The sequence below is a fragment of the Mauremys reevesii genome, unplaced genomic scaffold (assembly GCF_016161935.1).
Source record: "Mauremys reevesii isolate NIE-2019 unplaced genomic scaffold, ASM1616193v1 Contig15, whole genome shotgun sequence".
Classification (NCBI taxonomy): Eukaryota; Metazoa; Chordata; order Testudines; family Geoemydidae; genus Mauremys; species Mauremys reevesii.
Genome location: NW_024100771.1, coordinates 18,448 through 89,022, shown reverse-complemented (window position 1 = coordinate 89,022; position 70,575 = coordinate 18,448). Strand labels below are relative to the sequence as shown.

Sequence of the window (70,575 nt, the reverse complement as noted above, 5' to 3'; positions counted from 1 at the left end):
TTCACTGAAATACTTTCCCAAGAAATACACAGTGAGTCTTCACCATCAGGTTTCACTCAGCTCGAGAGCTGAGTATCCTTATACATATTTAGGGAGAGTGAGGACAGTCACAGTATGTTAGATAGAACTAGGGGATGTAAAACCTCCCAATTCAGGGCATAAGCTGATCATGAACTGCCTAGAGCTAGGAAGAAATGTGCTCTCTGGGCAGCGTATTCCATGATTGTCTTACTGGGGTTTCTGGAATCTTTTTCTAAAGCAACCGGTGCTGTGGAAGACAGGATCCCACAGTAGCTTCTTCCCTGTTCTGCTCTGCTACAGCAAATCTGGCAAAGATTCTTTTTACTGAATGTACACGTCAACAGTTATTACACAAAATCACATTACAGTACCTAGGTAATTATCCCAAATGTCAACTTTAAGTTAATGCATTTCAGAAAATCTGCCATGAAATGTTATAAAAATAAATCACAACTTAAATGTCTGAAAGTTTAGAAATTCACAATTATATGTCTACTCCCAGCCCCAACCTTTGTGCAACCAATTTTTCCTTGGCCATCACCTTCCTGATGGGGAATGTCCCTGATGGCAAAGCTAGAAATATTATTACAACTTAACATTTCCCCATCTCTAAATATATAATGAAGACAAAATAATACATTCACCTGCTCCCTTCTGTCAATGGCTATGAAGCAAATCCCCAGGTTATTTCAGTGGCTGGGGCATTGGTAGACATAGCTAGTAGGTGTAGAATGGAAGGGGTTATGGTGGAGCTCTACTCTGCATGCAGTATCAAGCAGACTGTGTTCCATTTGATAAGAGCCCTCAGTAGCTGCTTAGGAAGTATAAGTTATATTCCCTTCTCCCTAACACTAACGAAGAAACATTACCTTTTTCTTCATGATGTTCTTCTACAAATAAATCATAAAGAAGAGGATTTGATTTAACATATTGCACATTTACAGGAGTATTTTCTACTATTATCTATACATACACAGGCTTACAGATGTTCCCATTGACTGCATTATTATCAGGCCCTTGTGTAATGGGATCATGCAGTCACTTGCTCAGCTACATTATTTCCATTTTTAAAAAATTGCCACATAGTTGTGCTCCATAATTGGGGCTTCTGATTTTTGGGTTTAACTGATAAACGCTAATAAAAAGAAAATCCCTTATAAAAAGAAATACTTCCAAAGAGAACCAGCTGTAACAATACAGCAATGTCTGCCCGAGTCTGCAGAAAGCCTGAAACCATTGATCTGAGAGATATGAACTGCCCCCTTTATCTCAGGTTGTAGATTCTAAAGCCTTATAGTGACAGCATTTATAGCTAATAATTTGATCAGAACCACTCAGTAGTGTGCTTTTCCCTCACTGTTTGATGTAGTGACAGAAAGTGGGGTAGAGTGCACTGAGGCAGCTACTTGCCATGAAGGTTTCTGGGTTTAGAATAATGAAATCAAGGCCTTTCCCTCCCAAATTTAATGTCACCTCTGCCTGTGGCCAAAGGGGGCAGATGTATCCCCTCCTCAGTCTGAAATGACACCCAGAGTAGGTCTTCACTGCAGAGTTAGTCCAGATGATCAGCACCCGGTCTGAGCCCCTGGGTTAACCTAACCTGGCTGTGAGCAGCCCCACTGCGAAGCCCTACCCCAGTTACTGTGTCTGCACTGGTGCTGTGCATCCCGTGTGAGTCCCTAGGACTGCTGGAAACATATCCCGTGGCTCTCCATGGTGAGTCACCTGAGCCACACTGATTCTTTCCCAGTGAATTATGGGAGAACTTCTCTGTGCTTCTCGCACACCCGGGGGAATCATGGGATGGCACTGGAGGACTGTCAGCACTGAGTGATTTAGCCTTTGTCCTCACTGCAGAATGGGCAGGTTACCAGCCCAAATGAAAGTGTTACCCAGGCTCTAACCCTCAGCCCCAGATGGGCCAGCTCCCCTGGACTGAAAGCCCCACTAAACTCAGTCAAGAGGATTTGTGAGTGGATGGGAGTGGGGGTGTTGGAGGCATCACTTAAGTAAGAGCCTGGCTACCTGCAGTAAAGACACAAAATCACCTCCCACACCTGCCCAGTTGCCCAAACCTCCAGCTCCCCTGCCCCAAACACCGGGGATGCAGTGATATTTTTAATGGAAAGCAGCAGTGAAAGAATGCAGCCCCTGGGCACTGAGGGTCCCCTTCCTGACATGGTCACTGACCTGTCAGAAGACAGGGCATCCACAGCAATCCCAAAGCACAGGCCACATAGGGGCCACAGCAGCTCTTAAGCACTGCACAGCCAGATACTATAGCCACCCATCCTGTGAGATCACAGAGAGGGGCTCTGGGGCAGGCCAGAGTAGGAGGCCTGGTCAGTGGGTCTGTGAGCTGAGCAGATTGACTGGACCCAACCTTACATCCAGAACCGTGTTAGGCTGAGATTTGAATGAAAGCGACACAAGGAACCAGAGAGTGAGCTCTCAGCACAGCCCCAACTCTGCCTGATGAGCATGGCCACTTGCAAAGGCCATTGGACATGGTCACAACACAGTGAGCAATGGCACAGTGTACTGGCAATCAGTGGAACACAATGTTCTGTGCACTGAGCTCACTGCCTCACAAGGCCCTGCCTTGCTTACACCAATTTTATCCATGGTGCTTTTCAACTGATTCAGTTAAACTGGTGAAAGTTTGTGTGTAGACACAGCCCAAGGGAGTTTAGTGGGGAATCCCCAATGAGATTTTGGAGTGCCCCCTGCTGAGAGAGGGAGCCAATTACACACCGGTCTCAAATGTTTCAGGTTCTTCATTCCTCAATGAAAGTCAAAAATTTTCACAACCCCCTTTTATTTACTATAAAAGTCAGAGTAAAAGATATATCAATAACTAAGATAAGCCTGGATAATCCATCACAACCACTACAATTACTGTATGTGACATCCCAAACTCGGAAAATTTTAGCAGCCTCAAAGTTATTCTGGACATTTTATTGTCTTTGCTTTACAACTGATAACAACCCTTAACCCCCACTGCCCCCCCATACAATAGCCTTCCGTGATCCCATTCCAGAGGGTTGTGACCTGCCAGTTGATAAACGCTGGGTTAATTAGTACAGCAGTCATGGCTGAAGGAATCACGTTTCTGTGATGATCTCGAGATGTCAGTCATAACCTCCCTTTGGTGTAATTACAAATGACCCATCTACAGAGAATCTTGGTACTTGCTCATCTTCCTCTTTGTTCACAAATAGCTACATAAAATCTTTAATACACTCCACTGGCCCAGACACTGATCTTTCTGTCTCTCCAGGTCAGATCGCAGCGTCTCTAGGGGGAGAAAATGGAGAAAGGTGAGATTTCATCATCATGTTTATGGACACATCACTACTGTTAACTTAGCACAGTCACACTAGGATGCAAAAGGCAGACAGAAAACAAATGGACACTCAGATAGATCTTCCCAGGTGGCTTTGCTCTAAGCATCCCTGCTGCCTGGGACTGAGTTATGGTAGCAGACAATAGTGGGGACAGGATGATGTATCCTCTCCAGTGGCCGCTTAAAAGTCTCCCCACAGAAGCCACCCCACTGCCTGCATCCCAGTCACACTCATCTCAGATCTGGCTGTTGGTTGGGGGGGAGGCTGAGAGAAGGTCTCTTTGTCTTAGGCCAGGTGTACATACAAAGTATCACTGGTTTAATTTAGAAGTGTGTACAATAGCAGGATACCTCTCCCCAGCATGGAGGTGCTGCCATGCTTCAATTTCCCCCCTCAGACAGTAGTTCCCGAGGTCTCTAAAGTCTGCAGCTGCTGGAGGGGTAACTTGTGGTCAAGTAATTTTGGGTTCATTTCTCTGCACAAAGCTCTGTCAGGGCTCTTCCCCTTTCCAGGATCAACAAAAAGTCCAATGAGTAAAACAGCTAAACAATTTGCCACCCACACCGGGTCACAGCCCTTCTCTGGGCTCAATAATCCTTCTAGACTTCAGGCAGCTCATCCTTAGTCCTCTCCCATCCTCCATCTCTCCAGTCCCTTACCCAGGGCTCAATCAGTCCTCCTCCCCTAACAGTTGGGGTTTATGTCCATCTCCTCCAGGTGGTGCTATGGGAGGCTCTGGGTTCCCCTTCTACTCTGGGTTCCAGCCCAGCGACCCTAAATATGCAGGGACTGTTCACTCTGCTCAGGAACCTTGAGTCGCTTTTCCCTGGGCTGCTTCCTACACGGCCTGTCCCTTTCTGGGCTTCTCTGCAGCCTCTCCCAGGCTGCTGCTTCCCCATTCTCCTAGGCCCTTTTCTTGCTAAGCCCCTCTCTGGCTATGTTGCCACGCCTCCTGCCAGGCTGCTGTGGAGAGACCCAGCCCAGGTCCTTCCCTACCCTTGGTCACCAGCCTATATTCCAGCCTGGTCCCACGGCCTGCTGGGGGTATTAGCTGGAGGCTCCTCCATGGAACCATGGCCATGGGCAATATGTCTGTCACAGTTCACAGAGTCTCCTGATACTTGTCCAGTCTGAAGTGAGGTCTTGTGGTCTGTCTTCTCAATGGAGGGGTGAGCCTGTAGTTTTGGGAGGGCCTTGGCCCACCCTGTTCCAGAGCTCATCTGATCCTAGTCAAACATCCCTCCTCACTCACAGGGATTTAGGCTTCTATGTCTGAAGGTTTGACAGTAACTTTGTGGATCCTGGTCTTAGTGGCCAAGAGGGAGGAATAAAGGGAGATCTTGGTACCAGGGTGGTTGTGTTAAACTTTGAAGATTTTGGCATCCTCAACTTTATTCTGGACATTTTATTTTCTTTGCTTTACAACTGCAATTAAATTTTGAACACCTCACAAACCACCTCCACCCCTCCACACCCCACCTACCCAACAGCTTTTTGTGACCCCTGTCCAGAGGGTAGTGATCCACCAGTTGATAAACACTGGGTTCATTAGTACAGCAGAGTGCCTGTAGGACTCACGTTTCTGTGAGGATCTTGCGACGTCAGTCAACCCACCCTTTGCTGTAATACCAAATGACCCATCTACAGAGAATCTTGGTACATGTTCATCTTCCTCATTGTTCACAAATAGCTACATAAAATCTTTAACACATCCCATTGGCCCAGACAGTGGCCTCTCTCTCTCTCCAGGTCAGATCACAGAGTCTCTGGGAGAGAAAACTGCTTTTTGTGAGAACCAGTTAGGTGCTCCCCTAACTCCATGTGCCAGAGGAGGAGCTGCCACCACCCATATGACTTCTAGCTCAGTGTTTAGGGCCTTCACTTGGGATATGAGAGACACAGGTTCAATTTCCCCTCTGCCTGCAGGAGAGAAAGGATTTGACAGGGGGTCTCCCCCTCTCAAGAGAGTGCTCTAACCACTGAGCCCTGGGATATTCTGATGTGGGGTTCCGTCAGTCTCTCCTGAAGAAGCTGTTCCATTGTGTATAAGTAATTAAAATGTCCTTGGAGCTGGGGACTGGCTCCTGGGTCTCCCACATCTCAGATGGGGGCCCTCACCACCAGGCTGTGGAGTGTCCTAGTGATTATAGTTGTACATAGTGGAACAATCACATCAGGCGAGATGGAGGTGGGAGCTCAGTGGTTAGGGCACTCTTCTGAGAGCTGGGAGATCCCAGGAGGAAACATAGCATAGTGGTGGTTGGTGACCCTCTTCTGAGGGGGACAGAGGCACCCACCTGTCACCCTGAGATGGCATCCCAGGAAGTATGCTGCCTGCCAGGGTCCCGTCTCCAAGATGTTACAGAGGGATTGTCAAGGATCATCCGACCTTCTGACTACTACCCCATGCTACTCAGCCATGTGGGCACTAATGATACTTCTGATCTGCTGAGGGTCATACCTCGCAGGGACTACAGGACTCTGGGAGTAAGGGTGAGGGAGGTGGGAGCGCAGGTGGTGTTCTCTTCAGTCCTTCCAGTCAAGAGTAGGGACCCAGGCAGAGACAGAGGCATCCTGGAGGTGAATGCCTGGCTGCGAAGATGGTGTCACCAGGAGGGCTTCGGCTTCCTTGAGCACGGGATGCTGTTCCTGGAAGAAGCAGAGATAGGGTCCACCTATCAAGGAAGGAGAAAAGCATATTTGGATACAGACTGGCTCACCTAGTGAGAAGGGCTTTAAATTAGGTTCGAAGGGGGCAGGTGACCAAAGCCCACAAGGCATGTCAAAAACATGGAGACCCGGGAGAAAGGTCGGAATCTGGGGGGAGCATGGGCTGTTATAGCAGGGATAATGAAGAGACAAGACAGAACTGGGGGGCAGGGCAGGGGAATCAAATCCATATTTTACATGTCTGTATACTAATGCAAGAAGTATGGGGGATAAGCAGGAAGAACTTGAAGTGCTAGTAAATAAACACAACTATGACATAGATGGTATCACAGAGACTTGGTGAGATAATACACAACTGGAATATTGGTATAGAAGGGTACAGGTTGCTCAGGAAGGACAAGCAGGGAAAAAAATGGAGGAGGTGTTGCCTTATATATTAAAAATGTACATACTTGAACTGAGGTTGAGATGGAAATAGGAGACAGACCTGTTGAAAGTATCTGGGTAAGGATAAAAGGGATAAAATACAAGGGTGATGACATGGTAGAGGTCTACTACAGACCACCTAACCATGAAGAAGAAGAGGTGGATGAGGCTTTTATTAAACAACTAACAAAATCATCCAAAGCACAGGACTTGCTGGTGATGGGGGACTTCAGCTACCCAGACATCTGTTGGGAAAAATAACACAGCAGGGCACAGATTATCCAACAAGTTCTTGGAATGTACTGGAGACAATTTTTTTTATTTCAGAAGGTGGAGAAAGCTACTAGGGAAGAGGCTGTTCTAGATTTGATTTTGACAAATAGGGAGAAACTGGTTGAGAATTTGAAAGTGGAAGGTGGCTTGGGTGAACGTGATCATGAAATGATAGAGTTCATGATTCCAGAATGGTAGGAGGGAGAACTGCACAATAAAGACAATGGATTTGAAGAAGACAGACTTTAGCAAACTCAGGGAGTTGGTAGGTAAGATGCCATGGGAAGCCAGTCTAAGGGGAAAAACAATTGAAGACAATTGGCAGTTTTTCAGAGACATTATTAAGGCGCAAGAGCAAACTCTACCACTGCATAGGAAAGAACGGAACTATGGCAAGAGACCACCCGGCTTAACCAGGAGATCTTTTTGATTTTTAGATCATTGAAGAAGTCCTACAAAAAGTGGAAACTAGGTCAGATTACAAAGGATGAATATAAACAAAACAGCACAAGAATGTAGGAACAAAATTAGTAAGGCCAAGGCACAAAACCAGATCAAACTAGCAGGGCCATCCTTAGGCATATGCAGCTGTATAGGGTACCTGAAAATTTGGGGCACCCCTGGGTCTTAGTGTCCACCCTCCCGCCTCTTCTTATCCCTGTTCTAACCCTGCCTGCAGGCTCCCACAGCTGGCTGCTGTAGCCTGGTGAGTCTTCCTCTGGAGGGGATCTAGTAACTTAAAAGTGAAAAAGCCTCCAGCCTGCCAGACCTATTAGTACAACACTAAAAAAAGAACAGGAGCACTTGTGGCACCTTAGAGACTAACAAATTTATTTGGGCATAAGCTTTCGTGGGCTGCAGCCCACTTCTTTGGATGCAGTAGCCCACGAAAGCTTATGCTCAAATAAATTTGTTAGTCTCTAAGGTGCCACAAGTACTCCTGTTCTTTTTGTGGATACAGACTAACAGGGCTGCTACTCTGAAACCTAGCACAACACTGAAACTGTTAAAGAGCCATTCAAGGGGTAATGAAGACATTTAACAGGCATTTGCCAACCCCCAGGTATATACTGTCAGTTTCTGAATGTACTGACAAAAACAGTTGTGCAGGACTGGAATATTTACTCAGAACATCTTAGTCTACAGGACCTTTGTTTAAAATTTGCTTTAAAATATTTCATTAGTGAGTTGGTGAAGATGATAATATCACATCTCTAAAAAATCTTTGCATAGATTTTTTAGATGAATAATCTGAGTGTTCATCTTTAGCCTTAAATGCTTGGATCTTCCAACACAGTTTTTTAAATAAAGCCTTCAAAAGACCACCCTTATCTAAAATACACATTTTAATTTTAATTATTATAGTACAAAAAACGTGCTTCCAAAGTCTTCCTGTCCTTTCTGTCCAACCCTTTCTCCCTGCACCCCTCTGTTGAAGAGATCCCCTAAAGGGACAAGACCCCTTTCCTGCCAGATAGCTGACAAACGAGTTTCCCTTTCTTTAATTCTGACTATCTGATGAACTAGTTTCGAGAGAACCCTCTAGCAAAATCAGTACCTTAGTCAGATATAAAATTCTTTGTTATGCCTAAAATCTTTGGAAACTTTTAAAGTTGGTGAAATTTCATAAACATGTGTATTGTTATGGAGATCACACAAAGTAAATTAGTGATCCCCTTTTCTAAAAGCAATGAACATCGTTATGAACACTAAACCTCCGTCACTGACTGATTTAAAATAATGTCTTTGTTTCAGTGAGTTAAATAGGTAGTAATCTGGAATGATTATTTTATGAAGGCTTAAGAGTACATTTAAAATATAAAATCAGCTTAAACAGAGAAGAGCTGCATCATGTATTCCATAATATTTCATTCTGTATTCAGCAAGACAGCTGACTTGCCCTTACTACAAAGTTTGGCAAATCTCTGACAAACTTCAGGGTATATCAAAAAACCTGTGACTGAGATTTTTTTATTCCCAAGTTTAGTGCTTTTAATTAGGTACCTTCGGCATGTCCAGTCTTCACCTTCTGGCATTCAGTGGAAAACATGCTCCATTTTCTTTAGAAAGAAATTGCAGAAGAGTGGGGGTTTTTTAAAATGTCATTTGCTTCATTTGGGTTCAGGGATTTGGCTGGAAGAGGGTGATCAGGGAGGGAGAGGGGGAGGGAAGAGAAGAGGGAGACAGGGGAGAGGGTGGAGCCTGGGGCAAAGCTGGGGTGGAGTATGGGCAGGGCCACAGGCGGGCGGGGGAGCTAACCTCTGCAAGCGGCAGCTTCACCCACGGCCCAAGACAGCAGGTAAGAGCGGACTGGCTCCCGCACACCCAGCACGCACTGCAGTCTCCTTAGGCAGGGGCTGTATTCACAGAGCAGAATGTGTCAGCACCGCACATTCTGCATGAGGGAGAGGGTACGGGGGTCTCTGCGGGGAACTGTGACTCTCTGCTGCCGTGAGATGGGTCTGGCGGCTTGGTATCCTTTGCTGCCTCCCCCCTCCCTCCTGAGCATAGGGGCACCAGTTTAATAATACTGCGTAGGTCCCATAAATCCTAAGGATGGCCCTGCAAACTAGCTGGAGACAAAGGGTAACAAGAAAACATTCTACAAATGCATTAGAAGCAAGACGAAGAGCAAGGACAGGGTAGGCCCATTACTCAACGAGGGGGGGAAAACAATAACAGAAAATGTGGAGATGGCAGACGTGCTTAATGACTTCTTTGTTTTGGTTTTCACCAAGAAGGTTGGTGGTGATTGGACGTCTAACAAAGTGAATGCCAGTGAAAATGAGGTGGGATAAGAGGCAAAATAGGGAAAGAACAAGTTAAAAATTACTTAGACAAATTAGATGTCTTCAAGTCACCAGGACCTGATGAAATGCGTCCTAGAATACTCAAGGAGCTGACTGAAGAGATATCTGAGCCATTAGCGATTATCTTTGAAAAGTTATGGAAGACAGGAGAGATTCCAGAAGACTGGAGAAAGGGAAATACAGTGCCCATCTATAAAAAGGGAAATAAGGACAACCTGGGGAATGACAGACCAGCCAGCTTAACTTCTGTACCAGGAAAGAAAATGGAGCAAATAATTTTAAGCAATCATTTTGCAAACACCTAGAAGATAACAAGGTGATAAGTGACAGTCAGCAGGGATTTGTCAAAAACAAATTGTGTCAAACCAGCCTGATATCCTATCAAAGAAAGCTTACAAGCCTTGTGGATGCGGGGAAGTGGTCGACATAGTATATCTTGACTTTAGTAAAGTTATTGATACTGTCTCGCATGACCTTCTCATAAACAAACTAGGGAAATGCAACCTAGATGGAGCTACAGTTTTGGGTGCAAAACTGGTTAGAAAACCATTCCCAGAGAGTAGTTATCAGTGGTTCACAGTTATGCTGAAAGGGCATAATGAGTGGGGTCCCGCAGGAATCAGTTCTGGGTCCGGTTCTGTTCAATATCTTCATCAATGATTTAGATAATGGCACAGAGAGTACACTTATAATTTTTGTGGATGATACCAAGCTGGGAGGGTTGTAAGTGCTTTAGAGGATGGGGTTAAAATTCAAAATGATCTTGGCGAACTGGAGAAATGGTCTGAAGTAAATAGGATGAAATTCAATAAGGACAAATGCAAAGTACTCCACTTAGGAAGGAACAATCAGTTGCACACATACAAAATGGGAAATGTGACTGCCTAGGAAGAAATATGGCAGAAAGGGATCTAGGGGTCATAGCAGATCACAAGCTAAATAGGAGTCAGCTATGTAACATTGCTTCAAAAAAAGACCGTCATTCTGGGATTTATTAGCAGGATTTATTAGTCTTCTTTATTAGTTGTAAGAAGACATGAGAAGTAATTCTTCCGCTCTACTCTGTGCTGATTAGGCCTTAACTGTAGTATTGTGTCCAGTTCTGGGTGCCACATTTCAGGAAGGGTGAGGAGAAATTGGAGAAAGTCCAGAGAAGAGCAACAAAAATGATTAAAGGTCTAGAAAACATGACCCATGAGGGAAGATTTAAAAAATTGGGTTTGTTTAGTCTGGGGGGAAAAAAAGACAGAGGGGATATGATAACAATTTTCAAGTACATAAAAGGTTGTTACAAGGAGGAGGAAGAATTGTTCTTCTTAACCACCAAGGACAGGACAGGAAGCAATGGGCTTAAATTGCAGCAAGGGCTGTTTAGGTTGGACATTAGGAAAAAAATCCTGACTGTCAGAGTGATTAAGCACTGGAATAAATTGCCTAGGGAGGTTGTGGAATCTCCATCATTGGAGATTTTTAAGAGCAGGTTAGACTAGTGGGGGGAAACCTGCAGCCAGTCAGGGACTCCACTGGCAGGCGGCCAGAAAGTTTATTTACATTTGCACGGCCACCTGCAGCTTCCAGTGGCCGCGGTTCAAAAATGTTTGAACAAAAATTATTTTTTATTAGAAAACGACTTTTAGAAAATAACATTAAAAATTAATTTTCCTATTATTTGAATGTTTCTAATTTTTCAATGAAATGATGCTAAATGGGAATATATAGTTCAAATTGATTCAAAATAGGAATTCTAATCAAATTGAATCAAAACATTTTATTGACCCCCTCCCCTAGTCTTGCTAAAAGAAGAATAACAATGATTGAAAACAGAAAATAATTTTGTTTCAATAATTTGATTAAAAATGAAAGTCTATAAAATATTTCAAACAAAACAAAAGTGAATTATTGTTATAAAATAGCAACAGATCCAGACTAACACGGCTACCCCTCTGATACGTGTTATAAAATAGTATTTAAACATTTTTTTTACTACCTTTAGTTCTATCAATTTCCTCAGGAAATCTCCCCTCCAATGACTGTTCACACAGTAGGAGATGACCTGTCAACCAATGTATAAATATGCCCAGGGCCGGCTCCAGGCACCAGTATTCCAAGCTGGTGCTTGGGGGCGGCAATCTGCAAGGAGAGGCAGTCCCTGTTGTTTTGCCCCCAAGCAGCGCACCGAATTGCCGCTGCAGACGGTGGGAACAGTCCGTGTGCCCTTAGGGTGGCACGCGCATTTCCATGGCGGCAGCAATTCGGTGGCAGCTTCTATGTTTAGCTGTCTGTGGAGGCTTCAGCTAAACATAGAAGCTACCGCCGAATTGCCGCTGCCGCGGAAACGCGCCTGCCGCCCTTAGGGCACACGGAGTGCCCCTGCCACCCGCCCGCGGCGGCAATTCGGCGCGCTGCTTGGGGCAGCGAAAACTATAGAACCGGTCCTGAATATGCTTCTTTTTAAATTATGTCAGGAAATCTCTATTCAGCAGTACACTTGAGCTCATGAGCTGCTTTAGGCACACGCTTAATTCCTCCTCATTTTAGAAGGAGAACAGGATGAAATTTTCTGTTTTGACTGATTGTGGAAATAATTTTCTTTTTTCCCCTTGAAAGTATCAGAAATAAAAGGATTCAGCCCCACAATCAGAGTTTTCAGTTGCAGGAGTTTGGCCTGTATTTATTTACTTCTGAAAGTTAGATTCTGACTGTGTGGAGACATCAACTATTATAGAACCCCCAGGCCTCCATGTGGGAGGTGTCCCCAGGCCTCTGCGGGGGGGGGGCATGCCCAATGTCTGTGGGGCAGGAGTAAGCTTGGGGGGGCAGAGGGGAAACCACCTCCTGGCATGAGCCAGCGGAGTGGAGCAGATTGGGGCTGGGTTGCTCCACTTCCCACTGCCTGGTGATTGCAGGACAGGCCCAACCCTGCACTCATGGGGTGGCAGGAAGTAGATTGACCTGGCCCCTGATCCTTCCTCTCTGTTCCCCTGACTCCCAGCCTTGGGACTTGTGGTGCGAGGGGGGAAACCACCCCCAAGCACTCACTGGTGGCACAGCTGGGAGCTGAAGAAGCAGAGCAGGCTGGGGCCGGGTCACTCCACTTCCTGCCACCTGCTGAGTACAGGGCGGGCCTGACCCCTGCTGCAGTGCCCTGGGACGTAGCTCAGGGGAAGGAGTGGAGTAAAGGCGGGGCTGGGGCAGAGCAATGGTGGGAAGAGGCGGGGAGGGGGCGGGGACCTTGGGGAAGAGGCAGGGCGGGGGCGGAGTGGGGGTAGGGGCAGCTTTCCTGGTTGGCTCAGCCGGCTGGGGGATCAGGCGGGCTTTTGGAGCAGCACGCAGCTGCGTAGGTGTGACAAAATGGGGGATTTTCTTATATTTTCATGGTTTTCCAATGGTTTGCATGCAGAGGGAGTAGGACTCAGTGCCCCTGGGTGTTACTGGTTTAACAAGGTGAGGGGAGAGGGAGTTTGTCTTTGCAGAGGACCGGAGAGGGAACTTGGGACCCCAGCTGATGGCCTGGAGGAGGGACACCCCAGAGACTGGTCACCTGATGATACAGCCGGTTCTGGCCAGTGGGAAGACAATGGGCTGCGAAGAGAGGACCCCATGACCTAACCAGCCGGTTCCAGCCAGAGGAGGGCGGAGAGGAGAGGAGGCCAGATGACCCTGTTTACCTGGAGAGAAGACAATGGACAGAGGGGAGACTTGGGGCTGAGGATATTGGATGCCCAGCTGGGAAGCAGAGGGGCTCTGAGCTGGAGAAGGGGATCAGGCAGAGTTCACCTGGATGCAGGGGAGAATGGGATGTGCTGCTGAGGGAGGCCAGGCCTGAGGGTCAGAGAGTTTCTTGTGCTGTGTTCAATGCTCAATAAACCCTCCTGTTTTACGCTGGCTGAGAGTCACTCCGGTCTAGAGAACAGAATTGCATCATACTCTTTGGGGGATGGAGGCTGTCATAGGTCTCACCCCCACTTGGAGCTGTTGGGTTCCAATGTGGGGACCTGCCTTGGTTTCCCTCTAAACTAAAATCCTAGTTTAGATCTAGTAAAAGCTGCCACCACTCAATCAGGTATGTGGATTGAGACACAATCCTTCCCCAAAATCCTAGGGGATCCCAAGAGCCCCAAATCCATGGAGTTTTTATACCCAGGAGAAATAAACCATTCCCCCCTGCTTCCTCCCCGCTCCCTTTTCCTAGGAGAGACACCGGGATTTAACTACAGAGGGATACCTCCCCCTCCCCTTTCCCTGAGAATCCACCCAAGGAAAGACCAACCAAGTCCTTAATAGAAAAGAAAAGAATTTATTAAAGAATAAAAGAAAGTCACTGTCTCTGTAACCAAGATGAAACAATACAGGGTCTAAACTTATCAATCTCTGGAGAGAATTCCCCCTCCTTTCTTTCTCAGTAAAAGCAATCACAGTACAGACTTAAAGAAATTCAATAGCAAAACACAGAATTGCAAATACAGAAATAAAAGTATAAGAATACTAGTTCCTTGCTAATACTCACTAGCTTGAATAGAGGAATTTGTTGCAGAAACCTGGGAGGACTTGATTAAGATGTCTGGACTCTCTTAATTCCCAAGAGAGACTCTCTAAGAAACAAAGAACAGGGAAAAAAACTTCCCTCCACAGGGATTTGAAAATAATCTTGTCCCTCATTGGTCCTCTGGTCAGGTGTCCACAGGTACTGCTTGTTAACCCTTTACAGGTAGACAAAAACCTTAACCCTTAACTAACTGTTTATGACAGAGGCCCTGGGGGATCCAGAGTGAGTGAACTCCCCAAGGGGGCCCACGGCAGAGAAACACGTGCTAAGGCTCAGAGACATGCAGCTCCAGGAGGTGGAGTGGCCAACCCTGAGAGATAGTGGACCCCTAGGAAAAGGGCTGTCTTACTGGAAGGGGCATCCCCCCCCACACACACGGACCGCACAGGGCCATGAATGGGCACGATCTGTAAGTCCGTGACAGTGGGTGCCCCACGCAGCTGAAGAGTTTGCGTATGGGTAAGGATGGCCCTGGCCACCGGGTGCAGTTAGAGTAGAAGGAACTGAGTAGTTTGGGTTTGGAAGGGCAGAGGGGATCACTGGCACCTGTAGGGAGCCTGATAAGGTCACTAGCTCAGCACTGAGAAGAAAGCAGCAGCATAAAAGGCTGAACCAGGGAGCAGGAAGGGGGCTCCTCGTAACTGCTGCTATGTTGTGATGCACCATAAAAAGTAATAAAGACACATGGTGGAGGTTCCCTGGCAGACTGCCTGCTGCTTAATTCACAAAGAGGTTGCCAGCAAGGGGTTGCAGGAACTGATGGGGGAGCCCATTTATAGTTAATAATTTAAAAATGAACATTGCCTGCAATCTCTTCATGACACTTCATGTTGTAAATTGTGAGTGACAACACATTTTTATGTCTTGTCAGATAGTAAAAAACATGTTGTATATTAATATATTTTACCATGTAATAACACAATAAGATTAGATAAGAAACCACAGTAATTACACATAATACAGTAAGAAACAAGGAAAGGAACGCAGATATTTCTGAAGGAAATTTTAGGGGGAAATTTTTTATTTTTAGATTAAAATTTCCCTGTTAAAAACTAGAAAAAACACATAGCTTCAGCAGCCCATGCCACCTAGACATCAGCAGACAGGATAAAAAACACAAATGAATCCATCAGAAGATAATTTTAGGGTATTTATTTTCAAATAATCAAGGTAAGGTTAGGGCACAGTGCCATGAATGGCATATTATGAATAAATCTTCAAAACTGAATTATTACCTTGAAAATGTTCATAACGCATCATGTTGAAAACAAAAATTAGTCTTAGCAATGCCAATCAACGTGCCTCCCCTCAGACTCTGCTCAGTAGCTCTTCAAGAAACTAGGTTCAATCGCTAATTTCAAGGAATTAGACCAATCTGTCACTATTTTTACAGAGCATTCCAGAAGGTGGTAGACAGAGAACCCAGAAGAATTGAGATGAATTTCCTGGAGTAACTTTATTTTTTTTGAACTCTAAACCTTACATGACAACAAAAATAACACCTTTTTGACTGATTTATGGCTGAGAAGAAAGGTTTCCCAAGAAAGCTTCACCAAATTTCATGTTATGTGTCACTAAGTGCCAGTTAATACAATTAAGTTAATTTGTGATGATTCAGTAAAGGAATACAACCCCTTCTCTATTTCTTTATCAAACTACATTTGTTGTGTCCTTATAACCAAGAACATGAAGAGCCTGGCAGTACATTGAAATCAACAGTGGACACTGCCACTCAGTCCATTGCCTTCAAATAATATGTCTAAAGAAAAATAAACTAAAAAATTGAGATTGTAGAAGAGATTTCTATCTATAGGAAGAGAGCATTTGATGTCAGGGACTGTGTTTTCTTAACTGTGAGAAAAAGAAAGGAAGGGTCACATCTTGATTACCAATTATATGTAGCTAGAAAGTTAAAAATCACATGAATTAATGCTGACAGAAGTTCAAAGACTATTATATAATCTTGTGTGAGTTAAGTTAAATATATTGCTTAATTAATTCTATCATTTTTAACCTATTAATTTTCAAAGACGAAGTGCAGGAGGTGGGTGTATGTGCCCTGCCTGCCAGAGAGAACCAGTCAAGACAACAAAGGGGGTGGGGGGGGAACAGAAAGAGCAGCTGCACATGTGTGTAGTTGTGATGTTTATAACACATGTACATTGTAACTGAACAACCCACCCTGAGAATTTAATACTTTATTTTCTTAAGATAAATATTTTGCATTTCTTGTATTCCCCAGCTGAAATACAAATGACGTTATTTAGAGAAGTTAAACTTCAATATAGATTTGAGGGAAGAATCAAAAAATAAATATAAATAATTCCAGTTCTAAAAATATATTTAAATGCTTGTTTTTGAAGTACTGTTTAAATGTAAATTAAAATATTCTTGTATTTACACCTTTTTACAATAATATTTTCTAAATTAAAATAATCTTTTTTTCTTTCATATTTTACATTGAGATTTCACAGGGGTAGAAAATTCTGACAGGGGTAAATATCCCCCATCCACCCCCATCTGCTACCCCTGGGGCAGGGGACAGTGAGGGCTGGGGGTTGCCAGGTGTCTGGTTTTTTACTCCAGTTGAAAAGGGAAACTGGCAGCGTCCGGTCAGCACAGAAAGTCCAGTTACTGCAGTAACTGGCCCCCATCACTGGGGGCGGGAAGAGCAGCAGGGCTGGGAGGGGCCAGTCTGTGCCGCGGGGTCACTGTCAAGGACCGAGATTCCCTCCGGCCTGAGCTGGGACCGGGCAGATGATCAGGGGAGCCGCATTTTTACCCCCAGCGTTGAGACCAGGACAGAAATAAGGGTGGAGCGTCCCGGAGAAGGTGTCAGTGAAAGTGAGGAGATGGGACCTGTCAGTCACATTGTAAAACGAGACCTCGCCCGCCTCATAGTCCAGGAAAATCCCCACCCGCCTGGGCCTGACACTCATGGGGAGGGGGGTCGGGGGGAAGGTGAGGGCCTCGTATTCCCCATCCCTCAGCTCCACGACCCAGAATCCATCCTCAGGTGTGGCTGTAACTTGCCCCTTCCTGCTCACAGATTCCCTACAAACCCCCAGATCCCATCTCGTCTTGTCTCCCACCTCCACCTCCCAGTAACGCCTCCCGCCCGCGAACCCCTCAGCGCCCAGGACAATGAGATATCTATTAAATCTCTCAGGGTTGTCGGGAAGATCCTGGCAAGTGTCTCCATATCTCACACGTTTCCGATCCTCAGACAGGACGAGGTTGGGATTTGCCGTGTCTGGATCCAGAGTCATGTCCACTGGGGAGAGAGTAACAGAGTCAGGGCTGGGGGCAGGGGCTGGTCACTGGGATCAAAGGGAAATTAACCTGCGTCCCTGTTAATCACTGGGCGAGGGGGGGGGTGTTGCCTGAGGGGAGTCAGGGCCCTCTGCCTGTGAGGAGACAATGAGGGGGAAGGGCAGGGGGAGGGGTGGGAAGGTGTCAGGGGAGGCGGGGAGGGGAGGGACAGGCTGATGCTGGGAGAGGAAAGGGAGGAGGTGACAGGAGCAGAGGGGAGGGAGGGACATAGGGGTGGGGCAGACACAAGGGCTATGGGGTGATAAGGGATGGGGCAGGCACCAGGGGGCAGAGGGGTGTGAAGGGAAGGGCAGGTTCCAAGGGGCTGCAGGGGGGGAGGGGAGGGGTGGGCTCCATGGAAGAAGAAGGGGATGGACCCCAGGGGACACAGGGAAGCAAGGGAAGGGGCAGGTAGCAGAGGGGTGTGAGGGAATGGGGGAGCTCAGAGGAGGAGGGGAGGGGCAGGGGTGAGAAATAAGGAGAAGGTGGCATGGGTGACAGTGGCAGAGGGGTGAGAGGAGAGCAGGGTCAGTGGGGCAGAGGGTGGTGAGGGGATGGGCATCAGGAAGGAAGGGGGCAAGGGGAGGGTCAGGTGTTGGGGGGCAGGAGGAGGGAAGGGGCAGGCAGCAGAAGGGTGGGGGGGAAGGGCAGGTGCCAGGGGATTGAGGGGGTTGAGCAGAAGGGCAGGCACAGAGAGGGCCGAGGAGGGGAGGGACAAGCACCAGGGGGCAGAGAGGGGTGAGAGGCAGGGCAGGTGGGCAGGGGGAGGAGTGAGGATAGGGGATTGGGGAGGGGCAGGTGGCAGGGGTCAGAGTGGGGTTAGAGGAGGGGTGGGCACAGGGGACAAGGGAAGGGGCAGGTGCCAGGGGTCAGAGAGGGTGGGGAGAGGGGCAGGTGTCAGGAGGGCTGAGGGGAGTGAGAAGGGCGAAAGTCAGGACAGCAGAGGAGGATGAGGGGAGGGGTGGGAGACATGGCACAGAGGAGGGGAAGGGGAGAGGTGGATGCCAGGACATAGCGGGGGTGTGAAGTGATGGGTGGGCTCCAGGGTGCAGAGGATGTTTAGGGGACAGGGGCAGATGCCAGGATGGCAGGGGGAGAAGGAAGGGGCTCTTCCAGTGGGGCAGAGATGGGTGGAGGGCAGGGGCATGTGCCAGGGCAGCAAAGTGGGAGTAGAGGGGCAGGGGCCCAGGGGAGCAGAAAGGGAGTGAGAAGAAAGGGAGGGATGTGGGTGAGGGATCAGAATAGATGCAGGGTCCAGGGTCCCTCACAGGGGTGGGGGAAGGGTAAGGGAGGGGCAGGAGCCAGAGAGGGGTGAGGGAGAGGCAGGCTCCAGGGAATCTCTGTTGCTTTGGGGCCATGTGTGGTTGGTTTCTCGCTCAGAGCAGGTCGGTGCTGTCCCCACACACACTGGGGGTGCAGCCCTGCTCCAGAGGAAGCAGCTGGGACTCTCCATGCTGCCAGGCCTCACAGGCCCCACCTTCCAGCCAGGGAAACCCCACAGCCAACCCCTCCCCTCGCCTGGCCCAGCCCCACCGGGGCAGTTGTCTGGATTGGGCTCACTTGGGGGGCAGTACAGTGGAAGATTCTGGGGGAGGGGTATAAATGCGTACTAAGGGCTGTTGTTAATTAGGCCAGGGCAGTGGGGAGGGGGCATTTCACCACTTACTGCCCCCTGCATCTGGGAGAAGCTGCACCGGGGACCAGTCCCAGTTCACACTTGCACAGCACGTCTGCACTAGGGGTTTGCACCGGTGCAGCTACATCAGTGCAAGGAAACCCTGGCAGACATGGCTGAGACACTGCTGTGCCAGGGGCCGTAACCCCTCCCGTCACTGGTGTTATGGATCAATAATTACAGGGTCACTGGAGCAGGGGAGCTGGATGCTGGGCTCCCAGGTGGGGGCCTGACCCACTGGGCTGCAGAGTCATTCTCTCTCCCACGCTCTGGCCCAGTGCCCATGGCAGTGTTCAGACACAGGGGGGCATCATCAGACACCCGGAGCCCAGCGGGTCGAGCCCTCACGGCATCACACGGGGGATTGAACCTGGGGCTCCCAGCTGAGGGCCCAGCCACTGGGCTAAAGGCTACAAGGGAAGAGGCAGCACCTTTTTCTGTTAATTGAAACTAGTCAGCAAACCCGACATGGATTCACGAATAGTTTCTCTTGACCCAAAATATAATTTTGCAGCAAATAAACTATTTGTCCAAAACATTTCACCCAGCTCCACTGCAAACCTGTCTGAGCAACTTAGGAGCCCCAATCCCAGTGACTTGCAATGAGAGACTGTCAACACCCCCAGAAACGCAGTTACAGGCAGGCCAGGCTCAGGGCATCAGCTATGAAACACTCCAGAGCTGCTGTTTAATTTGCCCTTGGCAGACAAATGCCCCCTGACCCCTGATCTCACTCCCACAAATCAGGCTGAAAATGGAGTCTCGGCTCCAGCCCGAACTCTCTGCCCAGAGCCATTTGTCCCATGGACGCTGCTAGCGGCACAGACCCTCTGCAGCTGCACCTGGGCATCTCCCAGAGCGGATAACAGTCAGAGACCGTCTCAGAGCCCCAGGGGCTCAGGTGTCTCCATCTAATGACTGCACCAGCCACCCCCCTCGCTCTCATTAACCAGCCCTGGGACAGACCCGCTGGGAACTTTCACACCCAGACTCTGGAGACACTTTGGGTCCTTCTACACAGCCTGCAGCAGCGAGTCTTGGAACAGGGTGGACAGATTCAGGCTTACGGGGCTCCCTCTTTGGAATTAAAAATAGCCGCATAGATTTTCAGGTTCTGGCTGGAGCTCAGGCTCTGAAGCCCAGGGTGGAGCCAGGTCTGCCCCTCACAGTGCAAGAGGGGACATTCTCTGTTTCCACATCCCCTTCACCCTTCCTGGGATGGGGAACAGCAGCCCCAGGGCCCCTCCCTTCACCCCCAGGGCAGGGGACTGAGAGCCCTCAGCCTCCTGGGCAGTGGGGCCTCCCAGAACAGGTTCCTGGGTGAGCGTGAAAGTGTCTCCACACAGAGAGCTCTTTGCACCCAGCAAACACACAGATGTGCCCGTAGATCAGGATCGGGGATGGTGCTCTCCCCAGGAGTGATGGAAGCTCCCTAAAAGTAGAGGGGTCACCCACTCATGCCAGCCCTTCTCCCTGAGCTCCTGTCCCCGCACCCCTGAACCCTCGCTCTCACACTGCCCCTTCTGCCTGAGCCCCTGCCTTCACACCACCTCTTCCCCAACACCCTGACCCCCGGTCTCTCCTCTCGGCCCCCTCCCCCATCCTCAATCACCCTTACAGCTGGTAAAAAGTGGGAGGGAATAGCCCTCCCATTGGTAAAAGTGATGGGGCCATGGCCCCCCTCTTCCAGTGCCCCTCACTCACTCCCTAACCCCAGTAGGAGAGGACCCTTGGGGCAGTGTCAGTGAGTTCAGTGCTGGGGATACGAATTGGGTTTTACACCCCGGGTGCTGGAGCTCTGTGTATTTAGGGTATAAGAAACAGAGGCCGTGTGAGCCCCCCCACTGTCCTACCAACATGGCTCAGCCCTGACATCTGCCGGAGCCTCTCCCTGGGGAGGAATCGTCCCTGCGGCCCATTCAGGCCTTGGCCTCCCTGTGGAGGTGGCTGGTGAGGCGGCCGTTAAAGTGAGTTACGATGTGAGCTCTTGTCCGCTGGGAACTGGACTCGGAGCCTGGGCTGAGATCGGGGACTGGGGAGTGAAAGGCCCCAGCTGCCTTCACTGCCCCCCTGAGCCAGCCCAGCGCCGCCAGCCATTCAGAGCAATAACAGCGATGCTCAGGCTTGGTGACACAGCCAGGGCCCCAGCCGGCAGGGCGAGGGCCTGTCCAAGGAGCAATGGGCACAATCTGCAGCAAGGGAGGTTGAGGCTGGAGATGAGGAAACACTTTCTAATTCTCAGGGCAGTGAAGCTCTGGACCTGGCTCCAAGGGAGGTTGTGGGATCCCCATCACTGGAGGTTTGTAAGGACAGGTTGGACAAATCCCTGCCAGGGATAGTCTAGTCCCTGACCTAGCATGGGGGGCTGGACTAGGTGACCTCTCGAGGTCCCTTCCAGCCCTGCATTGCTCTGGTTCTAGGTTACAGCTGTTCTGGGGCTGGGCCCAGGGGGCTCTAAGCCTGGTGAGTGGCACATGATAGAGTTAACACTGTTAGTGAGCATGGCAGCTGGCAGCTCAGCATCCCTGCCAGGGGCCTGGGCTGGCATGTGGCTGCTTGTACCTGGCTCAGCAGGGTGTTACTGGGCCATGTGGACAGGACCTAGGGTTGGCACCTGTCCATAGGGTGCCAGGCGTCTGTGTTTTTATTGGAACACCTGGTCAAAAAGGGACCCTGGCGGCTCCGGTTGGCACCACCGACTGGGACATTAAAAGTCTGGTCAGTGGCGCAGCGGGGGCCCGGGGCTAAGGCAGGCTCCCTGCCTGCCCTAGCTCCGTGCAGCTCCTGGAAGTGGCCACCAATTTACTTCCCTGGAGTTTCAGACTTTTCTAGCAGAACATAACCAATTGTCAGCCATGGTCAAGCCTCCCTTTGAATACAGGTTGGCTCTGGGAGTGAGGGGAAATGTATCAAGAGAGCTGGCTCTTTTATGGGAGTCAGGGACCAGACTACCTGTGACAGGCCCCTGTAAGGGAGAATGAGACAACTCAGACCAACCTGGAAGTAATTAAATCCCTAGGTGACTAGTCGGCAGCGAAACAGCTAATGAGGCTGATAAAGGGTAACCAGGGCTCAGCTGAAGGGATCCTAGGGACAGGAAGCTGCTGAGGAGAGGAGCTCCCAGGAGAGCTCATCAGAGTAAGGAGCCTGGAAGGGGCTCCTAGAGCAGTGCTCCCCAAACTGTGGGTCGTGACCCACTAGAGGATGTGGAGGAACATTTGGGGGGCAGGGCAGGGCCTGGACCAGCCCTCATGGGTGGCAGGAAGGGACTGTTACCCAGCCCTGCTCTGTCCCCAGCTCCACTCCAGCCCCACCCTAAGCCCCAGCTGCATCTCCATCCCCGACTTCAGCCACCCACTCCCAGCCCTGCTCCAGGCTGAGAACCCAGCTTCAGCCCCAGCCCCAAACATGGTTCCGCCCCTGGCTGAAGCCCCCAGCTCCTGGCCCCAACTGCGGGTCCACTTCCAGCCACGGCCCACAGCTTCTGGCCCCAACTGGAGCCCCGTTCCTGGACCAGCTCCTGACAGCAGCTCCCAGGGTGGGGGCACAAACCAGGTAAGGAAGGGCTTGATCAAAAATGTTTGGGGACCACTGTCCTAGACAGAGGAGCTCCCCTAAGTGGGAGGAGCTGCCAGAGATGACAATGACAGCAGCTGCTGTAGCAGGACAGAACCCTGGAGAGCTGCCCCCGGCTGGAGAAAGTGGATGCAGATGTTAGGCCTGAATGAAAATATAGCAGGCAAAACAGTTATGCCAACCTGACTGAAGTCAGGCTAACAGAGGTTTCTGGGTAATCCCACAGTGGAAAAGTACTGAGAAGCAGCATTGTTTTACAGAGCCCTGGAAAACGTGAGATAAGCCTGAGATAAGCCTGAGATTGCATTCCTGGCATACCATTAGCTGTGCTAAGGACAGTGTTTGAAGAACTGATAAGAAACTCTAACATCCCACGGTTCAGATTCTAACTCTCTGGTTGAGTTATAGGTTTAAAACTCCCCTGTATTTCTAACTTTTGGGTGTTGTTAAGATATAATTAATAATCTAAAGTTGTAGACATAAAGTCTAGGCATGTGTGTATATTAAAAGTGTCTAGTTTTAAGTTGTTAAACAAAGGGGGGGGGTTTGCTCAAGTGAGTGATGTATGACGTAATAAAACTGTCTATATAGGCTAATACTAAGCTGTAAAGTGCTGGCTGGTTCTCACTGGAAACGAGCTGCCCTTTGTTGATGCGTGCACTTGTCAATAAAGGGCTTTTGATCGGGGGAAAAAAAAAAAGATGTTGGGGACTTTAACCCCGACAGCGAAATTCGTTGTCTGTTCACAGAGAGACAGGCAACACCAGCAAGGTCCGATCAAAAGCCCTTTATTGACAAGTGCACGCATCAATAAAGGGCAGCTCGTCTCCAGTCAGAACCAGCCGCAGTTTACAGCTTAGTATTAGCCTATATAGACAGTTTTATTACGTCATACATCACTCACTCGAGCAAAACCCACCCCCCTTTGTTTAACAACTTAAAACTAGACACTTTTAATATACACACATGCCTAGACTTTATGTCTACAACTTTAGATTATTAATTATATCTTAACAACACCCAAAAGTTAGAAATACAGGGGAGTTTTAAACAAACCTATAACTCAACCAGAGAGAGAGAATCTGAACCGTGATGCTAGAGTTATCAGTTCTTCAAACACTGTCAGCACAGCTAATGATGCAAATGCATCCAAGTTTATATCTCAGGCTTATCTCACGTTTTCCAGGGCTCTGTAAAACAATGCTGCTTCTCAGTACTTTTCCACTGTGGGATTACCCAGAAACCTCTGTTAGCCTGACTTCAGTCAGGTTGGCATAACTGTTTTGCCTGCTATATTTTCATTCAGGCCTAACACAGAGAATAAAGGCACAGTCTGAAATGACTCCAGCTCCAGGAAAGAGGAGCTGGAGTCATCTGATTCCACGATGGAAACTAATCCAAGCCCAGCTCCGGGAAGGACTGAGGACTCCTGACTTGAGGACAGTGAGGAGCTTCAGTGAGAGCAGGAGACTGGAGCAGAGCAAGGGAAAAGATGTTATTTAGGGGTTTCCTTGAACTCAGAGTGGAGCCCAGCACAGGACTTTTCTCTCAGATCTTTCAGACTGTGAGACGTAATTTAAGGAGTGCTGAAGAGGATAAAAGAGGCAGGAACCTTGCCAAGACACCCTGAAATGGCTGAGGGTGGTACCTGAGGGTGTCACACCATGTTGAGTCTACAAACCTGGAACCCATTTAACAGAACTGCTGCCCCTTCCCCATGCAGACAGAGCCTCACGCTCTTCAGTCTGTCTGCGTGGGCCCCTCACCACAGGGCCTGACCTCAACAGAGCCTGCATCACAGAGTGGGAACCTGGACCAAACACAGCACAGGGTTTGGGCACCCACCTGGCTTCCAGCGTCCTTGTCCCAGCTCCCAGGCTGCTCCCGCTCCCCCCACAGCCTCCAGCTCCCCCTGACCTCAGGCTGCCTCTACCCTGTCCTGTATCCTGGGGGGTGACCCAGGGCCCAGCATGGAGCCATCAGGGTCACTACAATACTGTCTGCCACACCCAGAAGACAGGCACAGGATGGGCTCAGGGAGTGGCTGGCCCCACAATGGGACCCTCGTGCCCCCTCCCCCAATGCTTGCTGCTGCCCTTGCTGGGCATTGTCTGCACTCAGACCAGGAGCCCTGTGGGGCCGGCAGCCCGTTGTTCTGTCTCTGCAGGGCCTGGCTCACTCGTGGGCACTATATCAATAACAACACTCACTGCCCAGCACCTAAGGGCTGCATGACAGCGGGGGGCCTTGCCCATTGCACACAGGACCCTGGGGCACAGGGAGCCCTGGTTACTCTGACATACACATTCACCCAGCGACTCCCCGGAGCTGCTGGACCCGGGTCCCTGCGGTCAGAACGCAGGCAGTCGACTGGCACTGATTGGCAGGGACTGCTGGGGTGGGTGGAAGGAAAGGGTTACTCCCAGCGTGGTGGCACACGGTGTGTGTTTCTCTTAGCAGCTCCCTGCTCACTCACCCGCCATTTGCCCCAGACACAGAGAACCCAGGTGCCAAGGGAAGGGCAGCCCCAGCAGTGCCGCATTGGTCCTGGCTGGGGCTGAGCCTGCGAGCGCAGCAGCAAAGGCAGCGGCAGAGAGAGGGGCTCAGACATTGAGAGCAGCAGCGTCCCCACCCGCAGGGGAGGGGTCAGCGCTGGGACAACAGGCCGGGCTGGGTCAGGGGCTGGGAGCTCTGGCAGCGAGCGCGGTGCCAGCACCAACGGCCCTGCTGGAGACCCTAGGCCTGGCCAGCCTGGAGCAGCCAGCGAGTGACTCAGGGCCTGGGACCCTGCCCAGAAAGGGGCTTCTGGGGGGCTGACAGGAGGCTCCCCAGAGGCTGGTGATCCCCTAGAACGGGGCACTGAGGTGACTGGCTCAGGATCCCGACAGGCTCAGGCGCCAGGGGTGTGGAATGGCCCAGAGCCCAGCCGTGTTCAGGGTCCAGTGGGCACAGACTGTGCTTGGCTGGGAGCAGCGAGCGGGGAGGGCAGCAGGGATGTGCTGGCTCCAGCCAGGCACAGATAGGAAGCTGCTTCCCCCACAGCCTGGGGTTCCTGCTCCCCGGAGCCCTGAGATCCTGGCCCTGTAGCCGGCACCAACTGCACAGCCTCCATCAGCCGGGACAGACACATCCAGATTGGTCCCTTCAACTGCCCCTGCTGGGGGTAGGTGGGAAGAGAGGAGCGGCAGGGAAGGATGAAAGACCAAGTTCAACAATCACAGACCGAGCTCACTGAACCTTCCCAGTCCCCCTCTCCTGTGCCTTAGTTTCTTCTCTGTCCCGCCTCGCTGTCAGGTCTCTGCCTTTGCCCCCGGTCTCCGTGCTGGGGTTGTGGGAGGGGTTTGGATGGGGGCAGCTCACGCTCAGCAGACGAGAGGCCCGTAGAATTCAGCTTGTTACCCAGCAATACACGGCCCAGGTCAGACTGCAGCAGCCAGACCAGCCCCTCCTGCAGCTCAGAAAGCTGGGCCAGCCTTGGCTAATGGGGACTGGGGCAGTGCTGAGTGGTGCCCACACAATGCAGCCCCCACGTGTCCCAGGAGAGAGGCACAGACACGTCATCCGTTACCCGTCTGTGCAGTTCCCAGCACAATGGGCCCAGTCCAAGCCTCACAGCACCTGGCTCAGTGACACCCAGTAACTCAGCCATGGAGGGGTCAGGATGTCAGTGATGGGGCCTGGTCAGATACCTGGGCAAGTACCAGCAGGTGGCTGTAAGTAGCAGGCAAACTGCCCAGCACTCAGCGCATCAGCCTCCAGCTATCACAGCTCCAAGCCTGTCAACTGGGTGCAAGCGTGTCCTGGGGTCCCAGGCTCTGTCCAGAGCCCCAGGCACAACACAGCTGAATGTCCCAGTAGAATCCACTCACCTCCAAATCTCTGCAGCGCTTCCCTCATGTCAAGGGAAATTTTATACATGTTCTTCAGGTCAGTAGAAACAGCTTCTGGTTCCTGGAGTTTCACATTCTCACTCCTATGAAGAGAACGTCCCATCATCACTCAGCTGCTCTGTACACACATCATCCCAGAACCAGCACCAAGAATACAAAAGCAATGAAAATGGGAAACACACCTGCTCAATGTGCTTTTCACATCCTGAAAGGAAAAAGAGAATCAATGTTCTGTATTAACACAATGTGCATAAAACTGAGGGAGTCTCACTCTGGGCATCAAACTTTCATCTAGAAAATAGATCAACCCTCCCAGGCGTCACTGTTTTGTGGTAAAATCTCGTACACTATTTTGCATTAACACTTCTTTCATTTATGTAGGAGAGACAGGAATTTAGCTAAAGGATTCTCCCTTCTAGGGATCCAACCCATCAGTATCTGTGTTTATCGACTGTGTTGGGTCCAGTGTTCTGGAGTCAGAGCAGGGATGGGTTCAGCTCAGTATCATTCTTGTATCATCCATTTAATCTCCCATGGCCTCACTGGGTCTCCATGAGGAGAATTCCCCTCTAACATGAACTGCGATATTTTGGAACTAATGGAGCTTTTAGCTTCATGTTCTGTTTGTCAGTAAACCACAGAACACATTTACTCTAATTGTTGGAATCCAGACCCAGGGATCTGAGTTCTAATTCTGGATGGGTGGAGAATTTTGATGCCGTCTCACCTTTAGCAGCTCTACAACTGGTAGCTGACACTTCTCCTCAATCTCTGTTATCAACTGCTGCAGAAAGGAGCTTTGCTGGGAGAGTTTGGTTATATTTTCCCTTAGTCTCTGCAGAGTCTCCCTCTCCTCCTCCTCCAGGCTCTGCAGAAGCAGCTGCTCCTCCTCTCTCAGCAGTGTGTGCAGTTTGTTAAATTCACCTGTAATCATCTCTTTCTTATTCTTCACTTTCCCCTTGAGATAGAAGAATAGGAAAGGCACAGAGAAAACATGAGCCAGATGTTGATTTACACAGACTGGGCCTCTGTCCATGAAACATGGGATTAGATCAGTATCAGGTTTGTAAGGAGATTTACTTCTTCGAGAAACATACCATAATGGGTTTGTTTTAGTTCAGAGTTAACATGGTCAGTTCCATAGCAGGGTTGTCTAGGGTGCTTTGTAAAGACGCCATATGTTATTGCAGGTGGCATGGGACGGACACAGTGGAGTGGGGAGAAATCGAGGGAGTGGGAGAGATTTACAGGGGGCCACACAGGGTGTCCATGGGGAATTTGGGTGCCCAGCGCTGGGCACTCAGACACCCAGGGGAGCCGTCACAGCGGGATGTGGGCGATGCTCCTTTGATAACCTGCTCCCAAGGCTGCAAAGTTCAGGACCGAGGGCTGGTGCTAATAGTCCTTTGGGTGCCATCCTGGGGCTCACATGGGTGTTGGGAACCCAGGCCATTGTCAGGGCTGGCTTTGGCTTCACCCAGCCTGGCTGAGTGCCCCATGCCCATGTGCCCAGTGCCCTGGGATCGCAGCCTTTAGGGAGCCCTCTAGGCTCACAGAGCAGTGGGTTGGCTGATGCCAGCTCTGTCCCTACCTGCTCTCTGGGCACTTTTCCAGACACATACAAACCTGGCTGTTAATTGTTATGCACCTAAATCCCTATTGTCTGAGGAACTGAGCACCAGCTGCTTCCGGTGCGGGCAGTGGGAGCTGCTGCGGTTCTGTCTTCTGGAAATCAGCCCACTTCCGCCGGGCTCTAAATACGGCTTCAGATGCAGAACCAGAGGTACCCAGCTCTGAGCATTTCAGCTCTTGTAAATGGCCATTTTTATCTGAATAGAGATTTCACTGTAAAAGGCCGGTGAATCTGAACAGCCTTTTTTTCCCATGGGTTCATCACCTGGCCACACACAAGCACAGGTAAAGTCACAGTAACAGTAGCAGGTGACTGGGATGAAGTGGCCATGTGATGGCAACAGAGGCTGTGAAGTGGCCGAGCGCTGCCTGGCTTGACACTGACCTGCCCCTGGCTCTGCTCACTCAGGGGGTGTCCCCACTGCAATGAAGGTGTGACAGCACCATGTGTAGACACACCCGGGCTAGCTTTGATGTGGCTAGCTTGGGTACTCGTAGCTATGAAGCCGCAGCAGCAGCACAGGCTGTACACACCCACCCAGACCCTCGGGTGTTACTCAGTGACTAGCCTGCAGCTGGCTGTTGGGGCCCTGTAGATGCACCCTGGGGGGCAGATTTTCCACAGAGCTCCACACCCGCAACTGGGTTTGATGTTCAGAAGAGCTCAGCTCCCAGCATGGCCCCAGCCCAGCCAGCTCAGTGACTCTGAACCTCATCCATGGGGGGCAAATCATCCTCCCAGCTCCAGTGTCTGGCCCAGGCACTGGGCAGATTCACTGCAGGGATGGTGGGTGCAGAGCGAGAAGGAACAATCTGTTTCCTCCAGGCTGCAGAGAAGCTGCAGAGCTTTGTCATGGAGGCCAATGAAAACCGATGGCTGTAGCAGCTGACACACCATCCCCATCTGCAGGAGGGAAACAGGAGCCACGTAATAGTGAAAACACTGCACCCAATATTGAGAATTTGCCCCTATCAGAGATCTCGGGAGGGTCTGCACCACTGTACAAGGGCCAGGAACTGCCCCTCCTCCACCTACAGGAGCTGCTGCGCTGAGATCCCCACCAGAGACACAGCCTGGTGCTGCCAGCACCCTGGATGGGAGGTACCATAGGCCAGGGGAGGCTCAGCTTCCCCAAACAAGATGCAGCGCCCCTCCCTTTGGGGGCAGGCTGCAGACCTGCCACCTTTGGAGTGCTGCCTGCGCTCCGCCCGGAGCCCTCACTCCCGCTTTTCCCCCGAATCCTGCAGCACCCGCCGCTTGCTGCCTGTCAGCTGTGTGGGGGGCCCGACAATTGCTCCTCTCCGCCCCTCCCCCGTCACTCCCCCTTAAGGCAGGAGGGGGCAGAAAGGAGCAACAGCAGGTGAGGGGGCCTTGGGGGAGGGTGTGGGGTAGGGGAGAGGAGCGAGCTGCAACACTGAACGGTGAGCGGGGAGCCTCTGGGGAGAGGGCTGAGTGGGAGCCGGGCATGGGGCAGAGCAGGAGCGGCGCATGGGCGGGGCCTCAGGGAGAGGAGGACAAATGGGGGTGGAGCAGTGGGCAGGGCAATGATCCGGGCAAAGGGGAGGATCCGGCACTCATGCCCGGCCTCCCCAAATGCCAGAGGCTTGTGCTGTCCATGGCCGGCACCAAGCCTGTGCAACGGAGCAAACAACCAGAGCAGGTTCATAACCTCCTCCTGGAGCTTTACAGCCCCGTCATTCCTGGGAACGCTGCAGGGGGAAGGGGTCAGGGAGGAATAAACCTGGACACCCACCTGCCACTCTGTGATCTCCTCCTCCTCTGCAGACATCAGAGCCAGGGCCTCTTCCAGCTCCTTCCTCAGAGGGGCCAGGGCTCCCTGGAGTTTCTCCTGCAGGGACATCGCGTGCGATAAACAGCCATTAGTCTGCCTGTCTGATGGGTGGACAGTACTGTCCATATTGGCATTTCATACACGAGCAGTACATACCCTGGAAGGAGGCAGCAGACTCGGCTCTGCCGGCCCCAAAGGCCTCATGGGAGCAGAGACGCCAGTCTCAGAGCAGGGGCTCTGCTCCCTGCAGACACTCAGGACTTCTCAGAGCCTGTGTCTGAGCTAAAGCTTCACATCACTGAGCACAGGCCAGAGGGGAAACAGCTGGGAAGGTTCTGAACCATCCCTCCTGCCGGTGCCAGTGAAGAGGTTGGGGCAGCACCTCGCTGCACTGTACCCAGACCCAGGCTAGGAACAAGACCCCACTGTGCTCTCGTCTGTCCAGGCTCCCATGTGGCCTCCCCCAGGCAGCGGCTGAGCACCTGAGCCAGCGCAGTCCCATTAACGGGGTGAAGCTGTGATGTGTCTGGAGGTCAGTGAGGAACAGGGAACACACTCGGTCTGGAGGAATGTGCCACCCATAATTATAACTGCTCCAGAGCTGTAACAACCCCGGACTCTCTTCCCCTTTGACAGTGTGTGATTCATTCACACAGCAACGTGCTCCTGCCCCGCCAACCCCGCTCTGTGCAACACCCCCGGCAGCCCCCCAGAGCCGCCTCCTGAGCCCCCCTCCAGAAATTTCCCCACTTCACTCTCTCTTTTCTCTGAGCCCTCGAGTTCTCTCCCGCTCTCTGCCCAAGGGCCCAGGCTGCTGCTGCAGCTGCTGCTAAGAGCTCCCGGGGAGCTGTTCGGTGACACCCCTGCGCTGCTGCTGCAGGGAAGCAGTGAGGGAGGGAGGGAGCCAGCAGGGGCTAGTGAGAGACAGGAGGCGAAAAGCAGCCTTTGCATCCAGCAAAACAGCTTAATTGATGAGCCGGGATCAGAAGGGGGGTGGGAACAAAGGTGGCTGGATTATTTGAAGCTCCACCCACAAAATAAGCTGATTGGCTCCAAGAGGCTCCTGGGACAGGTGTGACGACACATTGTGCAACCCTCCCGTTTGGCAACAAAGTGAAGTTTCTGCCACGCAATGTAACCATCTGGGCTACTGCTCAGGACTTGCTGCCGCCTGGTCCATGGGGTTGCAAATCAGGAGGGACAGGGTTTGTGGTCGAAAACACTCACATTCTGCTTCCTCCTTGCTAATGTGCCAAATTGACCTATTGCAGGGGTCTGGGGGGTTCTGCATTTTAAATGAAGCTTCTTAAGCATTTTAAAAACCTTATTTACTTTATATACAACAATAGTTTAGTTATATATTATAGACTTATAGAAAGAGACCTTCTAAAAATATTAAAATGTATTACTGGCATGCGAAACCTTAAATCAGAGAGACTAAATGAAAACTTGGCACAGCACTTCTGAAAGGTTGCCGAACCCTGATCTTTTGGATGATTGAGGCATGCTCTTTCACTTGTTTGTGTGTGAATATGTGAAAAGGGAGGTAAGGTTTGGGGGTACAGAGCACACCCGACCCCAAGGTGGCCCCATTCGTTTGTTCCACTGGCTTCCTCCTTACTTATTTCCAATGACTTGGCAGCCTATGCACCTGTCACTGGCCCGGTGATGGTTATGCATGTATCACTGGTCCGGTGATGGTTATGCATGTGTCACTGGTCCAGGGTTTGTTCAGCGCTCGGTGCCAAGGGTGCTGGACTAAGAGCTGCCTCCATCAGGAGCTGCTTGAGAGGAAAGTCCCGCTCCTTCTTCGTCCTTGGCTTGAATGCCTTACAAATGCGGCACTTGTCGGGAAGGTGGGATTCCCCGAGACACTTAAGGCAGGAGTCGTGGGGATCCCCCATTGGCATCGGCTTTTGGCACATCGAGCACGGTTTGAATCCCGGTGACCTGGGCCTGGGCCCCGGTACCGGGGTGGAGGGAAGGGGCTAATCATAGAATCATAGAATCTCAGGGTTGGAAGGGACCTCAGGAGGTCATCTAGTCCAACCCCCTGCTCAAAGCAGGACCAAACCCAACTAAATCATCCCAGCCAGGGCTTTGTCAAGCCTGACCTTAAAAACCTCTAAGGAAGGAGATTCCACCACCTCCCTAGGTAACCCATTCCAGTTCTTCACCACCCTACTAGTGAAAAAGTTTTTCCTAATGTCCAACCTAAACCTCCCCCTCTGCAACTTGAGACCATTACTCCTTGTTCTGTCATCTTCTACCACTGAGAACAGTCTAGATCAATCCTCTTTGGAACCCCCTTTCAGGTAGTTGAAAGCAGCTATCAAATCCCCCCTCATTCTTCTCTTCTGCAGACTAAACAATCCCAGTTCCCTCAGCCTCTCCTCATAAGTCATGTGCTCCAGCCCCCTAATCATTTTTGTTGCCCTCCGCTGGACTCTCTCCAATTTGTCCACATCCTTCTTGTAGTGTGGGGCCCAAAACTGGACACAGTACTCCAAATGAGGCCTCACCAGTGCTGAGTAGAGGGGAATGATCACATCCCTCGATCTGCTGGAAATGCCCCTACTTATACAACCCAAAATGCCATTAGCTTTCTTGGCAACAAGGGCACACTGTTGACTCATATTCAGCTTTTCGTCCACCGTAACCCCTAGGTCCTTTTCTGCAGAACTGCTGCCCAGCCATTCGGTCCCTAGTCTGTAACAGTGCATGGGATTCTTCCGTCCTAAGTGCAGGACTCTGCACTTGTCCTTGTTGAACCTCATCATATTTCTTTTGGCCCAATCCTCTAATTTCTCTAGGTCCCTCTGTATCCTATCCCTACCCTCCAGCGTATCAACCACTCCTCCCAGTTTAGTGTCATCTGCAAACTTGCTAAGGGTGCAGTCCACACCATCCTCCAGATCGTTAATGAAGATATTGAATAAAACCAGCCCCAGCACCGACCCTTGGGGCACTCCACTTGATACCGGCTGCCAACTAGACATGGAACCATTGATCACTACCCGTTGAGCCCGACCATCTAACCAGTTTTCTATCCACCTTACAGTCCATTCATCCAGCCCATACTTCTTTAACTTGCTGGCAAGAATACTGTGGGAGACTGTATCAAAAGCTTTGCTAAAGTCCAGAAATAGCACATCCACTGCTTTCCCCTCATCCACAGAGCCGGTTATCTCATCATAGAAGGCAATTAGGTTAGTCAGGCATGACTTGCCCTTGGTGAATCCATGCTGACTGTTCCTGATCACTTTCCCCTCCTTTAAGTGGTTCAGGATTGATTCCTTGAGGACCTGTTCCATGATTTTTCAAGGGACTGAGGTGAGACTGACTGGCCTGTAGTTCCCTGGATCTTCCTTCTTCCCTTTTTTAAAGATGGGCACTACATTAGCTTTTTTCCAGTCGTCCGGGACCTCCCCCGATCGCCATGATTTTTCAAAGATAATGGCCAATGGCTCTGCAATCTCATCGGCCAACTCCTTTAGCACCCTCGGATGCAGCGCATCCGGCCCCATGGACTTGTGCTTGTCCAGCTTTCCTAAATAGTCCCGAACTACTTCTTTCCCCACAGAGAGCTGGTCACCTCCTCCCCATACCGTGCTGCAGAGTGCAGCTGTCTGGGAGCTGACCTTGTCTGTGAAGACAGAGGCAAAAAAAGCACTGAGTACACTAGCTTTCTCCACATCCTCTGTCACTAGGTTCCCTCCCTCATTCAGCAAGGGGCCCACACTTTCCTTGACTTTCTTCCTGTTGCTATCATACCTGAAGAAACCCTTCTTGTTACTCCTAACATCTCCGGCTAGCTGCAACTCCAAGTGTGATTTGGCCTTCCTAATTTCACACCTGCATGCCTGAGCAATACTTTTATACTCCTCCCTGGTTATTTGTCCAATCTTCCACTTCTTGTAAGCTGTTTTTTTGTGTTTAAGACGAGCAAGGATTTCACTGTTAAGCCAAGCTGGTTGCCTGCCATATTTACTTTTCTTCCTACACATTGGGATGGTTTGTTCCTGCAACCTCAATAAGGTTTCTTTAAAATACAGCCAGCTTTCCTCGACTCCTTTCCCCGCAACTATATACACTAACTATATATACAAACGACTAAAACTAACTACAACTGTAAAAACTCGAACTATATACACAACTATCAATAAAGAACTACGAGTAAGCCAGGGACGTGGAGATCAGCTAAGCCGCGCTCCACTGTTCCAATGATCGTCACGGGTGGTAAGAAGGAACTGAGGTGCCGTTGGGTCGTCAGGGGTATATATCCAGTGCCATAGCGGCGCCACTCCAGGGGGGCAACCCAGCCGACTCACCGAGTGTTGCTAGGATAAAAATCTTCCGACAATCGTGCACGCAGCGTGCGCACACCTAATTGGAATCGATATGAGCAAGCACTCGAAGAAGAACATGCCGCCCTCCTAAACCAAGAGGTGGCACACCTTCTCAACCTGGGTGCGGTGGAGAGGGTACTAGTGGAATTTCAGGGCAAGGGATTTTAGTCCCGATACTTCCTGATCCCAAAGGTAAAAGGCGGGCTCTGGCCCATCCTCGACCTGCGGAACCTCAACAGGTTTATGGTCCGCTACAAGTTCCGCATGGTATCCCTGACCTCCATCATCCCCTCTTTAGACCCGGGGGATTGGTTTGCGTCCCTGGACCTCCAGGATGCGTATTTCCACATCCATATTTTTGAGGGTCACAGGCGCTTCCTCCGCTTCCTGGTAGGGTGGGACCATTACCAGTTTGCAGTCCTCCCCTTCGGCCTTTCCACGGCCCCCAGGGTTTTTACCAAATGCATGGCAGTGGTGGCAGCCCACCTCCGGAGGAACAGCTGCAAATTTTCCCTTATCTGGTTGATTGGCTCCTCAAGGGCAGCTCTCAGTCCCAGGTGCAGGCCCAGATGCAATTTCTGCTGTCCACGTGTGCGGGTCTGGGCCTTGTGGTGAACGAGGCCAAGTCCACGTTGATACCAGCCCAGTGCATACACTTCATAGAGCCTCTGCTAGACTCTGTAGAGGCCACAGCCTCTCTTCTATGGGACAGATTCGAGACACTCAAAAGTCTCGTAGCCTCAGTCACGATCTTCCCTGTGACGACAGCAAGGGTGTGCCTTCAACTCCTGGGTCACATGGCAGCATGCACGTTCGTGGTGCGACATGCCAGACTCAGAATGAGGCCCCTCCAACTCTGGTTGGCCTCCCAGTATTCCCAGTCCAGGGACAGCCTGGACAAGGTAGTCACGATGCCACCCAACGTGGTGGCCGTGCTGCAATGGTGGTCCCTCCCGAGCAATATGCTAAACGGGATCCCCTTCCAGGACACCCCTCCTTCACTAGACACGGTGTTGGATGCCTCGGACCTGGGCTGGGGAGCCCATATAGGGGACATTCAAACTCAAGGCAGGTGGTATACCTTGGAATTGTCTCTGCACATAAATGTCAGGGAGCTCAGGGCAGTAAGCCTGGTGTGCATAGCGTTCAGTTTGCACCTTCGTGGGAAGGCGGTCAGAGTCCTCACGGACAACACGTCCGCGATGTATTACATCAACAGGCAGTGGGACATGCGCTCCTCGGCCCTGTGCCACGAAGCCCTGGACCTCTGGGAGTTTTGTATAGCCCACGATATCTCCCTATGGGCCTTCCACCTACCCGGCGCACGCAATGTGCAAGCCGATCACCTCAGCAGGGTGTTTTCCCACCAGTACGAGTGGTCACTCCACTGGGAGGTCGCCCATCTGCTCTTCCAAGAGTGGGGAGCTCCCCAGGTCGACCTCTTCGCTACCACCCAGAACAGGCGCTGCCCCCAGTTCTGCTCCAGGGCAGGGGCAGAAAGGGAGGTGATCTCGGACGCATTCCCCCTCCGGTGGTCAGGACAACTGTTCTATGCCTTTCCACCCTTCTCCCGGATAGGCGAGGTTCTGCAGAAAGTAAGGGCAGACAGGTCGAGGGTTATCCTCATAGCCCCAGATTGGGCCCATCAACATTGATACGGGACCCTTCTGCAGCTTTTAGCAGCCCCCCCACGAAGGCTGCCACTTCGTCCAGACCTCATCTCCCAGGACAGGGGATGCCTTCTCCATCCCAACCTGGCCACTCTCCACCTGACAGCGTGGCTTTTCCATGGTTAAACCAGGAGGAGGGAAGGTGTTCAGAGGATGTACGACGAATCCTGCTGGAGAGCAGAAAGCCATCCACACGGCGGACGTTCCTTGCTAAATGGTCTAGGTTCTCCAGGTGGGCAGGGGAGCAGGGCACCTCCCCGTCATCCGCATCCCTACAGCTTATTCTCGATTACCTCCTGTCCCTTAGAACCCAAGGGCTAGCTCCTGCCTCCGTCAGGGTTCATTTAGTGGCTATTTCGGCCTTCCACCCTCCGGTGCAAGGTCAATCAGTGTTCTCCCACCAGATGACCTCCTGTTTTTTAAAGGGCCTAGATTGTGCATTCCCATACGCGAGGGCCCCAGTCCCACAATGGGATCTGAACCTAGTGTTATCCCGCCTCCCGGGTCCTCCCTTTGAACCCTTGGCCATGTGTTGCTGGTCCCACCTATCCTGGAAAGTGGCATTCTTGGTGGCTATCACCTCAGCCCGTCAGGTCTTGGAGCTTAGGGCCTTGACCTTGGAACCCCCGTGTATGATTTTCCACAAAGATAAGGTCCAGCTTCGCCCACACCCCGCTTTTCTCCCGAAGGTGGTCTCCGCCTTCCATATGGATCGGGACATTTTCCGACCGGTACTCTGTCCTAAGCCCCATTCCTCCAACGGGGAATGCTGCCTACACACGCTAGACGTACGTAGAGTGCTGGCCTTCTACCTGTACCGAACCAGGCTGTTCAGGAAGTCCTTGCAACTATTTGTTGCGTCGGCCAAACGGATTAGGGGGCAACCAGTTTCCATCCAGCGCATTTCCTGCTGGATCACCTTGTGCATACGCACGTGTTACGACTTGGCAGGGGTTACCCCACCACCTATAGTGAAGACGCATTCTACGAGAGCGCAAGCCTTGTCAGCCGCCTATGTCACCCACATCCCTATCCAGGACATATGTAGGGCTGCAACGTAGTCATCTGTCCACACTTTTTCCTCGCACTATGTGATTGTCTCCCAAGCACAGGATGATGCCGGCAGGGCCAGCTCCAGACCCCAGCGCGCCAAGCGCGTGCTTGGGGCGGCGTCCCGCGGGAGGGCGGCAGGCGGCTCTGGTGGACCTCCCGCAGGCATGCCTGCGGAGGGTCCGCTGGTCCCGCGGCTCCAGTGGAGCATCCGCAGTGCTCCAAAAATTTCCGGCACCAGTGCACGTGGCGAGCACGCACACCTACTGTGGCATAGACCGGAGCAACACATCTCAAAGAACACCAGTTACAGAACAGGTAACTGTCCTTTTTAAAGGATGTCTAGATTTCATTCCTGTAGTAACAGAACTGGTGATAGGAAAGCAGGAAGAGAGGTGTGTGTGTGTGTGTGTACAGCTTAAATTGGTTAAATAGTCTAACTTTCAGTACTCAGTGTTTCAAAAATGTTAGACTGCCAACCTGTGTCGTAGAGATGCCTTCTGTTTTTTAAAAACAACATGAATAAAGCTAAGGGAAATTACTGCTTTGTCCAACCCTGAAGAGCTATGAGATCTTTGCTCACCAATTCTCATAAAACTTGTATTCATTATGCCTTTTTTGTGACTTTAGTATTATGATCTATTATAAATAAAGTGCATTTCATTGATAGATTTTAAAATGAAATTAGTAACTGGAAAAAATGGCCAGTATTTTTTTTAAACCTGTGACAATTATAAGCTACTGTATTCTGTCGTTTACTTTCTAGAATCAAAAGTATATCTAAGTATAATCTAAAGTTCTCCTGCAAAATGCCGGCTGTGCAAATCCTTCTGTGGCTGGATCATTCTTGCGTTTTTATTTTAAGTACAAAAGAAATATGTATAACAAATTTAAAAGTATGTAATTAGTAATTTGATATGTTGGGGGTGGTGCCTCTTTTTATGTGTTTGCTCCCCTGATGTTAGAACCTGGCTATGCCACTGCAGTAGAGGGCTCATCACTCAGCAGCTGGGGGCCACCATGTGGGCTCAGCAGGGCTGCTGGCCACAGGGCCAATGGGTGTGGGTTGGCTGGGTGGGATCTCAGGAGTCACGTCTCAGGGATCTGCCCCGCTCCAGCACTGCTCCAGCTCTGAGCTGTCTCCACTGCCTGAGCCCTGTGGGGCCCCACCTACCTCCCCAGGGGAAGAGCCACCTGGGACTGGTGCAGAGGCCAGGCCAGTCTCAGCCAGTCACAGGGGACAGTGGGGAGGGGTGGGAGGAGGCTCAGCTGGGTCCTGAGGGAGCTTGGCCAGGGTAGGCTGTGCTCCAGCCTGGCTGATTGCACCACTCCCAAGGGGCCAGAGTTATCCTGCCCCAGGACCAGCTCTGGTTGCCCTGCCAGCTCAGCCTGGCAGACACAGTCACCTCCCATCAGGGCCGGCTATTGTGGCTGGGGGTTACGGTGTGGGAGAGTAGGTCTCTAGTGGGTCTGGGGGGTGCTGAGCAGTGGGGGGTGGGGAGATCTGTGTGTTTTGGGGGCTGTGCAGTGGGGAGATCTGTGTGTCTGGGGCGCTGGGAAGTGTGGGGTCTACATGCGGCGCTGTGCAGTTGTGGCCGTGGGGGGCACTGGGCAGTGAGGGGATCTATGGGGACTCCGGGGTGGGGAGGTGCAGAGCACTGTGCAGTTGTGGGAGGGCTGTGGGGTCTTCAGCTAGGGGGGCACTGGGCTGTGAGGGGATCTGTGGGGGGGTTCTGAGTGGGTGGGGGAGTGGTCTGGGAGGGCACTGGGCAGGGGGTTTGTGGGGGTCTCTGGGTGGTGTGGCATTGGGCATAGGGAGTCAGAGGGGTGCTGGGCAGGGGGTTTGTGGGGGTCTCTGGGTGGTGTGGCACTGCGCGTAGGGAGTCAGAGGGGTGCTGGGCAGGGGGTTTGTGGGGGTCTCCGGGTGGTGTGGCACTGGGCATAGGGAGTCGGAGGGGTGCTGGGCAGGGGCGTAGCATGGTGCAGCATGGGCCCACCCCCAAGGGGAAGAAGCATAATGGCAGTGCAGGGCTGGGCTGGACAGTGTGCGTCTGGCAGCTCCCGGTTTGTAAACAGTGCCCTTGTACTGGGCTGGGTGGAGTGGGCTGTCCCTGCCGTACCATGACCCATCTCCCGTTGCCCCCGGCCAGCCCCTCGCTCTGAGGACTCTGCCCCCCTGCCCCATGTCCACATTTCCCCAATGGGGGCCCACAAATATGTTTAGCATCGGGCCCACAAAAGGTTAATCCGGCCCTGTTTGGGGTGCAGGCTCTGGGATGGAGTTGGGGGTGCAGGAGGGTTGCAGGTTATGTAGAGTTTGAGTGATGGGTGCAGGCTCTGACCTGGGGCAGGGGATTCGGGTACAGGAGGGGGTACAGACATGTGGGCTCTTGGAGGGAGTTACCAAATCAGCACATTGTATAAGAGAAAGGAGCTGCAGTGATTTCGTATAGACATAGAAAATGATAGAAGACACTTTTCCACAGTCAAAATGTGAGAGGCAGAGTGGGAGGAGGGAGGGAGGGGCGTCTGTACAATATTTCCCCGCATTCAGTCTCCTGGCTGAAGCAGTAACAGCCCCGCAGCACTTGTATAGGCTAGAGAGGAGCTGCAGTGTCTGAGCTTTGACAGTCTAGGAATCGGGCTGCCGGTGCCTTTAAGACCCAGCCCCAGGAACCCGCCCCCTGCTCCAGGGCTGACACGCGGCAGAACGAAAACAGCCTGTGCCCCCCCCCCAACCCCGACACCCCCAGATCTGCGAGCCCAGCAGGGGCTCATCCCGAGGGGCCACTGTCCCCACCCCCTCCTAAACGGGGTTGTGTCCCCGCACAGGGTCTCGCAGCGTCTCCCCCAGCCGGGCTTCCCCGCGGCTACCACCCCCCACCCCCGATTTTTCCCTTCAGCCTCTCTCCTGCCGCTGCCTACAGCAGCTTAACCCCGGCCAGTAAATTTCTGTCCCCCGCTCAGACCCTGGCAGCCCCCCCGCTGCGATTTGCCCCCTTGAGCCTTTTAAACGCCCCCAAAGAGCAGGCAGCAAAGCGTGAGTAAAAGTGAGGGCAGAGAGAGGGCAGCGGCGACAGCGAAGGTTACTGGGCATGCTCAGTTCGGCCGCGCATGCTCAGTGCAGCCAAAGTAGGGACTCGGGAGCAGGAGCTGTTTCTATCGTTACACCTGACTCCCCCCATGGGGCTAGACTGTACCCCTGGGCTCTGGTGGGCTCTCTGGGCCTGGTCCTTCTTTACTGGGGGGAAATAAGAGGTGGCATCACCCCCTTGTGGCACCGGAAGGAGGCGGCACTGGCAGTAAATGGTGCCGAGCTGTAATTCTCCCCCTCTGCTCTCACAGGGGAACAAAATAATTAACAGTGTTGATATTTAAATGATCCGTTCTCCCGTCTCAAAGTAAGACGCTCACAAAGACTGGCCTGCAGCTCTTGTGGTTTAAACCTCACTGATTGTTACCACCGACCGCGGTGTAAAAAGTCCCCTTATTTCAGCAGTGGAAGCTGGGTTTGAAAAACATTCAGAATCTCAGAGATTCTGTCACCACACTGGCCAGATCATTCATTTTGTTACAGCATGTCTCGTACAATGAAGGCTTTACAGAGATGAAAGATGCATCACACCCATGACAGGCAACTTTCAGTGAAATCAGCCTGTAATTAAAATCCAAAGTTATTACCCATTAAACTTGACAACAATTCCCTACCTTGTACTCCTGGGCAGCCTCCTTTATGGGAACCACCCTGTGATCTCTGTGAGCCCGGGACAGATGGCAAACCACACAGACAGAAGTTTGATCCTCTTCACAGAACAGTTTCAGAATCTCCTGGTGTTCCCACACACCTCTCCTCTCCTGCTCCCTTTGCTGCTTGTAAACTCAGCAGTTTGGCTATTTCTACAACATTTGCCAGCTTCCTGTTCGGCCTGAGGGTTCCCTGTTGCACAGTTTCTCTGCACTGAGGGCAGGAGCTGTCTGTATCTGGTCTCTCCCAGCACTGGGCGATGCAGGCTCGGCAGAAATTGTGCCCACAGTCTATAATCACCGGGTCCTTAAAATACTCCAGACATATGGGGCATGTAGCTTCCTCCTGGAGACTTTCCACGGGGGTGTCTGTGGCCATGGCTCCCTCCGGACAGTGTCACAGGGTTAGTTTCATTTTCCTGAGCTGAGAAATATGCCCCGCCTGCAGCAGCAGCAATTGGGTGTTTCCCTTCCTGGAGCTGACTCAGGCTGTTCGCTGAGCTGGAGCCAGATCACTGGTAACGTTCCAGCCCGGGAGGCTTTGGTGGGAAATGTTCCAACAAGGCTCTGATCCTGCAATCAGCCCCCTCTGCTGGTGTGGAGGGGTCACTGGGGCTTCACATGGACATCAGCTTCCCCTTGTCCTGCTGAGCTGACAGAACTGTGTGTCTAAGCAATGATATTTAGGCTTGGCAGAATTCATTTGATTTCATATGTAATTTTGACAGATAAGATTAATATTTATTTGTAAGATTTTTTTGTATTTATCTATTTAAACTTTCAAAGTTTCAGTTTTTATCAATATTATTGTTCACAGTTGTGGGAAATTGGGGGGGGGTCAGACAATATTTTAGTCAGACAATTATTTTAGGACAGTAGACACAAAAATTCAAAAAGTTAAAAAGTGTAACTGTTAAAACACAAATTGTCAACATCTCATGTCAAAACATGTGAAGTAAATATCCTTAAATTACACTCTAGTAAGTTCTCAAGCAGCATTTTTCTTACTGTTCCTATTTGTCAATTTCAGTTCTTATCAATGGAAACGTTTTTTCATCAGTTTGTGTGTGCAAAGTGAAATCAACATTTACCGCTCAAACCTCCTGCAGGAAACAGTCTCCAGGATCCCGGACACATCCTCTGAGAATAAAAAAACAAAGTCATGATGACAACTAGGGTACGTAACAGTAGCCCCCTCTTTGTTGCAATAGCCTCAAGTGCCCAGAAGAGTGAACAGTTCTTACCTCCAGGAGATGAATGGGATCTTCCATCTAAGCCTCAATGGGACCCGTATTGCTTGGTTTGACGGGATGAGATCATCTGTCCGCACTGCCTTCTGAGCTGGGCTGGCTGCAGCATACATCTGTGTAAGAGGCTGGGACAGAAACTGGAAGAGAGATGTTACAATCAGGGTCCAGGCATCCCAAAAGGAGAACAGAGGGTCTGAAACCAAAAGGCTAAGCAATCAAAGCAGGGGATTCGACAGAGAATTTTTGTACCATACAGGGACATCAAATAAGGTCTGTTAGGAAAGCTGAGATGTTAGTCTGGAAACTGCTAAGGACAAGATTGTGACTCTTAAGACTCAGTTTTAGTCACTACAAAGTGTGTTTTGTTTTGTTTGTCTGTTTGAAATTTGTCTCTTTCTCTTGCTTAGTATCACTTAAATCTCTTCGTTGTTACTATGCTTCCCAAAGCACCAAAGTATTGTGTGTGTGAGTGAAGTGAGAGTCTCCAGCTTACCTAACAGGCTGAGCAGTGCCCTGTTTCTTTGAAGGTAGCGAATAATTTTGGAGTGGTGCTGGGCACAGAGTCCATGGGCAGTTCACTAGACATCTCCTGTGAAGCCCAAAGAGAACAAAGGAGCATGAGAGATGCAGGCCCCACTGACCCATGGGAACTTCCCATAGAAGAGGCTACACAGTGCTCCAGACACAGCCAGCAGGATCCCTCCCACAAGCTGGGCCATGTCCTTCCCCTCCCAACCCCACAGCTTCTTCCACACCCCAGCCTCAGTAACCCCTCCCATCTCCCTGGTCTCCCCACCCACTCTCCAATACCAGGCTGTTTCCATAATGGAAGCAGCTTTGTACCAGAGTTCACTCACCGCTAGATCCTGGCCAGGCCTCGTCTCACACCCCGTTGATAGTCACTCTTGCAGTTTGTTGGCTGGGAACTCAGCCCTCCAGCCAGGTGACTGTCCTTTAGTCCACTCCTACCCGGGTCACGCTCCTTCCAAACAAAGTCCAAAAACGTCTTGAACAGAAACAAGGCCTTCCACCCTCGTGGGGAGCTCTTCCTCAGCCTGATTTCAGCTTGATCTGCCCTTCTTGGGTTTCTATGGTCTTCTATGTCCCCTTCCTTAGGGATGGTGGGAGAACCCAGTCCTACCCTGGACTCCAGGTTTTGGCCCAAGGCCGTATACTGAACAGCTAGGGCTGCTTCTGTACTTTTGCTGCTTTTTTCCCTTGTTTCCTCTCGGGTGGGGCTCACTTGGTCATCAATTTGGCCTAGTTCCAGGCTTTGCAGCCACAGGCCAAGCCACCCTGTGAAATACCCTCCTCCTTAAAATCCAGCCCAACCCGGGGGCAAGTTCTACTCTTGTCCAGTATTCATCCCTCACCATCTCGTCGCTGTCACCGGCTGTGCACTTATACAGCCTGGGCGCGCGGCATCTCCAGCTCCCCAGCCAGCTCGCTCACCAGAACTCAGAGGCATCCTTCTCTTCCTGCAGCTACTCATTCTCATTAACAACTGCTTGCAGAGCCTTGTTCTGAAGCCACTAGCTTCTTCTGTAGCCTTTTTTCTACTGCCGCTGCATCCCCCAAAACCTTTTCCATCAGGGTCTGAGCACACACCACTGCTCAACTCTTGTGCCTGGTTCATCTCTGTGCCAACCATTTAATCCTTCACCTCCCTGCAGCACCTGACAGGTGTGTTGGAGGAGGGTCTGCAAGGTCCACGGCCATCCCTGCCATCTCCACCTAGCCTGCCTCATATGTGTTTGTCCAAGAGGACGCCTTCTCCTTTCTTTCTAACTTCTTGGGACCCTGGCCCCTCCATTTGCCATTCAGGAATTTCCTATGCAGGCCGGGTCTTTCGATATGGCCTGCTTCTCTGCACTCAAACCAAAGAACTTTTGTTCCCATCTTGGCATTAGGCTATGCTTGTACACTTTCTCATGCCCTGCTCTCCTGGGCTAACCTTCTCAGCACAGCCCCAGCATGCTCTCCAAGTCTGCTCTTTTTGTCCATGGGCGTAGCAGGTTGATTTCCCTTTGCAGGATCTCTCACAGGTATTGCTGCTGCTCCCTCAGGATTACCAGCAGCATCTGTAGCTCTGCCTGCACTTCCTTCTGCTTCTGTTGGGTTTCTAGGAGCTGCTGGAGAAACCCAAGCCCTGCTTTGGTTGCTTAACCAGTCCCTGGAACTCAAATGGGAAATCCCACTTGGGGGGACAGACCTTCATTCAGTAACCAAGACTTCCATAATTTGGCCCTCTGGCCGGCTTACCACCTTTAGTCCATGCTTCTGGGGCTCAGCTTCTCACACACTCAAAGTCCAAAGAACTCTCCCCAGAGAAAAAAGTTCTTCTGCTCTGGCTGGGGCTCTGGCTCAGCCTGCAGCTCCCTTGCTGGGCTTGGTAACCCTCTCTGGGGGCATGTATGCCCCCTTCTTTGGGGCCAGTAGAGGAACCCTGTCCCATCTTGACACTGGTAGCAGCCCAGGGCTCTGTACTCAACAGCTAGGTCTGCTCTTTTCTCTTTGCTGCAGGTTTCCCTGGGCACATCCTACCTCTCTTCTCAAGTTCTCTTCTAGGCTTTCCTTGCTGCTTTCAACTTCCTACTTAGTTCTCATTCCAGTTCATAGCCCAGGTAGGCTTTATCACCGCTGAAGTCTGGTTCTTTCTGGGCCTATACATGGTCCCTCTGAGGTAGGACTCATTCTGTAATCAGTTTGGCTAAGCCCCAGACTCTGCAGCCCAAGGGAAAGCACTCTCCTTTCCCTGTTACAGACCTGCACTGCCCAGTCCTGCTCTTATTGGGTTGAGGTGAGTCTTGCCCACATGCTCAGGGTTTAGCTGATCGCCACTTTGGGGCTCGGGAAGAAATTTTCCTCCAGGGCAGATTGGCAGAGTCCTTGGGGTTTTCACCTTCCTCTGCAGTATAGGGCATGTGTGGTTCACTTGCTGGAGGAATCTCTGCACCTTAAAGTGTTGAAACCATTATTTGAGGACTTCAGTAGTTCAGACATAGGTTAGGGGTTTATTACAAGAGTGGGTGGGTGAGATTCTGTGGCCTGTATTGTGCAGGAGGTCAGACTAGAGGATCATAATGGTCCCTTCTGACCTTAAAGTCTAGGAGTCCATGAGTTCAGACCTGGTTTCCAGAGGGGCTAAGTTCACAAAGGCTCGGCTGGCTGCAGTTGGAGTTTTGCTGGTTCTGGTGACTTTGACATTCATCATTCAGAGGCTGACAGGTTTGTTGAGGGGATGGTGAAACCCCATTGCTGATCAGAAGGAGGTCAGAGTCAGGTCTCTAGGAGCTGAAGGTTCGTTTGTCCTGCTGCGGGAAGTGGAGCTGGAGAGCGGAGTTGTTATGTGAATGAGACTGCATGATGGAGTTGGAGACTGAGGGACCGGAGCCTCCTCTCAGAAACACTCCCAGGAGAACAGGTTTGAGGACATCTCTGGGGAGCCTCTTGCTAGGAAAAAAACAAGAGTGGCACATTGATGGAGATGTCTCTGTCCCAGGGATGGGGGAAACTCCCAACCAGGCTATGCAGCAGGGATCCCATTTCTCCCCCAGGAGACCCATATGCCCAAAGAAGTAAATGGCTCTTACCTCCATGAGGGAGCGAGGTCTTCCCTCTCGGCCTCTTTGAGAACTAGCACTGCTTGGTTTCATAGGACAAGGTGACCTGTCCCCACTGCTCCCTAAGGTGGCTCAGCTTCTGACTGCACCCATCTGGGAGGCTGTCACACCCCCCAGGGCCTAGAAGACAGGTGGGGAGGAGGTTCCTATTCATGTCACCCTCTGAGAGCCCATAGAAGGGCCAAAGGAAGAATAAAGGGCAGGAGGTGAAGCAGGCCCTGAGCCTCTGTCCCATCCTCACCTCCTCAAATGTGGAGCTTCCTGAGCTTCAGTTGGGCAGACAGACAGTCTGTAGCCCTGACACAAAGGTCCTTCTGCGCCATATGGGGCAGGGAGATCTCTGCCTGGGAGCACGGGGAATGGGATCGGGGTCAGAGCAAGGAAAGAGGGGAGGGGTATGGGAGTGAGGGGCAGAGCTCATGTCCCAGATGAAGGAAGTTTGGGGTCAAAGGGAAGGAACCTGGTCTACAGAGAGGGGAGAGGGTTTTTGTCAGTGACAGGGCCTCCATTTCCCCTTCCACTAGCCCTCCCATTTACAGTGAGACAGAGCAGTACCTGCAGCAGGGAGCGGGAGTTGCTGAACATGGGAGGGGAACCTTTAAGGGCATCAGATGAGGCGCAGCCCTTTCAGCGCCTCGGGCACCTGGTGCAAGTGCCGGATGATGCGGAGCTGGCACATCACCTTGGCTGTGACATCCTCCAGCTGCAGGGGAACGAGAACATGTCAGAGATTGAGACACTGCCCAGGAATGAGGGAGGATTAAGGGCACCTGGAACCAGCACCATTTCCACCCAGCAGCTGCTCATGTCTGAGTGGTGGATTCACCCTCCTGAACCCCAGGATGGAGGCTTCTTGTCCTCTCTAGTGACCTCCAATGCCAACCCCCTCCTTCTAGGGTTAGCTCCTGCCACCTCCCCCGCAGTGCTCCTGACAGCTGTTCCACCTCCAACCCACCTGGGGACACTGCTCAAGTTCGTAGAACCCTCTCCTCCACCCCAACCTCCATCCCCACCCAGGTAGGGCAGGGAGGGGAGCAGGAAGGATTCTGGCAGCAGTGAAGTGGGATGGGGGGAGGTTGAGACCTTTCCCCAAGTCACCCCAGTGACAAATGCTGAAGCCAGAGGATGGCAGCCCTGGTGAACGGGGCAGGTCAGCAGCCCCTGCTGACTGAATCCTCCCATTCTCTCAAGAGTGGGTCCAGCCCTGACAGCAGCAGGACAAGCTTCCCACACCCATGTGCCTCAGAACTGCCTGGCCAGTCGCCATCACCCATCAGTCCTTGGCCTCCCAGGCGGCCAGTGATGGGAGCAACTCTGAGTGGTGGCTCGGGTGACATAGACACTAGGCCATGGGGAAATGGGTGCAGCTCTGTGGGGCAGGAAAGGTTCACAGAGGGCACTTAGGGGACTCTCCTGCCCTTCCCAGGAGTGATAGCAGAGCATCACATCCGAAGAACACAAGTCCATGAAATCCAGAAGTCCCCACTAGACTCCTTGCTCCCAGGCCAGCCAATGGTGATAGGATGGGAATGAGGCCTGAGCCCTGCCCCAAGCTCCTGAGTCTAATGGAGCTGCTCACCTTGTCCCCCATCAGCTGCTGGGCTTCCCCCAGGATGGAGTATGTGAGGAGCAGCCCAGCCTGGCTGACACACAGCAGGGGGTCCTGGATCGCCAGCATTGCTGTTTGCAGGAAGTATTTTCTCTGCCCCTTAGAGAAGAATTTTCCAAAGACCTAAAACCAACAGGACGCGGGGCTGTAGCAGATTGCCCAGAGCCAGCCTTCAGCTCTGGAGATAGAATGGCCTCAGCGTCTGGTGCCCCAAAGGGAGGGTAAGAGAGCTGCTGTAGCCAAGGCAGTTCATTCCCAGGAGGCTTTCAGGGTCCCATGGCTCAGGAAGCCTCTTTATTAAAAGGGGGCAGCTGCTTAGGGACCAAAGCCTCCAGTGGCTCTTTCTGGAGGGCAATTTATCGCAGGGGCCAGGATGGGCTGGAAATGGATCTCTAATGTGGGTGAGCAGGGCCCAATCTGCTGTGCAGTGCACAGAGATGATAGTGGTCCCTGTATTGCTTCCAGCAGAGAGATCTCCTGCACCTCAGTGGCTAGAGGAGTGTGCATGGGGGGGGGAGGGGGTTGGGGCTGACAGACCAAAGGTCTATTCCCCCCAAATTAGTGATTTCTCTAGTAGCTGGGTATGGCCTCTGCAGCTCCTTGGTTTCTTCCAAAAGGAATCCAATCTGCAACCTGACCAGGATAAGGTCCCCACCACAGACACTCCTAAGAAACTTTCCTTCTGCTGCAGCAGTTCAGCTTGTGAGAGGCAGGACAAGCTCACACAGTCTTTCTCACGTGGCGGCTATAGAGCAGCATTCTGTAGATGCACTTGTAGATCCAGGAGCCATTCCAAGGCCTCCTCTGTGATGTTGTGGAAATCACACATTTCACCTTTAACTACAATCTCGGGGCACTGGGTTATGGTGTGTTCCAAGGTTTCGATGTTTTCACCACAGTTGTGAGACAGGGGGTGGGGGGAGTGTCTTTGATTTTCTACTTGTGCAGCAGTGACAATGTGCTTCTTTGGAACAGTGGCTGAGGTCCAGATACTCTGCCATTCCCTGGCTGCGTCTGGAGACATGAGGGGGGCACATGTGGTCCATATTGGCTCTGGAGCTCACTGTGTCCTCTACTCTGTTCCCAGGTTGGGGCAAGTAGTATAAGGGCCCTACCATCAATCAAACCCTAACCCCGCCCCTAACCCCGCCCCTTGACCCCTATAGCCCCTCCCACCTGTCACCGGAAGTCCCACCCTATGGGGGTATTACTTCCGGGGTCAAGATGGCCACATGACCGGAAGCAAAGGGGGTCATGTGACCCCTCTAAGAACTCCTCCCACCCCCCTTTACCAATCAGGAGGGGTTTTGTCCCGGAAGGACCACCCCGAGAAGAGATTTGACCAATCAGGGTGACTTCCGGGGCGGGTGACCGGAAGCAAAGGGGGTCATGTGACCCCTCTAAGAACTCCTCCCACCACCCTCTACCAATCAGGAGGGGTTTTGTCCCGGAAGGACCACCCCGAGAAGAGATTTTGCCCAATGAGGGTGGCTTCCGGGGCGGGTGACCGGAAGCGAGGGGGGTCATGTGACCCCTCTAAGAACTCCTCCCAAGGCCCACCGCCAATCCGAGTGCAGCACCATTACCCTATAAGTTCCAGCGCCGGACAGAGGAGGCCATTTCTTATCAAGGACACGGGGTTTTTAGAAAAGCGCGTAAAGGCTGCTGAGCGGAAACATGGACTCCTTCAACACCCCCGTCAGAAATTCGGACTTTGTTTTAGCCCCGAGGGTCTTTGACCGGCCACGGAAAAGACGTTACATCAGCGACAGTTCTGAGGAGGAGGTTGTGACCGAGGGGAGCCCTTTGGCCCAGCCGCTGTTGGATACGCCGGAACCCGACCCCAAAAACCTCGTGAGACACCCCGAGGAGCCTGATCGCCACTTGGGAGAGTCAACGATGGACAAGGCAAACGGAAAAGAAGGCGCTCAGGTAAATGAATGATTAATAAATGTCGGCGGGGGTGCTGGAGGAGGTAACGAGGCTAGGAACCAGGGGGTTTGTGTAAATTTAAAAATTAACCAAGCAGCGGGAGTACTTACACTGTTTTTTCTTTTGAAAATTTTTTAACAGCTTGACGAGGCCTTTTTAGAGGCCCCAGACCCCCTGGACAGCGTTGCATCAAGCAGCGAAGATGAACCGGGCCCGCCATGTTTTTGCTCAACACCAATACAAATTGATGAAGAGGGCTCCGAGGATGACGGGTTTGAGGAATTTAGGAGGAGGCTTGGCATAGAACTATCCGAGCCAGTGCCACGTCGTGAGCGTAAAAAAGTTATGCGGACTATTGTACGCGTTGCTGTTTATGCTGTTCTTAAACACTGCCTTAGGGAAAAGCTTTTTGAAGATTGTGAGGGCTGTGCTATAGATGCGCCAGCCCAACGGCACCATGACTGTGTGACTTGGACTTTAGTGGATATAAACTGCAAGCTTAGGGCCCTGTGTGCTGAGCTGTGTTTGGAAAGCTTATTAAACACTGTTATTGCCATAGGTTATGCTATGCAATGTCTGTACCTAACCCAAGAACATTTAGCACAAGGGGTGACTTTGATAAATGCTGTGCAATTCAGTGAAGACCCTGACCGTGTTTTAAAGAAAATGACCAAGCCGGAAGATGCCTGCTTACAACGTTATATTGATCGTCTAGTTCGCACAAAAAGTTACAAAACCCTGCTTAAGAAAAAGACTATTTGTAATAAATCTAAAAGGTTTAAGTTAGAGAATGGTGAGGTGGCAAACATGCGATATAAAACTTGGTAGCTGTAAATTTAAAAAGATTTTTGTGTTTTGTTAGAAGGCCTTTGGCCCTTAAGTTTTAATGAAGCATTTTGGTTTGTTTTGAAGGAGTTGTATGACTTTTTAAAAAATAAAATAGTTTGTGAGAATTAGCTTTTGTGTTTTTGTGCTTTTGTGCATGTTGTGGGAGGGGTGGGGAAATAACCTTAAAAAAAAAAAATTGCTTACAATAAAAAAAAAACAGAGCCAGGACTAGTTCAGACACGTGTGAGTATAATACAGAGATATACTTATCTCCTAAGACCTGCCTTTTTACTAGCAGGACCAAATATTCATTTTTGCCCCAGATCACAAAGTGACCACCTCAAGGATTGAACTTACAACCCTGGGTTTACCAAACCATTACTTAAACCACTGAGCTATCCTGGCTCTGTTGAAATGAATAGCTTTAACCACACACAACCCTCATTCCACAACCCAAATCACAAAAGGGTGGGGTGATTAAGTTGACCTGTTAGCATTAATTTGCAAAACAATGGGATGAGAGGCTATAAAAACCTTAGGTGTGCTAGAGGTGGTCCTTTTTAACAGAAAGCCTTCTTGGATAGCTGCAGGATTTAAAAAGAGGTAAGACTTTGTGCCTTTAACTTTGAAACTATAAAGCCACTTTTTGCCCATGCTGTTTTTAGTAAATAATGTGGCCTATATGTATTTCAGGTATCTGTTTAGCATGGAACCAGGCCAAGGTAAAAAAATTAACTATAGTTGTGCTGATTACTGTTAAATTAAAAAAAAGAAAAGTATTACCCAGGTTGTATAGGGATTTGGTGGTAATACTAACATGTTTTTGCTTTGCTCTATAATCTGAAGGACCAAGCACACAGGGGTTTGAACAGAACAACCATGGCCCTGCAACACTTTATCCCATAGTGAAAGGTAACTTTTTTTTTTTTTTGCAACAACCTTTTAAATGAATTTGCTTTTTTTCTCATAGGCAGGAGCAGCCTTCAGTATAGGCAGGGAGGGGGGGTTTAAAAAACAGGTTTTGCAATAGCATAGCTGCGTTGGGTGGTGCTTTTACTATGCATAATATGGTATGTTTTAGGTGGTTTCTAAATGCATGTGCTTTTTTCTCATAGGCAGGGGGGTGTGTTTTAAAAAACAGGTTTTGCAACAGCATAGCTGCGTTGGGTGTTGCTTTTACTATGCATAATATGGTATGTTTTAGGTGGTTTTTAAATGCATGTGCTTTTTTCTCATAGGCAGGAGCAGCCTTCAGTATAGGCAGGGGGGGGTGTTTTAAAAAACAGGTTTTGCAAAAGCATAGCTGCGTTGGGTGTTGCTTTTACTATGCATAATATGGTATGTTTGAGGTGGTTTTTAAATGCATGTGATTTTTTTTCCATAGGCAGGAACAGCCTTTTTGAAAAAGCTGTAGTCAGTGCTACAAGCACAACTCCTGTTTCTTTTAAAATAGAAAAAAGACCCTACTGGAAGAAATATATAATTTTTAAGTTTACAAGATGGTTTTTATAATAATTTTGTTTGCTCCACAGCACAGTCAAAACATGAAAAATCCTTAAACCAGAGGGAAAACAAGCTCAAAAGAAAAAGGAAGGAGACAGATGAAAAGGAAAATTCATCAGCATCAGTGGCTGAAGAATGCATGAAGCCCAGTAAATATACTTTGCTTATTGGTTTAGTTGTTTTATGAGCTTTTGTATTTTAAGTAAATACATAGGTATGGGTGAGAGAGTAGATGGTAAAGTTTTTTTTTTTGTATAATGTTATGTTTGTTTTTTTTTCCTCATAGGTAGGAGCAATCTTTTTGAAAATGCTGTAGTCAGCGCTACAAGGACACCTCCTCCAGAATCACCAAAGAACCAGGAATCTGCTTTGAGACCTTTAACAACGCAAAACAGCCCAGACCTCATATACGTGAGCCCCAAGGACTCTGGTAAAAAAACACCACACAAACACAACTCCAGTTCCTCAGCGGTCACCGCCACACCAAGCCCTGAGGAAACTGTGAGCGAAAATACCCCCGTTCACAAACCCAGAGCACGCACTTTAGGGGTTCTGAAGGCGCGCAGACCTGGAGCATGTAGTGTATGGGCTCCATATAAAAAACCATGGACTAGAAGCTTCTGCAATGCCGAGGTGTTGCAACCACACAATTCCAGTTCCTCAGCGGCCACCATCACACCAAGCCCTGAGAAAACTGAGAGTGAAAATGCCCACGTTCACAAACCCGGAGCATGCGCTCTAGGGGTTGTGAATAAAACACCAAGCACTGACAAAACATTTTCCCAAAGCCATAAGCTCGCCGCAGCTCCCTCGAGTTCTAGTGTTTGGGAAGAGTTTGATGCTTCCATTAGAAAAGTGATGGATGCTATATCCTCGGGGCGTCTAAAAGAACGGCCTTCTAGAAAGACTTGGGAAAAATATGATTCTTTGTTTAGAGCGATGTTAAAAGACAGTAGGGCTAAAAACGGTGTTTCTAAACAGGCATGACTAGTTGTGGAAACGGGTACCCGCCAGGGTTCACACCAGCTCACATGTAAACAAAAAGGGGGACAGAGCTTGGGAAATAAACAGATGGCTGCCAAAAAGTTTCAGGCCAGGGTGGCTGTAAAACTTTTAAAAAGGGCTAAAGAGTTTATGAGGAAAAAAAAACAACAAAAAGAGAGGCCTCCTACTGGAGGCTCTCAGACTGGCTTCTCTGAAAATGGGGAGATGGAATCAGACTCTGGTTTAGTAAATTCCCCAGAGGGCTCTTTAGATGGGCCCCGTTCTTCTTCCAATGACTCTCAAATAGCATCTGATGTAGAAGATGTCGCTAACGATCCTGTAGAGGAACCCCCAAGTAACCCCGAAAATGCAGGGGTGTATATGGAAAGAGTGAGAAGTTGGCAACGTGAATTACTTAGATTCGGGGGGTCGGTATATTGTGAGGAATTTCGTTTTGTCAACCTTGAGCAAATAAATTCAGCTCAGCAGGTTGTTGAAGCCATACACCGGGGAATACAGTCGGTCCTCGATGACATTAATGGTAGGGTAGGCCCTGATGATTACGTGCAGTTACGTTTAGAGAGTCGTAATTTAGCTAACCCTTTGTTTTCAGTCAGAAGAACTAGGGATGAGCTATCTGCTGAGGATTTTTTAAATCAGACCTCAAAGCTGCTACAGAGCAATAGAGAGTTGCATCTCGATGGGACATTGCGCCTTGTTGTGACAGTTGTAAAAAACAGGGGTGGGGGTGCTCGTAGAGTTTTAAATTCTATTCTTAGTAGTCAAATTATTTATAAAAAGAGACAGTGTTTGGTAGACCTGACTTACACCGGTACCAATCTGTGTTTTGCGGGGGGCCTTTTGGCCGTCATGTCCGATTGTAAACCTACGGACGCGAATTTGTTAGCGGAGGCGAGAAAGTTGCATGAGCAACTGGGGTGGTCAGATCAAAAAAAGGTTGTGTTGAGGACGAGCAAAGTTTGAACAGCATTTAGGAGTGAACATACAGGTGGTGCTGTATACGGAAAAAGGTGGCTGGGGCTTTTTCAAAACAGGAGGCCTAGCGTACCCCAAGACTTATTTTATCCTGTTGCACGATGAGCATTACTATGGAGTTCTGGATGTAAAAGCTTTGTTCGGAGCGAAAAACTATTGTGAGTTTTGCCACACGGTGTACAGCCACGACCACTCTTGCAGGTATCGCTGCCGCCTCTGCTTGAGTGTAACGTGCTCAGACAGCGTGGGCGTGCAGCAGCTGCGGTGTCCTAGCTGTAAACTGTATTGTCGATCCAAAGAGTGTTTAGACAGACATGTTGACTGTGCGTCAAAAAACCAAGTTGAATGCCTGTCTAAAACTTTGTGTGATAAGTGTCAGTCTTACGTAAACAAGCGGCATAAGTGTAAAGGGGGACGATGTAAGCAGTGTCAGGGTCCGATCGTTGGTGATGTAGACAAGCACTTTTGCTTTATGAATAGCCTTAGAAAGCCTGAATCCTCAGAAAAGTATATCTTTTATGATTTCGAATGCATGCAGGAGACTGGGGTGCACACTCCCAATTACATTTTTGCTATGTCCTTAAAGCCCGAAAAATCCTGGGAATTTAAGGGCGATGAGTGTTTGTCTTTGTTTGTTAAGACCTTTATTGGCAAAGACTTTCGGGACTACACGTTCCTAGCGCACAATTCCAAAGGTTATGATGCGTACTTCATCGTTAGGCAGTTACTGAAGGAAAAGATGTGCATAGAACTGATCACTCAGGGTAGTAAACTAATGTGTTTGGAAGTGAAGGCCCTGGGGATTCGTTTTATAGACTCTTTAAACTTCTTGCCCATGAAACTTAGCAAGCTACCGCAGGCAATGGGGTTTGAAGGGTGCAAAGGGCATTTTCCCCATTTTTTTAACACTTTAGAAAATCAAAATTATGTGGGGCCTATGCCCGGTGTGACACACTATGGTGTAGAAAGCATGATGCCCGGAGAAAAAGCAGAGTTTCTCGACTGGTATCAGGACCACAGTTCTGAGGTGTTTGACTTGCAGAAAGAGCTTGCATATTACTGTCAGCAGGATGTCAAAATTTTGAGACAGGCTTGTATCCTATACAGAAAAGAAATTATGACAATGACAGAGAAGGGAGCTATAGTAGAGAAAAAACCTGGTAAATTCACCGAGATAAAGCTGTGCATAGATCCATTCCAGTACATAACACTGGCATCCGTTTGCATGGCTATGTACAGGTTTATGTTTTTGGAGCCTAACATGGTAGCTCTTCTCCCTCCAGACAACTATCACAGGCAGAAAAAGAGATATTCGACCCCATCTATTCAGTGGCTGTTGTATACCTCTCACAAAGAAAATATACAGATACGGCATGCTTTACAGGGTGGTGAACTACAGGCAGGCCCCTACTTTTAGATGGTTATGCCGTTATTGATGGGGTACGCACAGCCTTTGAGTTTAATGGATGTTTTTTTCACGGCTGTGTCACCTGTTATTGTGAAAAAACACAAAATCCTATGACAGGGACATCTTTTGGGCTTCTTTATTACAAGACGCAGCTCAAGGCTGACTTTCTAAAACAACAGGGTTTTGTAGTGAGGACTCTTTGGGAGCATGAGTGGGTAATGAAAAAACAGACAGGAGTTGGCAGACTTTTAAACCAGCCCAGTTACCACAGCCTCTTGTGCCTAGGGATGCTCTTTTTGGGGGTAGGACAAACGCTATCCGTCTGTATTACAAGCCTAACCCCGGAGAAGAAATTCACTATTATGATTTTACTAGCCTGTACCCTTTTGTAAACAAAACCAAAGAATACCCTATCGGACACCCCGATATAGTTTATGACAAATTTGGACCCCTGGCAAATTATTTTGGAATTGCAAAGTTAAAGTTTACCCCCACGAGGCCTCTTTTTCCCATTGTTACCTGTCAGAGTGGGTGGCAAGCTTATGTTCCCGCTATGCCAAACCTGTGCTGAAACCGAGCAACGGAGACATGCACCCATACTGACGAGGAGCGGGCTATCCTGGGGACTTGGTGCGGTGGAATTGAACGGCTATAGCGAAGGGCGTGGTGGCTAAAATCTACGAAATCTGGCATTTTAATAAAAAATCTGATAAACTCTTTTCAGAGTACATAAAATTACACCTCCGCCAGAAACAAGAGGCTTCAGGGTATCCCAGCTGGTGCACAAATGAGGAAAAACAAAATAAGTACATTAGCGATTTCTACCAGAAAGAAGGCGTGCATTTACGCCAACACTAAATCAGACCAAACCCTGCTAAACGCCAAATCGCTAAACTGTTTTTAAATTCTCTGTGGGGTAAATTCGGCCAAAGAACCAACCTACCCAACACCAGCATCGTGAGAGACCCTGATGAACTCTGGCAGTACCTATTTCCCCCCAATTACGAGGTTTCATCCTGCGAGTTTATAGATGATGAAACAGCGTGCGTGTCTTGGAAGCATGCAAAAAAACGGTACTCGGTCTCTTCCAATACCAATGTTTTCATAGCCTGTTTTACCACCGCTTATGCCCGCTTAGAATTATACAGCCTCCTAGACGGTTTGCAAGAGCGGTGCCTGTACCACGACACAGACTCGGTGATTTTTGTGAAAAGGGAGGGTGCCTGGAATCCCCTCTGGGGATTATTTAGGACCTCACAAGCGAGATCCCACCAGATCAACACATCACCGAGTTTGTGTCGGCAGGCCCAAAAACATACGGGTATAAGCTGTCTGGAGGAAAGGCCTGTATGAAAGTCAAAGGTATTACCCTAAACGTAGCAAATTGTGAAAAGATCAACTTTGGCAGTTTGAAAGATCTAGTTCTGGACTACTGCACGGGTCTGCAAGAAAACACCTCGAAAAAAATAGAGGTGCAGCAGCCCTCTATTGTAAGAAACAAAAAACAGTGGCAAATAGAAACAAAAACCCTTAAAAAAACTCAAAAAGTGGTTTATAACAAGAGGGTACTAGGAAAAGATTTTAAAACCCTACCCTACGGCTTTTGAAAAAAAAATGGATACGAGATGGAAACATCCCTTTTCTGCAATTCTAGCGGGGCCTAGCAACTGCGGAAAAAGTTACTTTATAAAAAATGTGTTGGATAATGCCAAACAAACACTGTCTGTTATGCCTGAGAATATCGTGTGGTGTTACAGTTGTTGGCAACCTCTGTATAAAGAACTGATCTGTAAATATCCCTTTATCAATTTTGTGGAGGGGTTGCCTGATGCTTTGGATGATGACAGTTTGTTTCCTACTAATAAAGTAAATATGATTATTATAGATGATCTGATGAACTCTGCTTGTGAAAGCGATGAAATTGAAAAAGCTTTTACCAAGTACGTGCATCACAGAAACCTGAGCATCATGTATATAGTTCAGAACGTGTTTTGTCAGGGAAAAAAGAGTCGCACGATTAACCTAAACACAAAGTACATGGTTCTGTTCAAAAACCCCAGGGATAAATTACAAATCACCACGCTCGCTCGGCAAATGTACCCCGGCAAAGCTCAATTCTTTCTAGAAGCTTTTGAGGATGCTACCAAAAGACCTTATGGCTACCTGGTGGTGGATTTAAATGCTTCCACCCGAAACTTATAGACTAAGAACCGGTCTTTTCCCTCCAGACTGGCCGGTGGTTTATACTTTAAAAAAAACAGCAGCTGGGTATAAAAAGAGATGACTTATCGGCAAACCCCTTTTTAACAGCTTGGGGCTGCTACTAAAAACATGTCTAGCTACGTGAAGAGAAACCTGGGCCTTTTAAAATTACTTAGCAAGTCATCCCTGCAGCAAAGGAGGGCTATACTGTGTTCGGCCTCTGACGATCTAGTAGCGGCCATCTCAGAAATAGCGCTCAACACCTTAAAAGGAAACGTACCTTTAACACAAAATCAAGTGCGTGTGTTAAAAAAGAAACGCGCGCTTATAAAAACTTTGTGTAATAAGAGCGTTTCACTTAAAAGAAAAAAGCTTCTGGTAAAACAGTCTGGGGGGTTTATTGGGCCTCTGTTAAGTTTTGCTATCCCTTTGATAACAGGGCTTTTAACTAATCGATAATGGAGTATGCAGAAAAAATGTACCTGGTGCCCAGCCACCAGTTGGAGCAATTAAGGGCTCCCCCTCCGGCAGAGGAAAATATCAGAACAACAGCGACTCGCTTACTGGACGCTGAAATGAAGTATGTTCTTCAAAGAACTGACCTGTCCGAATACGAAAAGGCTAAACTTTACAGTGCCGTGCTTCAAAGGTACCTAACGTACGTGAAGCAAAGCAATGCGGATAAAGGAAAAATAAGTCTGTTTCTACCGGAACAGGAACAAAGCGTAACTGCAAAACCCCCAGAAACACCAAAGAACTCAGACTCTGTTGCTCAGGAGGTACTGGATAACGTAAATAAGCGTTTTAAAAAAAATGCAATAGTATTGCTAAATAAACTGGGCCAGGATAAAAATGTCTCTTCATGGGACGATAAAGGGTCTTTTGTGTACAAAGGCTCTGTGGTTAATGGTTCTAACATGCTTGACTTAGTCAGGGCCGTCACCCAAACGCGCCCTGTACCTAGCAAACGTGTACCTAAAGGATGGGATGTGTTTATAAATGCCATGGCGGAACTGAACGTACCCTCTTCCGTCATGGGCAATGCGGCCAACAGAGACCTTTTGGAATGCCTCAAGGCCTCGCCTGCTGACACCGGGGCGGATCAAGAATCCGTGCCCCCTTTTTTGCCCTATAAAAAACAAAAAAAAATGGCTAAAAGAGCCCAGTGGCTGAGTGTGTAATGTTTTTTTTTTTCACATTCTAAAATTTTTAAAACTTGTAATGTTTGGCTTTAAATAAAACATTTTTATACTTTAAAAAAAATTTGTGTAATTTTTCTCAATTGGTCATTTAAAAAACCACCAAACATCAATTTCTTTAAACCCCTCACTTGGGGTGTTTTATTGGGTAACATGGCTATAAAAATCATTACAAGATACACACGGCTGGGCTTGTTGAAACATGTTTTGAGCAAGGCTAGGCATGCCCAAAAATTTAAATTTACTCTTTACAAAATTCATTACCATCCGGTCATTTTGCACTAAGTCATTAGAATACAATTTTATAATCCGGTCAAAGATAAACCCTTACTACGATGATGTAAGAAAACACGCAGTGATAGCCACAGGCGACGGAGCGGGGTCTTGTAATTGTCTATTGTGAAACACCAGGTCTGTGGCATTTTGTTTAAAAATTTCATAATGCTTTTAGGAAACAACACGCTGTTCGGGGGTTGTCCATATGAGTCAAAAAACTCTCCACGGTTATGCTCCGCCAGATACAGCGCGAGCCAGTGTTCACCCGGTTGGTTGTGTGGATGTGTGTTCACCACCAAACCTAGGGTCTCTGAGACAGCTTGCCTCCAGGAGCCAATCACAAGGGAACACATCTAAGAAATTCTTTTTTGTGTAAGGATCCATTGATAAGACACGTGAAAGCTGCACGGTGTCCATGTTTACATATAGTCAAACAGAACATTTCTTCTCTGATTTATCTCTATGACATTGTCAAAACTCCATACACAATCATATTAATGGTGACTGTTAAAGCCCTTCCAAAACGTATTTCTGCTCTCAGGTTCCCAGTTTTAATTAGGGAATAATGATCTGCGCATTCCTGGTCAGGAGACAGATCAAAGGCAAACAAGGTGTACCCTGTGCAAACTCCTCCCGGTCAATTAACAAAGAACGATCTTTCATGTGTTTACCAGCTGTCTGTACCAGATTCATGTATTCTCTCACGCAGCGTCCTGCCTCGAAGTCCGGTTGCAGAGGCTTGGTCGGTACCTGTTCACCATCCACATACAAGGCCACAAAATTAATATCGTAATGTTTAAAATGAAAGGGATTTTTAGTGTAACTTCCGCTAAAGGCATCGTTATCCACAAACGCTAGGACAAGCATTTTGGGTAACTGCCCCAAAAACAGGTTCTCCTGGTTACTAACCCTGCTGCCGCAGGATGCTAAACACTTTCATTCCCACGGTCCACGGGTATTTAGCATTAGAGGCAAGCAGGGCCTCCGCGTCCCAGACAGACACCCGGTGCCACCGTGCTTTCTTCACAAAAGGGACGCTGATACAATGCGCAGTTTAAAACCTTCAGCCGCACTGCCCATTAAACAGAAAGCGTCTTTACTGCGCGTCAGTTTAATTTTCACATCCACTCCGTTTAACAAAAGTTTTTCTTGAAAAAACAGGTCACTGTGTAGATGGCCCAGCAGCTCTACCGTTTTGCTCTCGGCCGTCAGCTTTGCACGCCTCACAAACCCTAGATTCCTTCCATCCAACTCTGTTTTCATATTGTCCAGCAGTGTCTTTGTAAAACAGACCGGCAGAAAATTGCGTGGCGAGGTGTCATCGCTGTAATTGAGCACTGATTCTATAAAGGCCCTGTAAGGATAACAATTGTTGCTTTGGCTTACAAGGCGGTCTCCCAGCGTAACATCCAACTGGCTGAAAATAGAGGCCACAGGGTAATTCACCAGACCCACTTCGGCGTCCGCGGCAAGTTCAGTTCCGTCTCCTTTTACAATCTTGCAACACAGGTAAAGCAGCGTATTGTTTAAATCCATATAATCTATGCCATTCCCGGCTATAAAAAGTCAATGGGGGCAGACTCCGTAACGGCCGATAGAGGTGGCACCTCAATGTAAATGCTTTTTTCAATGCTGGTCTGCGTAGGGGCTATTTGAAACAAGTCTAGTTCGGATTTGGCGCACTCTTCAGACCCGCAGTGAACAAAAGCCATATCGATTAAAATATGTCTCTTATAGCAGGCACCCCGCGTCTCCTCTTTTGCCCAGGCTTCCTCTTGGACTTTCTGTTATGGCTGGCCCTGCGTGTCAAAGCCCTTCTTTTAAAGGGTTTCGGGGGCCCTGTGCATCGCGGGTATGACGTATTTCTCTTTCTCTTCCTCCTTTTAATGTACATCAGCCCCGATCCTTCCTGTGAAGCTGTATTCCCCACCTTCTCCAGAACAGCCCGGGAGACATGACCTATCACGTCTTTAGCTATGTTTTGAGCGGCAGTTTTTACGTGGGGTTTAATAATCTCTAGCCCTCTCCTCAAAAGCGGTACAGCTTTTCGAAAAAGGCTACGAAATATTCCACCCACACCAGCCCCGTACATTACGGGGGCCCCATGATATCCAGGAAGGGCATATCCAGCCTGGGCTTTGTAATAGTTCCTGTAGATGGTAGGGTCGCCATAATTTTTTACGATCGCCATAATAGTGTTTTGCTTTTTTTTTTAGAAACCTCGCTCTCTCCGCGGTCGCAAATGCAGCTTGACGATCACCTTGCCAAAGCGAAATGAAACGCTTCTGTTCTGATCTGTCTTTATTTCAATGGTAATGGTGTCAATGTGGTGTTTACTGACAGGGACGTAATGAGGTTTATCGTAGGTGATGGTAACAAACTCATTGTTCCTTCCTCGGACCGGGACGCAGCGTAACAGGGGTACAGAAAAGTCCCCCACAAACTGGTGCTCTACAATATCCGTGTACAGATACAAGGAGTTAAAACCACCTGTGATGTCTGCCGAGAAGGGAAATTTTTGGACGTTGCGTTTGGGGCCCAAACCCAAAATGTTAGCTAGCTCCCTGCCACTAGAAAACCCGTAAATAAAATTGGTAGATTTAAGTCTCACTTTTCTGCTCACAGGGTCGTAGTTCATGACCACCTCAGGTGGTCCGGGGTGACGAGCCACGGCGCTGTTCATATGCTCCAGTAATTCAGGTATGGTCGAGTAATAACCTCGTCGTAGGACAAACTTCCACGTCGTATCTCCAAAGGTGATTTCAAAAGGGGTGTCTTCATTAACAGTATTCCAACTGTGCGGGTACTGTATTTCCACTAACCCCACCTCCCAAGCACCAGGGAGATCCAAGGGCTTAATTAGCCGTATTGTAAAGTTTGAAATGGTGTTTTGGGGAAAAACTGCAGAGCTGGCATTGCTGGGCAAAGTGATGTAAAACCCGCCATCACTCATTATTAATTTTCTCTGTCTTTTGCAGGAGGAATTTTTTCTGTTTCGTGTCTAAATGTCACAGAGCTGAGAAGCTTCCACCCAGCTGTTAAACTTATCAGGCCAACCCAACCATTTCACCAGTAGCTGTTTTTTTCTCCCTTTTCCTTTCTCCGCTAGAATTTTTTCAATCCTGTAAATCCTGTCTCGTTTGGGGTTTACTTTTTGTAATTCTTCAGGGTAAAAAGATCCAGTAACTGCCTCACCCTCATAATCTTTTAATCGGTAGACAGGTCTTTGGCTCCTGGTTAAGGCTTCATCCACTATGAATATCTCATCGGTAAACATCTGTTCATAACCTTTTTCAAAAGCGCCTTTGGTTTTAGACAGTCTCACGTGGTCACCTTTTCTAAAAGGGGCAACAACCCGATTTATTTTAAAAACATCTCCGTAAACCGTTTTCCATACCTTCAAAGAATTTGAAGGGTTAACATCAAGGGGTCTGGTACGTATAGTTCTGTGAAAGCTCTGGTTGTAACTCTTTATAAAGTCAGGTAAGATGTCAATGTAGCGAAAGGTGTTATGGGCTGTAAAATATCTCCACATCCTAGTTTTTAAAGTCCTGTTAAATCGCTCCACAACCCCTGCTTTAACTTCATTATTAGTAACAAAATGCTGAACCCCATGCCGCTTTAACAATCCACTTAAAGGTTTGTTTAAAAATTCTTTCCCCCGATCGGTTTGTAATTTTTGAGGCACGCGCCCTTCGCTAAAAATAGCTTTAAAGGCCTTGGATACTTCACCACCCGTCTTGTCTTTTAGGCCTAAGGCCCAGGCATATTTGGATAAAATGTCTATCACTGTTAAGATGTACTTAAAACCGCTGTTGTGTTTGGAGAATCGGTGCATATCCACCAAATCTGCCTGCCACTGTGCATCCACATCTGAAACAATGGTCTTGTTTCTTTTAAAATGTATTCGAGCCGGTTTGTGTAAAGTGTAAGCATCCTGGTCTGAAAGCCAAGCTGTTACTTGTCTTCTATTTAAAGTTTTACTATGCTTTCTAGCCTCTTGAAAAAAAGGGTTCACTCCGCCAAAGCTCCCAACTTCCCTGGGATTGTAATATATTTTCTTTAAAAGAGCCGTCGGCGTAGACATGCCTGCTACCGGTACCGTCTTTTACTACCACAAGTATAAAAATGGACACACTCATATTGACACATTTTAAATACAATTTATTAATTGCCTGGTTTAACATAATCTTTTTGTTTGTTTGTTTGTTTTGTTTTTACAGACAGTTGTAAAATGGCCGCCATCACCCCCACGGTAAGTCTAAGCTGGTTCATTCTTCCATTTTGTTTTTACAGACGCCTGTAAAATGGACGCCATCACCCCCTGGTAAGTCTGAGCTGGTTCATTCTTCCATTTTGTCCTTTTTTTGGCGGTGAAAAGGACATGAGCAAAAACAGCTAATGTTCGATCTATTTACTCCCACCGGGTTACTGATACGCAAGTTCTTTAAGGCGTCTAGAAAGGCCTCGTCGAGCTGTTAAAAAATTAAAAAAACAGTATAAGTACACCAACCGCTTGGTTGATTTTTAAATTTACACAAACCCCATTCCTAGCCTCATTACCTCCTCCACCCCCGCCGTTTCTTAATCATTCATTTACCTGAGCGCCGTGTTTTCCGTTTGCCTTGTCCACCGGTAACTCCTCCGAGCGGCAATCTGAGGGGGTGGACAAAGAGAGGCCATCAGGCTCATCGGGGGGCCTCACGAGGGTGTCGGGTTTGGGTTCTGACGTATCCATCAACGGATGGGAATTCGGGCACCCCTCGGTCACTCCCTCCTCAGAACTGTCACTGACGTAGCGCCTGCGCCACATAAGTATGGTGCTTGGGTCTAAAACAAAGTCCGAATTTCTGACGGGGGTGTTGAAGGAGTCCATGTTTCCTCTCAGCAGCCTTTCCGCGCTTTTCTAAAAACCCCGTGTCCTTGATAAGAAATGGCCTCCTCTGTCCGGCGCTGGAACTTATAGGGTAATGGTGCTGCACACGGATTGGCGGTGGGCCTTGGGAGGAGTTCTTAGAGGGGTCACATGACCCCCCTCGCTTCCGGTCACCCGCCCCGGAAGCCACCCTCATTGGGCAAAATCTCTTCTCGGGGTGGTCCTTCCGGGACAAAACCCCTCCTGATTGGTAGAGGGTGGTGGGAGGAGTTCTTAGAGGGGTCACATGACCCCCTTTGCTTCCGGTCACCCGCCCCGGAAGTCACCCTCATTGGTCAAATCTCTTCTCGGGGTGGTCCTTCAGGGACAAAACCTCCTGATTGGTAAAGGGGGTGGGAGGAGTTCTTAGAGGTCACTTGCCCCCTTTGGCTGCGGGTCTGGTGGCCATTTTGACCCGGTATTTAATACCCCCTGTGGGGGGGACTTCGGGTGACTGGTGGGTGGTACTACTGGGGTAATGGGGGGGGTTTTGGGGGGGGGTTAGGGTTTGATTGATGGTAGGGCCCTTATACTACTGGGGCATTCTGCTTCTTGACTGGCAATGGAATTGGGCAAACCCCACCTCCTTTCTCTGCTTCTACAGAGTGCAGGGAATTAAACAAGGGTCTGATCAAGCAATAGTGACTGACTGACCCAGTGCTCTCCTCTCAGACACTTGGGGATCAGCCAAGGGGACAAGGAGCAGAGAGACACCCAGAGCCATAATCCTCTATTAACTCACCCACCTGGGGATTCTCCTCATGCCACATAGCAATGGCTCCATGTAAGACACTCAAATCATGGCAACTAGCGAGGTTCCGATGTGGGACCTTTAGCACCAGCCTGTCCCACTGGGTGCTGGATGAGGAACTCTGAGCTGTAAATAAGGAGTGGGCTCTTGTCCTGTCTCCAGGAGGCATCTACTGCAGGGACCCCAGCCAGTTCCACGCCCTGAGCTGTGTCATACCCTGCCATAGTGTCCTTACCTCCCCCACCCTGGCTGTGTTCTCATAGCCCAGGAGCCTGCTGTCCTGGTGCCAGTCGTGGCACCACAGATCTTCTGCCTCATGTATGGTCAGCCCTGGAAGAGAAAGAGAGACACTTTGATCATTCTGGTTGCAGTTTCTGTGTCCTTCCAATCCCATTGGTGGCTGCACAGTGGAATGGAGAAGAACAGGGCAGAGAGAGACTTGTCCTCCAGTTGGGGTCAGTCTGAGAGAAATTGTCTGGGGTCCCATAATCCACCTGTGGTCACTCTCAGTCCCCTATTGGGTTCCGTGTGCCAGCGGGTTCCTTACCCCTCTGTTGGAGCAGCAGCTGGTACAGCCGGTAAGTCCCCTCCCTGGCCTGCCGGCTGATGTCCTTGTCTGGGTCACTAACAAACAGAGCCAGCTGTGCCACATGGTGACCCATCCTAGGGAACTCTGCTGAGATCTAATGGAAGGGAGAGGAGAGGGGACTCCATCAGCATTTTCCTGTCAGCTGCCTGTCCCCTCTGGGCCAGAAGGCTCCTTCCCCTTAGCCCCTCTGCTGGAGATGCTGGGGGAGAGGAGCCTGAGATAGACCCTTCATTTGCTCTGCTGCCAAGGGAGCCAGGAGCTGCTTTGGGATGCCAAGCAGGGGCTGGAGCATGGTCCTTAAAGGCCCAGGGACAACACTTGACCAGGACAAGAAGAACTTGACTCAAGTCTATCTCATTCCCTGCTCTGACTCTGCCTCCCCAAGAGGAACACTCCGAACCCACAGCCCCTGCAGCAGCAGATCCTACAGCCCATTGGAGCCAGCCCGCCTACGCCTGGAGTCAGGAAGCTGGGGTCAGAGGTCACTTACGTCAAACTCAGGGAGGGTGACTGCTAATCTGAGCAGGGCCATGCTGCTCCTAATGGCCCTGGCTCTCTCCTGGGACACCCTGGACACGATCCAGAGGTTGACATGCTGTGGGGAAAGGAGGCAGGTCAGGATTAATGGGCAAGGCGTGTTTTGCAAATGAGCCCCACCCCCCCAGTCCCAGGGGCTGAGACATTATGCACAGGGGGAATAGCTGAGTCATTGATCACAGAGCTTTAGAAGGGGATTCTTTCCCCCAGGATGCAGCTTGTATCCTGCAGGTGACAACTTGTCAGGGTCTCTCTAGATTGGAACAAGGTTCGGTGTCGGGGCTGGTCCCATCCTCCGAGAACTTCTGATTCCTGAACAGTTCACCAGAAAGGAGACTGAACCCTCGCCCTTCCCTGCTACTAAAATCCTTGGTGGGATGTAGGGAGTCACTGAGAGCACAATCCCCCCAGGAACTTCACAGCATATCAGAGCGAAGGGCTGATTCCCTGGGGTCCTCCTGTTTCTCTAGGAAGGAGCGTGTGCCTCTTCTCTGAGAACCATCTCCAGAATCTCATGGGGTGTGTGTGTTGGGGAGGTGGGTTTTCAGACTCTCACTCCCCCAGACAGCCAGGAGCCCTGTGGAACCAGGCAGAACTCTGGCTTGAAGTCCCAGCTCCTTTCTCTGTCCCTCAAGAAAGCAGGACCTGACACTGCATTGCACTGACCTCCCCAACCAAGGGCACCCCACTGGGGACCCAGCTAGGAGGACAGAGTAGAAAATGGATCTTCCAGTCTCTCCTTACCAGTCCCAAGGAGTTAAGCTAAAATTGGTTCCCATCCTGCTTATGGGGCTCACCTCCAAGATGGAGTGGAACCTGTCTCCGTCTGGGGACTCTGCCAGCAGGTTCCCCAGCATGGCATCCAGGAGCTCTGGCATGACTTTGTGCAGAGCCTGCAAAGCATGGGTTAGAGTTAGGGAAACTGGGCTTACGCCTGCCACAGGATGGGAAGAGGGGTCTCTGGGAGCACTGGTGAGACTCCCAAACACATATCCTGGCCTCTCTCCTTCACATCCCACTGCAGGCAATTAGCAAGGATTGATGACACCTGGATCTTTGATCCATGAGCTTAACAGGTCTCTGCAGAGGGCCTTGTAGGCAGAAGAGGATAAAACAGCCAAGTTGCGATGGATGGAAGCTGAATTGCTAGGCAAAACCGGGCATATGAAAGAAAGAAATCCCCCAGGGAGGGGTAATCCTCTGGAGGGAAGGATCCAACCCTGCAGCTTGTTCCATCTTTGCTTACCCCACCTTTAAATCTGGAGCTCCAGCGAATCAAGGGAGCAGGGACCAAGGACCACTCTGGAAGAGGAGGAGGACGGAGGAGGATGTACCTGGATGTTGATGGTGTCCTTCTCCGTGCCCAGGGTGAAGACGGAGCGAAGGGCAGCTCGCAAGAGGTGGGTCTCTAGGTCAGGCTCAAGGGCTGGTTTCATGGTGCTGGCAAGAGAGGAGCTGCTATTAGACTGTGCAGTATGGGAGTGGGACTGTCGCCAACACACACGAAACCACAGGGATGTAGGCACAGGCTGGCGAGAATGGAAACTGAGGCACTGAGCTAGGAAATGACAAGGCCAAGGCCTCACAGACAGACAGTGGCAGGACAGGAATAGCGCCTGTTCCCTGGAGCCTGCTGCCCCTCCTGTATCTGAGCCCGGGAGTGAGCCCCTCCCCAAGGCCCCTGGAATGTTAGTGGAGTGAAAGGAACAGCCCAGCCAGGAGAGAGTGAACCTTCCCGCCCCACCCGCTCTGCCAGAGGAGCCACTCCTGGGTGGTGACCTGGTTTTGGGAGAGACTGTGACTCCCAGCATTGGGCCGTAGCTGCACTGGGGTTAGGGGAGCCTGTGGGGGGGGGGGGGGCTGTCTCGGTACCTGAGGTTGCCCACTGCAACCAGGGAGTTGGCGAGGATGGCACTGGGTGGAGAGTCTTTAGGAAGCTCCTCAATGAGCTCCTGTGAGACGCGAAGGAGACAAAGGAGCGTGAGAGATTCGGGCCCTACTGACCCCTCCCAATGAGGAGATTACACAGCCAGTGCCCCACATGGCCAGCAGGATCCCCCGCTACCTCTTGCTCCTCTGATTTCTTCCTGCCCATCAAACTTGTCCCCCTTCCAGGATTCTTGCCCAGCTCAGTCCCAATCCCCTTCTTTCCTCCTCCCTGTCCAAACTGCCCCCATTCAGCACCATCCCAACTACCGAGCTGGGACCATGTGATTCCTCGTCCCCCAGTCTCAGCTGCCCTCCAGCCCCACAGTTCCCCCACTGCCCAATCTCACAATTTCTCCCTTCTCTTCTCCCCAGCCTTCAGCCCCAGCAAGCCCTGCCCGCGGCTGCCCCCTCCAACCCCACCCCCCCCCCCCCCAGTCGCGCGGCGATACCCCTGCCAATCCCATGTCTCTCTCCTCCTCCAGCTGCCAGATGACATGTCTCACTCACCACAATCCTCTCCACCAAAGCCGCCTTGCAGCAGCGCAGCTCCAGTGTGTCCTGCCCTCTGTCCTGCCCAGCAAGTCACGCGGGGCAGATGGCCTGCAGGAACATGAGCTGCTTCCCCTCATCCTGTACCCATCAGGAGTGGGGTATAGCGAGAGAGAACCTGTTAGCTAGGGACCTTCCTACCCCACCCACACCAGCTCCAAGGCTCAGGCCTCAATGGGGGATTGTGGGGACCTGCCTAGTGTCCAAATACCCGACTCCTACACAAGCAGGATCAGGAACTGGGACAGTGCCTGTGGGGGGAGGAGACCTCGGCTGTTGTGGGACAAACACCCCCATTTTGGGGGTCCCACATCATGGATGTAAAAGGGCCCCATTAGGGGTGGTGGATCATCAGGGACAAGCCCCACAGCAGGGGGTGGGGATGCTGGGAAGGGACAGGACAAACTTGGTTCCAGCCCAGGTGGGGAACATTTGTACCTTTTCTCTGCACTGGAGCTGCTCTCTGATGACCTTGAGCAGCTTCATCTGTGGACATGTCCAGCCATTCCTCCTCCTCTGAATCCCTGGGGGTCCCTGCACAAGGGAGAGAAGGTAACAGGGTGACGCCTGCGGCCACTTGGGGGCAGGAACGGGGCGGGGTGGGGAGATCAGGATTAAAGACCCCCCGTCCCCCCTCCGGCACTCCGGGCAGATCGGGCCCCACACCTCCCTCTCCGGGATGCCTGCAGCCCCCAACAGCTTCAGAAGCCCATAGCCGAGAGCCCCCACTGTCAGGACTCCATGGGAGGTGCCGACTCCCCAGCCCAGAGCACCAAGAGATAAAGTGGCAGCAGCTCTTCATGCCCCACCCCAGTTCCCCTTGCTGCAGGGGCAGCTGTGTGACTGCTGCTGGTGTCAGTGGAGTTCACGTGGCTCAGACCAGACACCTGGGCTGGGGACCCCCCCCCCCCGCCATATCACTGGGAGAGTGTCTGGGCCCAGGGTGTTCACATCCCCGTCCTCAGCCCTCCCTGAGCCCAGCCTGGCTCCTCACCTGGAACAAAGCAGCAGCGTCCATCGGCGTCGCTTCTGCCAGAGTCCCAGGCGCTGCTGCTGTCCCAGGCTGAGCTGCTGGTGCTGGGACAGGATCTTCCACCTGGGCTGAGTCCTGTCTGTGAAACTGCATCCTGAGCCAGCTCCATCTGGGCCTGGTCAGGGCCTCTCCCAGCTCGGTGCCTGTGCCGGGAGCTGGCTTTGTTTGCCAGAAGGTTGGGCACTTCCGCCTTTTGGCCTGGAGCGGGGACGGAGAGGTGGCTCTGCCTTGGGAAGATGGCAGCTGCTTCCCTCAGGCTCTGGGCCACCTGCAGAGCCTTCCTCCTGAACCTCCGCAGGAGCCTGGACATCCTGGAACCGAGCGGGGAGCAGGTGTGAGGCTGGGCTCAAGGCCGCCTTTCACTCATGGGCCTTTTCAGTCCCTCCTCAGCCCTGCTCCAACGTGAGCAGCTCCTTCTCCCCACAGGAGTGCAGGAGTGCAAGCTACACACACTGCCAGGAGTTCACTGCATGATCTGCTCCCAATGTTCCCCTCCTAATCCCTGCTGCTGCTGCAATATCCAGGAAGTCTCATCCTGTTAGAGCAATAGGGTCAGTCCCAAAGACCAGCGGTTACTCTAGACAAGCAGCCCCCTCCTGTCCTCCCAGGCCACACTCCCCCGCCCAGGCTAGAGAAGGAACAGAATCCAGGAGTCTGGACTTCTCCTGCGAAGCCATTCCCCATGTCAAAGTCACAAAGACCCGAGGCACAGGAAGACCAGGGCCCTCCTCATTTCCCCATTGATTTCCATGCTCAGCAGCTCACAGGGTCTTGCCCAGCTCAGAGACTCTCAGCCTGGGGAACAGTCCCACAAGGGAAGGGCTGGGAGCCCCATTGCTGGGACCTTTCCAAACACACTGGAGATGGCTCTGGAGAAGCCCCTGCCCAGTCTGAGAGTGAGGGACTCTTGGGGGCTGTTTGCAAATGAAATCCCCCTTTGGAGATGTTCTCTCCCCCTCTTTCTGCCTCTCCTCAGACAGACAGGGGAAGCCACCGAGGAACCCTAATGCCACTCACTTGCTTTAGGTGATGGTATGATGGATGGCAGATGTTCAGGGTCAGCAGATGTCCCTCGCTCTCCTCCTCACTCTCCAAGCCCAAGGCAGGCTGGTGAGGATGGTGATCTGAGGAGTTACCCTGCCCAGCCAGCAGGCAGGGTGATGACACTAGGGCGATCGACTGGCTGTGAAAACAAGAGTCTGTCTTATTGCCAGGGGACGGAGAAAGTCAGCCAGCAGCAGCGGGGTGCAGAACACTGCCCTAGTCTGGAGGTGACAGCAGCTCCAGGATCCTGACATCCCAGCACTTTACACACCTTCCTGGAGCCTCCCAACCCCCCTGGGCTGTAGCCATGGGACCCCAACCCTACTGATGGCAAACAGGACTCAGCTACCGGCTCAGGGTCACACCAAGCGTCAGAGCCATGGATGGACCCCTTCCCTAACCACTGCTGCACACTCCCTCCCACAGCTGGCAATGGCAACCAGGACCTAATGTCTGGTCCCCCTGCCTTTGAGAGGGAGCATCACTCCTGCTTCCATTGCTGCCTATTGATCTGTGGGCCTGGGCAAGTTGCTCCCCCTCTCTATGGCTCTCTGGGACTCACATCCCCAAATAGGGTTTAAAAAAGCCAATGGTTAAGTTTGGCTAACTCTTTCTTGTTTCTCTACACCAGCCA

At 50.4% G+C, this 70,575-nt stretch overlaps 1 protein-coding gene, 1 long non-coding RNA gene and 1 pseudogene across 2 annotated transcripts; all 3 read right to left on the bottom strand.

The window, feature by feature from the left end:
- Positions 1-16,733: 16,733 nt before the first annotated feature.
- On the bottom strand, positions 16,734-41,439 carry LOC120393132 (annotated as a pseudogene).
- A 170-nt stretch (positions 41,440-41,609) lies between these two features.
- On the bottom strand, positions 41,610-44,678 carry LOC120393137. Its single transcript, XR_005591918.1, has 4 exons — positions 42,892-44,678; positions 42,528-42,623; positions 42,029-42,171; positions 41,610-41,924 (listed from the first exon to the last, which is right to left on the bottom strand). It is a non-coding gene; the product is annotated as an uncharacterized LOC120393137 (long non-coding RNA).
- Positions 44,679-45,049: 371 nt separating this feature from the next.
- Positions 45,050-68,334, bottom strand: LOC120393120 (maestro heat-like repeat-containing protein family member 1). Its single transcript, XM_039517719.1, has 10 exons — positions 68,303-68,334; positions 67,823-67,945; positions 66,721-66,826; positions 66,184-66,279; positions 65,340-65,444; positions 64,808-64,943; positions 64,496-64,590; positions 47,237-47,389; positions 46,213-46,360; positions 45,050-45,363 (listed from the first exon to the last, which is right to left on the bottom strand). Exons 2-9 carry the CDS (start codon positions 67,942-67,944, stop codon positions 46,265-46,267), a joined length of 909 nt encoding a protein of 302 aa, XP_039373653.1. The 5' UTR covers position 67,945; positions 68,303-68,334; the 3' UTR covers positions 45,050-45,363; positions 46,213-46,264.
- Positions 68,335-70,575: the final 2,241 nt, after the last annotated feature.

Bases quoted from the DNA above. Each gene is read 5' to 3' on its own strand.
- LOC120393120 (XM_039517719.1), bottom strand. From the start codon at position 67,944: ATGAGGGGAAGCAGCTCATGTTCCTGCAGGCCATCTGCCCCGCGTGAC. The intron at 64,944-65,339 runs GTAAGTGACCTC...CCCTTCCATTAG, and splicing joins TCACCCTCCCTGAGTTTGAC to ATCTCAGCAGAGTTCCCTAG. The intron at 47,390-64,495 runs GTAAGGACACTA...TGTTGGTTTTAG, and splicing joins ACACAGCCAGGGTGGGGGAG to GTCTTTGGAAAATTCTTCTC.